Here is a 72,089-nt window from a genome sequence, read left to right as displayed (position 1 = left end):
CTAATCTCTGGGGATCAAATCACACTGTCTATATTGAAATGACTCATCATTTTTTTTAAAAAAAAATCAAAGCCATAATTTACTCTTTGCACTAATGTTCTTGGAATTTATGATAAAGACCTGTTTAAATTTGTACCCATTAATCTAGCAAAACAATGAAAGAAAAGCTCTCCAATTTCTCTATTTCAGAATCTTTTGGAATATGGCCAATGTCAGCTCTTCATTTATTTTTTTTTTATTTGGTGTTTATGTTACAATGTTTTAGCAGTCTCCAAATTTATTTTCTAGTTGTGCTAAAATATCAGCAATGAATAGTTACCATAATAATAAACCAGGAAAGATAAAATTGGTATTTGATATCTTCATGTGGCATGTTTGAGAGATTCTAAAACAATCATTTTATCCAAAATCAACTTAAAATTACTCCAGCACAGTAGAGTCAAATGGGACTAGGGCTAGAAGATTGATTCCCTAATAACTCAGAAAAATGTAAATTATTTTATTATAATGTCCTTCTCTAGTTCTTTACATTTTCCTCTGTGCTAAACAAACATTATTTCTCTAAAAAGACAAAGAATATAAGATAAAAAATGCATTATCACCGGTACTAAATGATCAATTCTAATGTGATTTAATATGTAATTACCAAGTATAGCTTGGTAATTATCTATCTGTACCACAGTAATTTTTACAAATAATATTAGAGAATAATTTGTACCTTCTTTTATATTATCATGAAGTCAGATTAATTAGTTCAAAAAGAATAAAATTTTCTGTAAGATAATATACTGACTTAGCTGACAGGAAGCTGCTTTTTATAAAGAATATAATGTTTTGGGGGATGGGGTTGTAGCTCAGAAGTAGAGAACTTGCCTAGCACATGTGAGGTTCTGGGTTCAATCCTCAGCACCTCATAAAAATAAATAAACAAGATAAAGGTATGTGTCCATCTAGAACTAAAAAAAATTGAAAAATAAAAGTATTATGTTCTTAGAAAAGAAGTTTGATAAACATTGATATGAGCAGGATTGAAACTAACAAAAGACAGTAGAGAAGAGAAAGGTCATTTTCATTTTATTGGAGAGAAACAGAACAGAATACAGAAGTTGAGGAGGCCCCCAGTGACAGAAGACCATGCCTTATGTGAGGGAGGGTCAGCATGAGTCAGCAAGAAAACTCTGACATTTGGTTGTGAAATGGACTTCACATAATAAACAAACAGTGCTATATCTGAGGAGTGGTCAAAGTGACTCCAGGCTAGTGTTTCTAAATAATAAGAAAAGTATTCTTCAGCACTAGAAGTTCTGTGAGAATTTTTTAATGGGTATGTTGATTGTTTGAAGTAGAAGTTTTAGAAGATTGATATCTTTTTAATTTTACTTTATATAAATTTTATAAATTTTACTTTATAGAAAATTTATTTATTTAATGCATTTCAATTCATAGTACATATATATAAAATAGTTTTTCATGTCTCTGGTTGTACATAGAGTCACACCATTCATGTCTTTATATAAGCACCTAGGATAATTATGTTCATCTCATTCACCATGTTTCCTGTCCCCATAACCCCTTTCCGCCCCTCCCTTCCTTTTCCCTATCTAAAGTTCCTGTATTATTCCCATATCCCCCCCAATCTCTATTATGAATCAGCATGCACATATCACAGAAAACATTCATCATTTGTTTTTGGGGGATTGGTTAACTTCACTTAGCAAAATATTCTCCTACTCCATCCATATTCCTGCAAATGCCATTATTGTATTCTCTTTTAATGCTGAGTAATATTCCATTGTGTTTATATATCACATTTTCTTTATCCATTTATCCATTGGAGGACATGTAAGTTGGTTCCACAATTTGGCTATAGTGAATTGTACTGCTATAAACATTGATGTGGCTGCGTCCCTTTAGTATGCTGTTTTTAAGTCCTTTGGGTTTAAACCCAGAAGTGGGATGGCTGGGTCAAATGGTGGTTCCATTCCAAGTTTTCCAAAGAATCTCCATACTGCTTTCCATATTGTTTGCACCAATATGATGTTCCCTGGAATGCCCAGGAAAACAGGGAAGAAAAGACGAATAAATGCAACAGGTCAAAGGTTTACTAATTATTCAGAGAATATAGAAGGGTTTGTAATTCAATGAGAGATAAATAAAAGATCTATACAGTTTCATGTAGAATTTTAAGTGGATAGAAGATGCCAAATATTACTCAGTTTACAACCAGAATGATGCTATATATTTTAAAATATATTAACCATTGAAATTTGATGGTCAAAGACATTTTTATTAAACAGAAGGACTAAGGTCAAAAGATCTGTTGTACAATATGGTGACTATAGTTAATAACAATGTTCTGCATTTGAAATTTGCTAAGAGATTTGATGTGAAATGTCCTCATTCCCAAAATAGAATATGTGAGAAGAGATATATTAACCAGTTTGATTTAGTTATTCCACAACCTGTGCATTTACCAAAACAGTAAGTTGTACACTGCAAATATATACAATTATACATGCTAATTTAAAAACTACATAAGTTGATAAAATTAATGAATATCAGTCATTAATCATTATTGGCCAGAGGGGTTCGTGATCAACTTTAGAAATGGAGGAGGAAGAGAAGAGTAAGAGAAGCAATCGACTGAGCAAAAAAACAAAATCAAGATATTAGAGCATAAATCATCAGTAAATTTTTGTGTACTTTTGATTGGGTATTTTTGAATTTTTCTTTTACATAAAGTTAAGTAGCTTCATTATTTGATTCAGGTATTTTATATTACTATCAATAGCAGTAAAGAAACACCACATGGAGGTAAAAACTCATGAATACCCAGCTTTTCAAATTTGTAGAGCATTATATTTGCGCTAAAAATTTTCAGATTTTTTTAGAACTAATTTTTCATGTCTGTGGAGATATTTAAAACATACATTAAATTATATTTTGATTATGATTATTTAAAACTTATTTGGAATATACTAGTACAGATTCATGAAATATATTACATTTATTAGCAAGCATTTTCAATAAAATGATTTCTTAAATGACAAGTGAAAATATACAAAGCTGCAAGATCCTAAATAAGTTGTGTTTATATCTACCAGTTGTTAAAAGAATGGTACTCTCATTTTACTTCCTAATTGAACTACTAATACTGTCCATATTTTAAAAAGTGAGTTGTCCTTCTATCAATAAAAATGACCAATGACAGACTCCACAGAAAGGCTCAATATCATAAGTATATTAATAATTCAAAATTCTAAAATGTTGTTTATACATTTCAGGTGTGGATTGAGAAATGACATGAGGGATAAACTCTTTATGTATATATGCAAATTGTCTTCATCTTATTCTCAAGTTGAATTCATAACTTGCAGTATACAGAATACAATTTTAATATAATTCATCCATAAAACACAGCATTGTTCACTTCTTTATCTTTAATGTCCAGTGCCACTGACAAGAAGTCTATGATTTAGATAATGTAAACTCTGGAGCAGGTGATTTTTATTCACCCTTCATATAAACATTTTTAGATATCTCCTTTTTTATGCAGTATCATGAAATTTCATGATTGTAAAAGAAAGAGATTCAAATGAGAAAGGATCAAAGTGTCATGGTTGAACACTTTGTCTTTTGAAATATTACTAACAGAATATCAACCATTTTCAAGTGCACATTTCTGTGGAATTTAGCACATTTTTAGTGTTTTGTAGTCATTACCAGTAATTTCAAGACATTTTCATCACCCGTCAAAAAATCTTCCAGCCTTAGTTACCCCTTCCTCAACCAATAGCAATCATTAACTTATTCTCTGTCAACATATACTTACTTGTTCTGGGCAGTTCACTTAAATTGAATGATAAATTACAAGACCTTTTGCTCCTGGCTTCATTGAGTTAGCAACATTCTTTTGAGGTTCATTCACACTGAAATACATATCAGTATTTCATTTGTTTTTATGATTGTATAGTGTTCCGTTGTATGAATATATATCATTTTGTGAAGCCCTTCATCCATTAATGGGTCTTTGGTTCCTCTTTTTTGGTGAATAATGCTGATGAACATTCATGCTTTCAAATTTTTGAGGGTATATTAGAAAGAATAGTTTTACCACATCAAATTATAACTCTGTTTAATATTTTGGGGTAGTATCAACCTGTTTTTCACAGTAGCTTACATTCATACCATCGTTGTACAGGTATTTCCATTTCCTCACTATTTTTCTAGGACTTATTATTTGTTTTTTATGTCTATTCTGCATGAAGTGGTATCTCATTCAGGTTTTAATGAACATATTTTAAATGAGTGAGAATGTTAAAATTTTTTATGTATTTGGTCATCTCTTATCTGTCTTCTTTTGGCGAATGTCTATTCAATTTTTAATTAATTTTTAAAATTGTATTGTAATATGTACATTGTGGATTTCTTTATAAAATGGATATTAGGCCTGTATCCAATATATATTTTCAAATATTTCCCTTCATTATGTAGGTTATACCTTATCTTCTAGGTAAACTATTTTGATGAACTAAAGTTTGTGCATTACTTTAAATTTAGTTAAATTTATATAGGGTTTATTTTATTTCTGATTTTGATGCCATATCTAAAATTCTATTGACCAAGCCAAAGTCTTAAAGGTTTATCTTTGTTTTCTTCTTAGATTTATTTTTGAAATTTTGATATTAAAATACTGATCATTTTTTTATTTTGGGTTAATTCTTGGTACCATTCTATTTTCCTCTTTACTTTTCTCCAGATTTTCTTAACAATATCACTGTTTGTTTCTTTAGTGCTTAGACTGTTCCTCTGGTTCTATTTGTCCTCTTTTTTATAATCATTATTTTATACTAGTAAATGGAAAGTATACATAATAGACTAACTAAATTTGTTTTTAAACAAATTTACAATTTGTTTAAAAACCATTTAACTTTCATTGTATTGATGCAATCTTTTCAGGGTTCACTGTGTTGACATTAACTTAGTTATATTAAAATCACTGGTTATTTCAAATATATTATGATGATTTTTATTTGCTTATATTTCTAACTGCTGTTACTATCACTATCCTTCATTTATAGGTGAATTTCAGCTTTCTGCATCTGCACGATGCCCACAGAATGGCATACTTTATCACAGGGGATCAGAAGGTGCATCTGGAGCACAGGCTTTAGCCAAACAAACAAAGGAAACATGAGTTTCACAGCAAGTGCACCTCTTCTTTCAATCTGGATGTAAACAATCTTTTTTTTTCCCCATAATGGTTACATTGGAAGAGGCACAAAAGCTAACCAATCAAAGATGCCGCTTCGGAAACTGTTCTTTGATTAACTCTATCATTGTTCATCATTCTTCTCATCTTTTCCCTTTTCTGTTATTTTTACACGTTAAGTATGCTTCATCCCTCCCCAAAGTATTCTTTGTTACTCTTATTCTCTGAAATTTGTGGCTTTTTTGTCTTAATGAAAAGACCTATCCCACCATTTGCTCTGATCCAGAACTTGGCTAAAATTTGTCCTCATATCTATTATCAGTTAAAGTAGCCTTTAAGTAAAATCCATATATAAAATAATGAGAATTTCTTTAAGATACAAGAGGTGCCAGAAAATATTCCCTTTTGAAGATACAGATATGTTTAAAATGCAGTCTGCATAATGCCTATAGCTGTCCATCAAACTTGTCACTGAAGGAAAAAGAAAACTTTTATGTAATTCCAAAAATTCATTTGAATATCAATTCAACAAGGTAAAGAAAATGTTTAAGAAGAGGTTTTATTATTTCTAATTTATATTTTATTTATTCACTTTTTACTTAAATACAGCTCATTTTATTTTTATGTTTTAACACAGACATAAAACATAAAAACTGCACATATATGTGGAATACTATATAATGTTGCAATGTGTACGCACTGCATATTTATATATAGGATATATGTATATATATATAATATATATATACATATATACATATATATATTTAGGAGATATATATATATATATATATATATATATATATATATATATATCCTAAATATTTTCAATTTCCTTATGCTGAAAACATTTAAAAATCTTTTCTTATAGAATTCTAAAATATTCAATTTGCTATTATTATCCATTGTTACTCTAGCATACAATAGCACACCAGGACACCCCACTTCCATCTAGTATTTAATATTCATGTAGCAAATGTTTCCCTTTCCTATTTTTTCCAGCTTCTAATAATTCCCACTCTACTCTCAATTTTCATAAGTAAGATCACATAGTACTTGTCTTTCTGTGACTGGTTTATTCACTTAACATAATTGATTCCATTTATAGCTGTTTAATTACAAATGGCAGGATTTCATTGTTTTTTTTTGACTGAATAATACTTCATTGTGTGAATGTACACACATTTTCTTTATCCTTTTATCATATGATGGACACTTAGTTTTTTTGCATTTCTTGACTATTGTGAATAGTGCTTCAATGAACATAGGAGTATAAATGTCTCTTCAACACACTGATTACATTTCCTTTGTGTATATACCTAGGAATGGATTTGTTTGATCATATGGTTGTTTTCTGAATAAAATTTCCAAAAACATTTCTTAAGAGAATTATAGTAAATACTTCTTATTAATATTATATAATGCCCCCACAGTGCTCTTATAACAATTATCAAACATAATTAAATGTTTTACAGAGGATTTTATTTCCTTGGTGTTTAAAAAGAAAATCAAGTGTGTAATATTAAAATCAGCTAAATAAAGGGACATTTTTGATGAAACTTGTAAGTTCAGTAAGAAATTAGAGGTATAGATTTAATCCCATGAATTCTGACATAGTATTTTAAAGAAAAAAAAAACTAAAACTATGTAGAAACATAGGAAGGTAGTTGAATGACCACACAGTGAAATTTAAAAATTAAAGCAAATAAACATGTTGAAAGATAACTGCAGTACAATACACCCATGGTTGTAGCTATTACTCACTGAGTGCTAACCTTAGCCTAAGCAATATTTCAAACATTGTGTATATTTAACAAAGTTCATTGCTAATGTTAACAGTGTTTGATATTATTATTTTATCTTCATTGAAGAAATTGAGATATTAAAAATATTACATCATTGACTCAAATGATCATCATTAAATCTAAGATCTTGGATTAGAATCTAGTGTGTCTGTCTCTAAAACACATTCATTTATCAACTACACTATATTGAAATCCAGATAGCTCAGTGTATAGTATATCAGCACTATATCTGCTAATTGTTGAAAGACTAGTGTAAGAAACTCATGTGAAGATGTGTGATAGGCAATATGATGGTCCCTAGGACTGGGGTTGTGGTTCTGCGGTAGAGTGCTTGCCTAGCAAATGTGAGGCTCTGGGTTCAATCCTGAGCACCACATAAAAATAAATAAATAAAGATATTGTGTCCAAAAATTAAAAAAATTATGGTCCCTAAACATTCTTGTATCCAAAATATCAAAAATCTATTTCTGGTACATTTTATGGTGAAAGAAAATTGAACTTGCTAATCAGGTTACCTTGTGATTCAAGAGCCATAGAGAAAAAAGGAACAAAAGGAACAAGAGAGAGAGAGAGAGAGAGAGAGAGAGAGAGAGAGAGAGAGAGAGAGAGACACTATCACTAAGAAGATTCAGAGAAATATGTGAAGATTACAGAAACTATTGTTTGCTAGTTTTGAAGAGAGGAGAAGAGGAGAAGGGGACTGTAAGACAAGGAGTCCAGTTAGCTTCTAAAAAATAAATTTAAAAAAAAGTTTCATTATTCCTACAGACTCCAGATAGGAAGGCAGCCCTGATAACACTTTGATTTTAGCTTAAGTAGAATTGTCAAACCTAAGGATCTGTTGGTACTATACTATATTTATGTTGCTTGAGGACACTAACATTATCATTTGTTACAACAACAATGAGAAACTAATAAAATTAATACTGGTATAAATAAGGTATTTCCACAATTATAATATTTCACTTGAGTTTTAAAGAAAAACAAGAGAACAATACTTCAAAGAAGTAAGAAGAAGACATTTCAGATAGTGAAGTAATGTCTCAGAATAAATTTGAGGCAACAGTTAAAAATGGAATTGAAATAATTGAATAATAAAGAACAGTGAATTTGGTTTTAACTTACATTGAGGACTAGCTCATTATGACAATAGTCCACTATAAGCTATTTAAATTGAATTTTATAAAGATACACATGACACAGTATTTATTGTAGGAAACTGTATAATAATTATTGTAATTGTAAAAGTTTTTTTTTTTCTTGTACTGTAATCTTAACCATTATTTTCACTCTGTTAGGGGACTTCTTAAAATCCAAAGAGTGGTAACATAAATTTTTAAGAAAGGAAAAAATTGGGCAGTTGCCAAAACACAAATCTTTAAAGTTTCTAGAATTCCAGTTGGAGATAATTAATCTTAAAAACTGATAAATAATCAGAAGATAAGGGAGCCATGGAAAGTATTATTATTAATTGGAACTTGCTTATCTATGGAAAGGAATGAAGAAAAATTATGAATAGTAAGAAATCTTCCAGAAAATACCTTTCTACAAAATAATTTTTACACAATCATGAACAAAGTAATTAATGTGTCACTCTAACTTAAATGTTATTGCAAAATTATGTTGAGATCCATTATTCAACATAAAGAAAGTTATTATATGGTTATTTAATAAATGAAGAGGAAAATTATGACTAGATAAATCTTTGAGGTAAGGAGAAACAAACTAACATGAGTTCATGGAGGCCATGGTAAAATTTTGCTAATGTGTGTGCATGTATTTGTGTGTGTGTGTGTGTGTGGGGGTATATGTGTCTGTGTGTGCGCGGGTGCATGCATACTACTGGTAGTTAAAAGTCATTGGTGTATTTTAAGCAAGGGAGTCTAAGAACTTGCTCATATTTTGAGAAAAAACCTTTGGTTGTTATGAATGACATGGATTCTAAAGAAGAAAAAGAAAGGAAGAGCAGTTAAGAGACCCTAGAAGTAATTCAAGAGGTCATAAATGATCAACATGGTCATAAGTGGTTTGCACTAAATTGTTTGCAGGAGAGATGAAGTTATAGGATTTGCTGATGGATTAAATGAAGGATGGGAGAGAAAGAGAACAAACAATTTTAACATGATCAGTCTTGAAAGTGAACTGCAACATGGGATGTGTTGGAAAAGGAAATATGCAGGGTCAAAGAATGGGTGGCTCAGAGAAAACAGAAGATTCTAATTTAGGCATTACTATGCTTTGGATATTCTTTGATTATGTCCAACAAAAGTTCATATATTGGAAGCATGGTGCTGCTTATGGCAGTGTTAAAATAAAATTTAACTTTTAAGAGGTAGTGCTTAGTGCAATGGAATTAGGTCATTGGGGTTGCGGCACTCAGAAGGTATTGACAACATATCTGTGACTTGTTATTCTCTGTGAAAGAAAGCTACTGTAAAAGACCAATGCTTATCTCTGCCTGCTCTAAGGATTCCTTTCTTACCACATAATTTCTTGTTTTGGCCTTTTTTTCCAGCAGGATGTCAAACAACATGATGCCATTCTGTCAGGGGTACTCTTGGACAAGCCATCACCATGCAGCTTGGACCTTTATCGATCAGCACTGTGAGGCAGATAAATCTCTTCACATTATATACAACTCAACCCCAGATATTTTCTATGGAAATGGAAAGTGGACTAATACAGTCACATAAAATTTTAAATAATTTATTTGACACATTTTGGATATAACAAGCAAAGATAAAATTTCAGATTCAAAAAGATTAAAAAATTTAGGATGTGGATGAGGTTGTGAGACTTATTTGATGTAACTGATACTTAAATCTATTTGGTAAGCTCTTTATGGATAAACTATAAATAGAAGACAAAGATAAGGACCGTTATGTTTGTGTAATAACAAATTCCTTAAGGCAATATCCATGGTAATATACAAGAGAAAAATGCATTGCAAATATAATTGTAGAGTTCACATGCATAAGTTTTACTTTTTTTAAAAAAAATATTTTGAAGCACAGCAGGAAATATTTAATAGAATAACAGTCACATTTTCAAATTCACTGAGCAATAATAGAATCAAAATTATATAGTGTCTCTGTAAAAGCCAAATTATTGCCTCATTATGCTTTCTGAAGTGGAGTGGTTGATATACAACAGACAATGAACTTTAATGTTTTACAATAAAAATGAAGGAAAAACATTGCAGAAAAATAAAGGCTTCTATAAATCCTAGGATTTTCTGAATTTAATGTGAAGCATCCAGAGAAGGCAGCATGTTTAATGCTGATACAGCGTAGACTATCAAGTATGTAATATGTCTCCTAATTACATATTTGTCTAATTTCTTTTAGTTTTATGAATTGTCTTACCATCCAAATTACAACTTTATTTTCTATTAAAATCATGTATTCTTTGGGTAATGCCACATTTGGTTCAATGCAACAAGAATTATTGAAAAATTGCAAAATTTCCAAGAATTTGTGAATTTCCCCTTGTCTTTTAAATTGGGTCTACACCTTTGAACATACAAGTTTATTGGGCACATTTGAATCAAGGAAAAAGATACAGTTGAAAGTGGTACTATGATGATATTTGATTAAGAAGCAATAAAAAACTTTTCTTTTTATATTCTCTTATTTCTCAATCAATTATAGTCATCTGAACTTTTCTATGTATGTTGATGTAAGCATTTATTTGATGTGTAAGTTTCATATGGCCAACTTTGCTTTCTTTTTAGATATTTACACAGGCATTTTTTTTAAATCAAGTAATTACTTCAGTTTATATTTTAATATATTTTCTCATTTTTTGAAAACTATTGTTTTTATAAGTCTGAATTTAATTCTGTAAATGATTTTTCAAAGGCTTTGCTCATCATGTGACTTTGTCAGAGAATATTTTTCCCAAGCTCATATGTTCCCACTGACTGGGGTGGTAACCAAAGGACATAATCTTGCCATTTTTAAAATGCATTTTGTGTGTAGACAACATAATATCCCAGTCATCACAGCAACAGCTTCACAACACTGGCTTTTAGAGTTAGCATACTAGTTAGTCGATCCATACTTAGTAGGTGTAATTCAGTTTGTCCATCTATCTCTTTAAACCCAGAATAATTTTTTTCTCTGTGATATCCAGGACACTAGAAAACAATGACCAAAGCCCACTCTAACTTAAGTTTAATATAACAATTCAAACTATTAAACGTCTGTTGTCTAAGCCACATATTCGACAACCTTTAAAAACTACAGTGCAATGGTAAATGATGCCTTTTCTTTATAATAGATAAGGCTTGTCTGCCATTGTTAATAGCTCTGCCAAGGTAATTACTGAGTTCATTTGTATATTTAGAACTCATTTTTTTTTCCTTCAAGACAAATTTCCAGCTATGGACAACTGACTATAAAAGAGACATATCCTTGTGTTCATATTTTAATTAGTAAGACTTTGTCAACATGGTGGCAACCTCCTAGGAATGTTATTCCTAGAATGTTATTCCCATTCAGAATCTGAGGATCATATAAAGTGTCCCCCCAAAAAAGGTCATGTGTTAATGCATGAGATGAAATTATTAAATTATGAGAATGGCAACTTAATCCAAGCATTAATTCATTAGATTTATCAATAATTTGAAGAAACACTCTTTTGGGGGGCAGGGGTTACTGAGGACTGAATCGAGGGGCACTTTATTGGTGAGCTATATCATCAACCCTTTTTATTTGTTTTAAGAAGGGTCTAAGTTGTGTAGGGCCTCACTAAGTTGCTGAGGTTGGTTTTAGACTTGTGATTCTCCTGTCTCAGTCTCCTGAGCTGTTAGGATTACAGGTATGCATACTGTGCCCAGATTGCCAGAGCTACTCTACTGAGTGGTGATTGTAGAAGGGGGCATGGCTGGAGAAGTTGGGTCACTGAGGGGTGTGCCTTTGGGAATTATATCCTATTTCCCTGGATCCTGCCTCTATCTCTGTGCTTCCTGTGCCCATGATTTGAGTAACTTTTCTCCACCTCACCCTTTAACCATTATGTTCTGTATCAGCTGAGAATCAGAACAATGGAGTCCAGCCTGCCATGGACTGAAACCATACTCTCCAAATAATTTGTTCTTGTCAGGTATTGTATTCACAAAACAGACTAACACAAGTTCCTACATAATTATAGAACATTTGAAAGAGTGGGGAAAGTCCTAATCAAATCACCACATATGTTATGCTGTGAAGAGTGAGAGAGTTTAGTATTGTTCTGTGACAATACAAAGTCCTGAGGTTTCTCCCACCACCCGCCAGTGGATGTTATGAGATGACAAGAAAGACTAGAAGTATTACTGTCTTGTTCTGAAAAATTCACTTGGAAATCACATAGTTGCAGCCTTCCCTGGGAATTAATCCTTTTATGAGTGCCTTTTTCATTCATTACTTATTTTTACCTATTACTTTTACTTTCACAACAGTTTAAAGACAAGGTCAAATGTTTTTCTCATATGTGGAGGCTAAACCAAAGGAAAAACAGGGGGGTGGAAAAGATGGGGGAAATCCTATGAAAATAAAAGTGAGACCAGTGGAGAAAAGGAGGAGGAGAAAATTGAGGAGGAGAGAAGAGACTCAGGAAAAGGGAAAGGCAGTGGGATGAATTTGAACAAACTTTCCTATGTACATATGTGAATATGCCACATTGAAATTTTTATATGCATATGTATGTATGTATATATATATATATATATATATATATATATATATATATATAAAATGCACTAATTTAAAAAAACTAAATATATAGAAGAAAGATCTGCTGAATAGAGTAAAGGGAATAGGGGAAGGGAGGAAAGGAGAAAGTACAGGGGACTGAATTGGAACACATTTTCTTCCATGCCTGTATGATTATGTCAAAATGAGACCCAATATTATGTAGAACTAAAATGAACTAATAAAAAATGATATTGAATTTCTTTTAAGGTCAGCAGCTATTTTATTTACCCAGACACTTGACAATAATATTTTTCACCTTTCCCCTTTTTTTTCAGACCAATGAGAGATTTAATAGTTCAAGAATATAGGACAGGTCCTGTTTCTTGGTAATGGAGCTGCATTTACTTCTCATCCTAATTTAATCACAAATGTTATAGTCCTGAGTCTTTCCAAAATATTTTTAGAAATTTGCACTGCTCAATTCAATATCAAAAAAATTAGGTGGTAGGCATTCCTTGGGTCTAGAAAATGTCAAAATATAGCTAGCAATCCTGAATAAGAAAGAATAGATGAAAACAGTAGGTGAAAATGGAGAAATGTTTAATTGTAATTGCTCTTCTCTCTCATTCTAATTTTTGGATTGTAAGATGACATTTCATTAAAAATTCTATGTTGTGCTTGATTAGACATATGAGAGAAAAATATCCAACTCTTGATGTTGAGTCTGGATTATTTACTTAGCATGATATCCTCCAGTTCTACCTTGTTACAGGAAATAACATAATTTTATTTTTCTTTGTAGTTGAATAATGCTTCACTGGGCATATACCACATTTTCTTTTTCTACTAATCTGTTGACAGGCATATGGGCTGGTTCCATTACCTGGCTATTGTGAGTTGCTCAGCTATAAACATTAATGTAGGTACATCTAATCTATATTGCACTGAATTTCACTATTTTAGAAAATAACAGGGTCTGCAATATCTAGATCATATGAAGGTTCTATTTCTAGCTTTTTTTAAAAAAAAAGAAATTCCCATACCCTTGTCAGAGCAGTTGTACTAATGCATAGTCCCACCAAAGATGTATTAGTCTACACTTTCCTTCACATTCTTGTCAGTATCTATTATTATTTGTGTACTCTCAATAATTACCATTGTTACTGGAGTAGGATTAAGTCTCATTTTAGTTTTGATTTGCAATTCCTTGATTGCTAGGGATATTGATCATTTTTTCACATATTTATTGACCATTTATGTTTCTTATTTTGAGAAATATCTGTTTAGTTCTTTTGCCCATTTTTGGGGTGGGTTATTTGAGGGTTTGTTTTTGGTGTTAAGTTTTTTGACTTGTTTATATATTCTGAATATTGATCCCCTGTCTAAGGAGCAGGAGGAGAAAATTTTTCTCCCATTCCATAGGCTCTCTCTTCAAGCTCTTAATTGTTTTCTTTGCTGTGCAGAAGCTTCTTAAGTTGATAACATCCCACTTATTGATCCTTGGTTTTATTTATTGAGATTTAGGGGTCTTGTTATGGAAGCTAGAGCAAAATAAGCTAGAGGGAAAAGAAGTGGGAGGCTGGATATCATAAAGACATAAAGAAGATCAGTGGAGTAGAAGAAAGAGATCAAGAATGAGTGAGGAAGGATGGGAAAAGGGAAGAAATGCAGAATAAATTTAACAAAACCATGTTGTGTGCATATATTACATATATTTATAAATATATCATAGGGGATTTTAACTTGATGCATGTGTATGTAAAGCACCAATCAAAGGTGGGCAAATTGAATGAGCAGGGGAAAAACAGGTGGAGACAGGTGGTGGTTGGGGAAGGAAGGGAGGTTTAATGGAAGGGTGGGGTGAGGACCAAGGACTGAACTGGAGTGGGTCAGATTCCATGCATGTATGATTTTTTCAGGATAAACCCCCGGCTACTATGTATAACTATAGTGCTCTGAAATATAACCTCTTTTATGTCCTCTCATATTCAAACTTAGGATGTCTTTATTTAAATATTAAGCCAACCTAAAGCCTTTCCAGTTACCCATTTTCAATAGCAAAAGTTTGAAAAGAGCACTGTTCTGAGTGTAACATGTTCATAACATAGATGATTTATTGACTCTTTCTGTACATTGATAACAAACATATGCTTGAATGGAATAGATATACTCATGGATATTGTAAGAAGGGAATTTGCTATCCCCAAATTTTTAATGTTTTTTATTTCTGTTGTTGTGTGTGTTACATGATTAATGAAACTGATTTTAAAATTAGAGCACAAAATGAAGTGTATTCAAAAGCCCTCTGGTATGCAGCAGATGTCATGTCACGTGTGCTCTATGCTCTTATGGTCCTTACAGATTTTAAACCACAGATAATTTAAAGCAATTTCTTCCTTGTTGCAATTAGGTGAAACTCTAGACACATTAGATCATTTGATGACTAAAAAGAATGTTGCCATCTCTCCATCTGTGATTACTCAAGTTCCAATATAGCTTTTCATTTAAGAAACCCAAATAGCTCTCTTGTCTGAGGCACTGCCTTTGCATTGGTTCCTTTATGAACTGTTATATTGATGCTGGCTTGTTTGTTTGCTTGGCAACTCCACAGAATATGATAAATTTGCATTAACTTGCCTGACCACAGAAAAAGGCTATAGCATAAGATTCTATGAATATCATCAAAATATTCTGATAGTGGGGGCATAATTTTTCTTCAATGCTGAATGAGTTTTAATAAATAACTAATGTTCAAAATTTACTTTTCTTTTTCAATCAGTTTTATAATCTGCAAGTATGTCTGCTATTTACCAAGTGAGTGAACACTCCCTTGAGTGTGTTGGCCATGAAAAAAATAAAGTGCCTGTGTGTTATTAGTTTATATTACTTGTCCCCAAAATCTCATGTTTATGACCATGCAAGAAATTTTAGAGGTGAAATTATTAGTTCTAAGAGCCTCAAACTATTGCTGTATTAATAATCCCTTGATAGGGATTAACTGGGTGATGACTGTAGGTAGGTAGGGTGTGGCTGAAGTAGGTAGGTCACTGGGAGACTGCTTTGGTGTTTATATTTTGTCTTGGTTAGGGGAGCTGTTTTTTCTCTATTTCCCAGTGTGATGTCCTGACTCTCTGACTCCACCACACACTTCCTTATGGTATTTTGCCTCACATCAATCTGTAAGCAGTGAAGTCTAGGTACTGAGACCTCTGAAAATTGTGAGCTCCTACGTAAAGTTTTTCTCCTCTAAAATACTTCTTGTCAGGTCTTTTGATTGCAGGAAGAAAAAAAGAAAAACCTGACTAAAATATTTTTGAAGAAGAATGATGCAATACGGTGTTAATGGGTGTCTCTATTTCCAGCCTTTTTTTCAATGAAAAAACATGCTAGTAAGTGTGCTTATGGGGCTGGGGTTGTGGCTCCATGGTAAAGTGCTCCCTAGCATGTGCAAGGCCCTGGGCTCAGTCCTTAGCACCACAAAAAATAAATTTAAAAAAAGTAAATGTGCTTATGTGGTAGACTCCTCCTGAAATGCATCCTCATGAAATACTTCTTCCCTTGATCTTTCTTACTCAGCCAAAAGATGGAAAAGCCATCTCATGATATACTTCTTAACAATACATCATTGTGTGTCTTTTTCCTTATCCTTATATCTCTCTGTTATTAACCAGGACAGGATGTATTTTCTGCCTTCAGTCTTATCTGACACCTTTTCTTGGTGAAAAAACTTTTTACATTAGTTAGCAATTGCCTTTCAATGTGTGAGTGTGTGTGAGTGTGTGTGAGTGTGTGTGCATTTGTGTGTGTGTGTGTGTATATATATATATATATATATATATATATATATATATTTATATATATCTCTATATATCTATATATATCTATATATATATATCTTTAGGCAATTTCTGGGGTGGAAAATTTGAGGTCTCTGCTAAGGATCCATGATTGGTTTCTGTTAGATCTTTGGTCTATGTATGCTTTGGTCACAGCTGTGTCTAACAGCATTGAACAGTGGCTTATAAGAGCTTTCTGGAATTGTTTGTGTCACCATGCTTTGTAAGTATTTTAACGGTTATTCTTGCTCAGGCATTCACTCAAATTCATATTTTGTTCTATGAATAGAAATTGTATTTGTTGACGAAGAAAGACAGATTCCAAAGCTGATAGTGAAAAGAAATTTGTCATGGCAACCATTTCTTGAAGCTTAGAAATGATACATTGATTAACTCCCAGAATTGTATATTGGTTAGTATTTTCTATCAATGAATACTAAGGCAATCCAAAGTTTCCCTTTAAATGTGATTGAATGGAAAATATAGTGAAATGACCCTAGGTAAAGAGTAGAGAACATTCTCCTTTATACATAACGATATTCATCAAAATTATGCATCAGATAAAAGTCAAAGAACTGCTGAAAAATCTCATTAATCACACTTTGCAATTTTAGAATGCACTCCAACATTTCACCAATTTCATTAAATTTAAGAATGTATTTCTCCTGATATTTTTCTGAATATTTTAACCTATTAAAAAATACCTTCAGGATTCAGTACTCATGTGTTCTTGACCCATAGTTGCCTATAGACTTTTTCAGGTAGTCAGCAATTTTTTGTTACCTCACGAGTAAATAGGATAATTTTTAATGTAGCTACAGAATTATGAAGAGGCCTGTTACCAATTCCTTCACTGAATAATCAGGCTTGTACTAGGGGTGCTAAAAATTGCTAGAAAATAAAAGTTTTTTTGTTACCTTCTTTTTGACTTTCTTCTTTTAATTCATTCACTTAGCCTATGCATCTGGCTTTCAAGTCTTCTGCCATTAAATTTAATTGGTGAGATTTAGATCATCATCTGCTTGAAAACCTTTGCATCTTAATGATAAATATAAGTATCCTGAGTTCCTGCTATAAAATATTCATCCTACTTGTCTTCTCTTATCTACCTTCCAAAAGAGACCTGAGAGAGCTTATGGTTTCAATGCAATCTTGCCCATTATCACCAATCTGAGCTAACAGAAAGCACTTACAAATCAGATTTAAACTAACCAGATTTTACTGAATAAAATCTTTATGATCAGTTTCAATTATGCAAAAATTCAAGAAGTACAGATAAATCAGGGAGGAGTTTGGGATATTCAGTGTAAGTTATTAAAATCTTCTTTTAAGCTCTGATGATTCACTCCAAGGGAGGTCATGGAGATGTTGGTTTTCTGGATTACAAGAGCAGGTATGTTGAGTTTATAAACTCAGATTGTTACATAGTTTAAATGACAATATACAGCAATTTAGGTTGCTTTAGTCATCACAGCTAGAAAATATAAGCCCAGCAATCCTAAGCTACAGATTTATTGTTAAAGCTATCTTTGAGTCAAGATTTTCTCCTTAATTTGCCCTTAATTCATTTGTCAAATATTCAATTTACAAGGAGTCACCTACATTCTTTCATTCCTAAGAATAAAAAGCTAGAATTAGATACCTAAATGTACCACAATTTATATGAAGAAATAAGATGAGATAGTCACAGAAAAATTTTTAAAATAAAAAATAAATATATGGCAAGAAAAAATGTTTTTCCCAATAGGGTTAATACATTATTCATTTTTGAGAAAAAAATAAGATGATTATTGTGTTAAAACTTGAAAAAGTTGATTTAAAACCACATTTGGCTTTCTATCCATCAATAGCCATTTAATATTAGCCTTGTAATGGCTTCAGATGAGAGAGAAAAAATTTAGGAAGAAAACACACACACACACACACACACACACACACACACGTAACAGAATGATTATTTTAGTTTAAGAAAGGAATTAGAGAATAATCACACAATTTTGCACTTTATTAGATAAAAGACAATTTTGAAATTTTGTTCCATGAATAGAAATTGTATTTGCTGACAAAGAAAGACAGTTCTTTATTTAAAATAAATGTTTAAAAGAAATCAAAGTTTTATCTATTATGTTTCTGTATAAAATGTGAGGTACAAACTCAATACCCAAAGGATATAAATAGGGACAGTGTATCTGATCCTCATGGGGAATAGAGTCTAACTCAGAGTCACACTGAGAGTTTATTCCAAAGTTTGTAGATTTGATATAAGTTATTTTGTATTATCATTTTGCTCTTATTTGAGTTGTGTGTTTAAGAAAGTAGAGTAGAATTGTATAAGCTTCTGATCAGTATTGGAAATGGAGCGTATTCTGAAATGCATATTCTGTTCAATGTAAGCAAAGAAAACTAAAAAAAGAAAAAATTTGGATTCAAAATACTGAAACATAAATAAAAAAGCATAAAATGATTTTAAAGAAAGAAAATAACAAGTTACATTTCACAGAGAAAAGAAAGTTTGGAAAGCCATTTAATTTTTCTTCAGGAAAAAATTTTATAGAAATTAGCATCTATGATATAAAAATATAGAAATAAGTAAAAAAAAGGCAGAAAATGGAAATATCAATGAGTGAAAGCAGAAACCCTAGGAAATTTACAATGCAATTACATTGAAGGAAGTGAAGATTAGCATTCACAGAGGGAAAAAAAGAAACAGAAACAAAACATTAATTATGGGGCTGGGGTAGTGGCTCAGCAGTAGAGCGCTCACATATCATGCACGAAGCACTGGGTTCAATCCTCTGAACCACATAAAAATAAATGAATAAAATAAAGGTATTGTGTCCAGCTACAACTAAAAAATAAATATTAAAAAATTAATTAGTGAGGAGCAAAATACATCCTAATATGGAATAAAAATAATAATAAGCAAAGTAAAAATAAGAGGAATGCTGGTAGGTATGATTTAAGGAGAATTGAATTTTTATGACTTAGAACAATTAGAAATAAAATAATAATCAAATTTGGTAGATTTAATTCAAAAATAACAAAAGAGCCATCTTTTTTGGTTTTATTTTTTAAATACACGAGAGTGGAATGCATCACAATTCTTATTACACATATAAAACAATTTCATATTTCTGTTTGTATATAAAGTATGTTAATACCAATTCATTTCTTCATACATGTAAATTGGATAATGATGTCTATCATATTCCACCACCCTTACTAATCCCCTGCCCCCTCCCTTTCTCTCTCACCCCTCTTCCCTATTTAGAGTTCATCTATTCATGCTCCCCCTCACTACCCCACTATGAGTCAGCCACTTGTATCAGAGAAAACATTCAGCATTTGTTTTCTCAGGATTGGCTAACTTCCCTTAGCATTATATTCTCCAACACCATCCATTGCAAATGCCATGATTTTATTATCTTTTATTGCTGAGTAAAATTCCACTGTGTATACATGCCACATTTTTTAATCCATTCATCCACTGAAAGGCAGCTAGGTTGGCTCCAGAGTTTAGCTATTGTGAACTGTGCTGCTATAAACATTGATGTGGCTGTGTCCCTCTAATATGCTGTTTTTAAGTCCTTTGGATACAGTCTGAGGACAGGGATAGGTGGGTCAAATGTTGATTCCATTCCCAGATTTCTAAGGAATCTCCATACTGCTTTCCATATTGGCTGCACCAATTTGCAATCCTACCAGCAGTGTATGAGTGTGCCTTTCCCCCCATATCCTCGCCAACAATTATTATTGTTTGCCTTCATAATAGCTGCCATTTTGACTGGAGTGAGATGGTATCTTAGAGTAGTTTTGATTTGCATTTCTCTAATTGCTAGAGATGATGAACATTTTTTCTTATATTTGTTGATTGATTGAATATTGTCTTCTGAGAAGTGTCTGTTCAGATCCTTGGCCCATTTATTGATGGGTTATTTGTTTTTTTGGTGTTTATCTTTTTGAGTTCTTTTTATACTGTAGAGATTAGTACTCTATCTGATTTGTGAGAGGTAAAAATTTGCTCCCAAGATGTAGGCTCTCTATTCACGTCATTGATTGTTTCTTTTGTTGAGAAGAAACTTTTTAGTTTGAGTCCATCCCATTTACTGATTCTTGGTTTTAATTCTTGTGCTATAGGAGTCTTATTAAGGAAGTTGAGGCCTAATCCCACATGATGGAGATTAGGGCCTACTTTTTCTTCTATTAGACACAGGGTCTCTGGTTGTATTCCTAAGTCCTTGATCCATTTTGTGTTGAGTTATGTGCATGGTGAGAGATAGGGGTTTAATTTCATTTTGTTGCATATGGACTTCCAGTTTTTCCAGCACCATTTGTTGAGGAGGATATCTTTTCTCTAATGCATGTTTTTGGCGCCTTTGTCTAGTATATGATAGTTGTAATTTTGTGGGTTAGTCTATGTGTCCTTTATTCTGTACCATTGGTCAACCAGTCTGTTAAGTCATATGACTTGCCCAGACTGAATCAGGAAGATATACACAATTGAAAAAGACCAATATCAAGTGATGAGATAGAAGACGCCATCAGAAGCCTACCAACCAAGAAAAGCCCAGGACTGGATGGTTATATAGCCGTGTTCTACAAGATCTTTAAAGAAGAGCTAGTACCAATACTCTTTAATTTATTTCAGGAAATAGAAAAAGAGGCAGCACTTGCAAACTTATTCTATGAGGCCAATATCACCCTGATTCCAAAACCAGGCAAAGACACATCAAAGAAAGAAAACTTTACACCAATATTTCTAATGAACATAGGTGCAAAGATTCTGTATATAATTCTGGCAAATCGAATACAAAAACATATCTAAAAGACTGTGCACCATGATCAAGTGGGATTCATCTCAGGTATGCAAGGTTGGTTCAACATTAGGAAAGCAATAAATGTAATTCGTCACATCCATAGACTCAAAGTTAAGAATCATATAATCATCTCAATAGATGCAGAAAAAGAATTTGACAAAATACAGCACCCCTTCATGTTTGAAACTCTAGACAAACTAGGGAAAACAGGAACATATCTCAACATCATAAAGGCTAAGCCCCAGGCCAACATCATTCTAAATGGAGAAAAATTGAAGGCATTCCCTCTAAAAACTGGAACAAGACAGGGATGCCTCTTTCACCACTTCCATTTAACATAGTCCTTGAAACAGTGGTCAGAGAAATTAGACAGATGAAAGAAATTAAAGGGATATGTATAGGAAATGAAGAACTTAAATTAGCACTATTTGCTAAGTATTTGCTGACAATATGATTCTATTCCTAGAAGACCCAAAAAGCTCCACCAGAAAACTCTTAGAACTAGTAAAGGAATTCAGCAAAGTAGCAGGTTATGAAATCAATACCCATAAATCAAAGGCATTTCTGTATATCAGTGACAAATCCTCTGAGAAGGAATTGAGGAAAACAAGCCCATTTATAATAACCTCAAAAAAAATAATAAAATACTTGGGAATCAACAAAAGAGATGAAAGATCTATACAATGAAAACTACAGAACCCTAAAGAAAGAAATCAAAGAAGACCTTAGAAGATGGAAAGATCTACCTTGCTCTTAGATAGGCAGAATTAATATTATCAAAATGACCGTACTTCCAAAAGCACTGTACAGATTTAATACATTTCAAATCAAAATTCCAATGGCGTTCCTCACAGAAATAGGAAAAGCAATCATGAAATTCATCTGGAAAAATAAGAGACCCAGAATAGCTAAAGCAATCCTTAGCAGTAAGAGTGAAGCAGCTGGCATCACTAACCATACCTTAAACTAAACTACAGAACAATAGTAACAAAAGAGCAGTCCTAATCAAATTCTAATTTATTGAGGGCATGTTATATGTTAGGAACTAAGATAAGTTTTTACCAACATTATCTCATTAAACCCTAAATAACAGAGCAAAGTAATGAATATAACATAATTGTTACTTGAACAGGACTTAATTCTCCCTTGGGAATAAATATTTTGAGAGCACAGTTTGTGTGCTATGCAGCAATCTGTCATCTTCTGACTCATTTTTCTGCAGACACTCATAGTTCACCCAGCTTTAACAACAGTTGCTGCCACAACCACTAAGCTGACAAACTCCATTGTAGTCTTCATCATGCAGCTGTCTCAGCCCCTTGGAACTTTTGTGCAGTATAATTCACTTCTAAAACTGAGTCTATCTACAGTAGGTCATTTTGCCCTCTTTATCCTTTTAAAATGCCTACTAGTCAGCTGTATCCCCTAGTGATAGTTGATAGCTGAGTATGGCTAGATAATTAAGAAGAAATTAATCAGCAGTGTATTTAAGGAGAGTTGAAGGATTAAGATTTTTTGTATGTTTGTTTGCTTGAGGTTTTGTTTTTGCCTATTTGTATTATGAGAGTCTCTCAGAAAAATATGGTGTTACTATTGGCAGAAAGTTAAATTCATCCATTTGTTTGATCTTTAATAATAGAGTGACTAATTAATTTGGACTCCAAATTTGTATTTTTTTCATCACAATCCATACTAGATATGAGAAAATTGTCCTTTTCTTTAAGATTACTGAAATCAAAATAGGGGGAAAAAGCAAGTTAAAATCTTGGTCAAGTTGTGAAACACCAACACCAAATGAGAATAAAAATTTTTGGTATCAGAGTAGCTTTGGCAGAAGATATCAGAGAGAATATTTATATCCCCCCTAGGTTTATACGCAATTTAGACATGCAACTGATTAAACCAAGCTGTCAATCTATAGGATCCTAAATATTATAAACACATTGACCCAGGATATTACCATAGATTTTTTTTGTTCATTTGTTTTGGGGTTGTTTTGGTACAGGGGATTGAAAACAGAGGAGTTTACCAATGAACTACATCCCCAGTTCTATCTATCTATCTATCTATCTATCTATCTATCTATCTATCTATCATCTATCTATCTATCTATCTATCTATCTATCTATCTATTTATAATTCAAGACAGTGTCTCACTAAGCTGCTGTGTGCTTCCTTAATTTGTTGAGACTGGCACTAATCTTGTGATCCTCCTGACTCAGTCTCCCATGTGGCTGGGATTACAGGATTGTCTCATCATACCCAGATGTAGTTTGGAACTGTAAACAGGTATTTTAAACTACCAGTTTACCCTGCATATTCTGTTCCAATGAAAAATAAATAGCAGACTTTGACGCATCCTGAAAAAAGAATAGAATTGTCACAGTGCAGGTCTAAAGTAACTCCCATACACAGTGTATAGCAGTGAAATTTTTCCTAGTGTGTGTAATCATTTAAAACTAGTTTTCTTTTCCCATATCCATGGGCTATTACACAAAAACATAAGATTACTTGCTCTGTGAAAAATCTGAGGACAAGTAACAGTTCGTGTTGTAGGGTTCTTCAGTCAACTTTGATTGTATATACTAAACCACTAGAAAACATTGTGTTTGGGGAGGGAAGGGTACCCTCCTAGATTCCTTCCTTAACTCTGATAGGCAGTAGGTTGGTTCTTATTCTCTATGCCACAATGACAGGGAGCAGTTAAGTGGAGAAGTCTACATGGCATTCTAAGGATAGAGAGTTCCTGAGCTGTGGACAGCAAGATATTGCCATTCTGAAAATGCATAGAAAAATGGAAGAAGTCTCTGTGTGGATTGAATGAGTATGAACATTTTCTCTATGGAAAGTTACCTACAGATGAGCAAGGGCTCTTTATAATGTAACAAAGTTTAACAAAATGAAAAATGTCAAAGTCAATTTGTGTTTACCTTATGGAAACAGAAAAGTTTTCTCAGAACCAAGTGGGCTGATCCTTTCATCATTGTTTGTATCCAGTAGGAGTGCTTCTTGAAATGCATTAATATGGCATTGATCCTTGTTTAAAACTGCATTATCTTGAGCCATTTAACATGAGGAAGTGAGGAGTATAAGAAACTTTGTTTATGTATGTTGGTTGAACAAAAGATGTTCATGCATTTTTTTTTTAATTCAGTGATTATTTGCTAACGGAATATTCTAAGCACAATTTCAGTTTTCTGAAACAATGCTTATTACACCAGGCTCAACCTGGATAAACTCAAGCTTATTTTCAAAAGTATTCTATGGAAGATAGAAAACAGGACTTTTATTACTAATTCCTGAATTAACTTTACAAATCAAGTGAGGTGTCCCCAGTATATTAATACAAATTCATTTTCTCCAATAATATTTCTTGATTAATTATTCTCACCAGTTTACTTGTATTTGAATTTCAAAATTAACTCCACTGTACCATGTAATTTGCCTTATTTCAGATCAGTCATGAGTTAAAATCCATGTAGAAAATGGCTCTGCTCCATTTTAATGTCTGAACAGAAGTTTTTCAGTGTTTCACACACCTATCTTTCTTTTCAATTTAACTTTTAACTTCAGTTATCAATAAACTTTATTTCTTAGAGTAATTTTAGTTTTACAGAAGATAGCATAAAGTAATGAGTTTTCATATGCCTACACACACACACACACACACACACACACACACACACACACACACAGTTGTCTCTTATAAGCATCTTGTTTTAGTTTGGAATCATTATTGTTACATTACTGTTACTATGGTCCATATAGTTCACATTAGAATTCAGTTTCTGTCCTGTACATATCTGAGATTCAACAAATGCATGTTCCTTTTATCCCCCATTACAGCATCTTATAGAGTAGTCTCAATGCATTAAGGTTCCCTTTGCTAGATCTATTCAATCCTAACATTCATTTAGTCTTAGAATGGCTATCTTTCTATTCTCTATACTCTTGCCTTCCTGATAATGTAATGAAATTAGAATCATGTAGTCTATAAAATATTTTGCAGACTAGTGCCTATCATGTAGTAATCTGAATTTAATGTTTCTTTATGTATTATTTAGTTTGGTAGCTAATTTCTTTTTACTACTGAATAATATTTTGTTAGGGATGTATAATCAGTTATCAATTCAGCTACCAAGGGATATCTTGGCTGCTTCCAGTAATTGGGAATTATGTCTAAAGTTGTATAAACATTTGTGTACGGGTATTTTGACATATTCAGATAATTACCTGGTTAGCTAATATGGTAAGACTATTGAGCTTTGTGAGACATTTCCTAACTGCATTACAAAGTGGATTCAATATTTTGTATTCATACCAGCAATGAACAAGAATTCCTATGGTCGACATCCTTATCAACATTTAGTGCTCCCAGGACTTTGATATTTAGGTCATTTTAATATGAATGAAGTGGTATCTCATTTAGTTTTTAGTTCCCTAAGGAAATTCAATGTTGTACATTTTCATATGCTCATTTTATTTGTTTGTCTTATTTGGTAAGGTGACTCCTCAGATCTTAAGTTTTTTTTTTCTTTTCTTTAGTTGGGTTGTTTGTTCTCTGACAATTTATATATATATATATATATATATATATATATATATATATATATATATATATATATATTGAGCTTTCTGCCAGATAAGTAGTTTGCAACCTGGACTGTGTCTTTTTCTTTCATTCTGATAATAATAATTTTCACAGAGAACATATTTGTAATTTTCATGAAATTCAGTTTGTGATTTTTTCTATGGATCATACATTTGTACCTAAAGTATATCGCCAATTATAAGATGATTTAGATTTTTCTCATTGTCTTCTATACATCTATAGGTTTGCCTTAGCATTTAAGGCTGTTATGGTTTAGATATGAGGTGTTCCCCCAAAAAATTCATATGTAAGACAATGCAAGAAAGTTTAAGGGTGAAATGACAGACTCATAAGAGCCTTAACCTAATCAGTGCATTAATCCACAGATATGGTTTAACTGGGTAACTATAGGCAGGTAGGGAGTTCCTGGAGGAGGTGGGTCACTGGGGACATACATGGCTTTTGGGTTTATATTTATATATCCCCGATGAGCAGAATTCTTTCTGGTTCCTGTTTCTGTGACATGAGCTGCTTTCTTCCACCAAGACCTTCCCTTGTGATGTTCTGCCACACTTTGGACACAGAGCAATGGAGTCTGTCATCAGTGGACTCAGACCTATGAAACTGTGAGCCCTAAATATATTTTTTCTCCTTTTTGTTGTTCTCACAAGAGCATTGGGTCATAGAAATGAACAAACTGGGGAAAACAAGGGTATGACTATTTTGAGGTGTGTTTGTGTGTGAAATGTGTAAACTGTATCTAGATTCATTTTTCAATGCTGATATTCATGTTTGCAGCATTACTAATAAAAAAGCTATTCTTTCTATTTTTACAAAAGAACAATTGAATATATTAACTTGGATCCATTTCTGAGTTTTTTAATTTTCTTCTATTAATTTGTTTGTTCTTTCAACAACATCACATTGTCCTGATTATTACATTTTGTAGAAAAACTTCAAATTTGTTATTGTCAGTTTTCCAGCTTTTTTCCCCCAATGTTTTGATGATAATTCTGAGTCTTTGGCCTCCCCACATAAATTTTACAGTTAGTATGTCTATATCTACATATAACTTTATTTAAATTTGGTAATGATTAGATCAAGTGCGGAAGAACTGACATCTATAGAATATCGAATTTTTCTACTAATGACAATGTAATACCTCTTCATTTATTTTTTTCTTTTATGAGAGCTGTGTACATCTTATACATATTTATTAAATATATGTAAACATTTTTATTAATCTAAAAAGTTAGTTATGTTATTAATTGCAAATTTCAATTGCTTATTGCAATTGGTTTAAGGGTAATTTTGGTCTGAAAGAATGAGTTAGTATTTATTATTTTGCTTTTATTTTCAGGAACAAGTTTCTAAAATTTTGTAACAAACTTTTTAAAATGTTTGATAGAATTCAACAGTAAAACCATTTTAGCCCAGTTCTTTCTGTTTTGTAATGGTATTACTTGTTGATTTTTTCCCCTAATTGTTAGAGTCCTGTTTAAAATATTTCTTCTTGTGGTGTTGTTGTTGTTGTTTTGTTTTGTTTTAAAATTTTAATCTCTTTGTATTTTTGGTAGATGGTGACTTTTAAGGAATTGATTTCAGATTGTGAAATTTAATTTTCTGTTTTCTAAGGGAGAACTTATGATTTATTTTAGAACTTTATTCCTTTCTATTATATACATGAAGCCTTCTCTCACTCTCTCTGCACTTATTTAGACATATGGTCATAAAGCACGTGTGCGCGCGTGAGAGAGAGAGAAGGTTTGGCAATGGACAAGCCATGTTACAGATATAATAATTACTTATGCAATTTTATAAATTATACTTTAAAAACTGAATTTCTAAACACACTAATGAGAGAGTGGATAAAAAATACAGGGCAAGTATATGTTGTGTACAGTAAATTCACTTTAAAATGAAGATTAAAAAGAGACATAAAAAGTATTCTTAAGTTTGTCAGATGCTTTCTCTTCAACTATTAAGATAATTATGTGATTCTTGTCCTTAACTCTATTTATGTGGTGAGTTGCATTTATTTTAATTTGCATATGTTGAACTGTCCTTGCATACCTGGGATGAATGCCACATGATCATGGTATACTCTTTTCTTAATGTGCTTTTGAATGTGGTTTGCCAATATATTTTTAAGGATTTTTGCATCTTTGTTCATGAAGGATATAGGTCTGAAGTAGTTTTATTCTTTGATGTGTCTTTGACTAGTTTTTATTGTGGTTTTATAGAATGAATTTGGCTCTATTCCCTCTTTTTCTATTTCATGGAATAATTTGAGGAGGATTGCCACTAGTTCTTCTTTAAAGATGTTGTATAACTAGGATAAGAATCCACCAGATCTTTGGCTTTCTTAGTTGGGACATTTTTAATTGCTCCTTCAGTTTCATTGTTTGATGTTAGTCTACTCTATGTTTTCTCTGTGTTTCAAGCGGTGTTGAAAACTGAATGAAACTAGATTCCTATCTTTATGATGAATAAAAAGTCACCTTAAAGTGAATCAAAAACATTGGAATTAGATCAGAAACTTTTTAATGTCTAAAAGAAAATGTGGGTTCAGAAATCCAAAATAATGACACAAGCACCAACTTCTTTAACAAGAATTACAATCAAGAATCAATAGGTGGGATGTCATCAAATTAAAAAGTTCCCTCACTGGAAAGGAAAAAAAATCTAAGATCATAAAGATAGAGGCTACAGAATGGGAGAAGGTCTTTGGCATTGTTCCTCAGACAGGGGATTAATAAGTAGACTACCTAAGGAACTAAAAAAATACCAAGAACCAACAAAGAACCCAATTAAAAAATGAGCAAAAGAACTGAACAGACACTTCTCAAAAGAAGAAATAGAAATCACAAATATATAAAAAAAGTTCAACATCTTTAGTAATCAAGGAAATACAAATAAAAATTACACTGAGATCTTATCTCACTGCAGTTAAAATTTGAATTATTGAGAATTCAAATCAAGGGCTGGAGTCTTAATTCTGTGATAGAATGTGTAAGGCACTGGGTCCAATTTTCAATACCTCATATAAGTAAATAAACTAAAGGTCCTTTGACAACTAAAAATATATTTTAAAAAAGAATTAAAATAACAATATAATGGTGAAAATGGGGAGGGGGATGTACACTCATATATTATTGATGGAACCGTAAATTAGTACAACCAATCTGGAAAGCATCACGAAGATTCGCCCAAAAAACTAGCAATGGAATCAATATGCATCTATCTCATTCTTTGATATTTATCCAAAAGAACCAAAATTGTTGTTTTATATTGGTACAGGCACATCAGTGTTTATAGCAGGGTAATTAAAAATCATCAAGTTATAGAACCAGCTAGGGGTTTATTAATAGACTGGTAAAGAAAATGTGGTATACATACACAATGAAATTCTATTTAACCATAAAGAAGAATGAAATTTTGACCTTTGCTGGAAAATAAATGGAACTAGAGAACATTATGGTTAATGAAATAAGCCTGACTCTTAAAATCAAGAGCCAAATGTTTTTTTCTTGTACCCAGAAGAAAGACTAAAATAAGGGGGAGGGGGAGGTGTGTTTGTGCCAGGGGTAGCATCATGAAAATAGAAGATCAGTGGAATAGAGGAAAGAAAGAGGGGAAGGGAGCAAGGGTGGGAAATGGGAGGAAGTTTGCAATGAAATTGAACAAGCTATCCTATTTAGTTAAATGGATATAACCCAGTAAATCTCAACTTAATGTATATCTATAAAGCACCAATTTTAAAAAAAAAACTATAAATAAATAGAAGGAAGAATAGTAGAGTAGAGGAAAGGAGATAAGAGAGGAGAGAAAGGAAAATACTAGGAACTAAACTGGAGCAAATTATATTCTATGCTTATATAATTATGTTAGAATTAGCACCAATATTATGTATAACTATAATATACTAATGAAAAAGTTACTCAGTTAATGACAATCAAAAGAAAGCTGAAGTAGCTTCATTAATATACAGCCAACATCAAATTAAATTATGAGAGATAAGAAATAATATATAATCACAAAAAGATCAGATCTCTTAGAAGAGAAATTCCTAAATATGCATATACACAATAACAGAAGACAAAACACATGTTTTCTGATGAACTGATTTTTATTTTAGTAAAATAGCAAACATTGTGTTTATATTTTTTTTAGTGACAATGGGTGTTTCATGAAATGTTTTCCCACCTATATGTCACGAGTTCATGTTCCTGTTTTATAAATATTTTCATTGGAAATTTATTGTTTAATTAATGATACATATATAATTTATATTTGTAAACAATGTGAGTTATGGGTGAAGTGTCTTCATTTTTAAAGTTACTGATATACTGTTGCTAAGGTAAAATTACTGTGATTTTTTCTGCAATTATATTGTATTGGTGCATTTTTTTCTAAATGTAAGTCATGGCATGCCTGTAGGTTTATTTTTGAATTTTATACAGTGTGTGTGTGTGTGTGTGTGTGTGTGTGTGTGTGTGTGTGTGTGTGTGTATGTTGATATATATATATGATTTTGCTTGGAAGCTATGAAGGTACATAATAACACCCCAGCAGCAAAAATACACCTAGCAACCATATCTTTTTTTCTACTGCCATTTTCTCAGGAACCGGGGCTTATCAAAGAAATGGATAATTTTCTGATTAGAGCAAGAAATATACAAGATATATACAAGATATATACAAATATACAAGGAAGCATCTTGTAGTACCATAAAGTATGAGGTGAACATACAGAGAAAAAGAAACCATGATAATGGTGTATGCCAAAGGGAAAATAGAACCCATTGAAAGAGCTCTCATTGAACTAAGATGGAGAAACTGCAGAACAACAACAACAAAAAAGATATAACTCAAAACATGAAATATGAATCCATGAATCCAATGTAATATAAATAAAAGATTGACTAAATAAATTGGGGAAAAAAACAAATCTTCCATGCTGAGCAATTCCCCCACATTTAATACTTAACCCAAATAAACAGGTGTAATACAAATCTTTAATCTATGTGTTGGCAATAAATAATGAGTTTTCTTTTACCAAAGAATATGATAAGAAAAAAGAGAATAAATAGAGTAATTTCATGTAGGAAATACTAACTAAAAACTAGTCTGAACTAGGTGATAAATCAAGATTAATATAAATAATTACATGACATATTTATAGTACCCTTGATAGGATGAGGTGGAAATGAACATTTACTACTTTTATGTATCTCCTCAGAACACATAATCTGAAACTAATTATGAGAGACAAACACAGATAAACTCTGAGAGAAGGACATTCTATGAAATACATGACATATAGTTGAAATTGTCAAGGTGATTGAAAAACGAAAAAAACATGAGTAATTTTCACTGTACACAAAATACTAAAGGGACAAGAATAGTGAATGAAATAAGTGTCATTTAAAAGACATTAAGAAGAAACTAAGGGAGTGGGAATACAATATAGACTTTGGTTAACGATAATGAGTCTGTATTGGCTCATTAATTATAAAAAACATAATATATTAATGTAATATGTTAATAAAGGAGAAACTAGATATGAGATATACTTGAACTAATCTACTCTTTTAGAAATTTCTCCATAAATCAAAAGTATAAAACACAATGATATTACATGTGTGCAGTAATATATGTACACATCTGTTAACATTATATTTATTGCAATTATCTGCCTTAATTATGTGTGGATATGATAATAATTCACTGTGTACACCTATTTCAAAATATGTGAATTATATGTACATAATATAATAGTATAATAGTATCTTGTATTTTTGTAGCTTTTTCATATTATCATAATCTGGACATTGTAGGTAATACAATGTGCTGTCAAGCCTTGATTTAAAGCTGAGTTTGAATATGTTTATTTTATTTTTACTTTATTAAAATTCATATATATATATATATATTATAAATGGTGGATTGAGCAGACCACTTGGGTCTGACCTCAAATAAAGAAAAATACTGCGTTTTATATTTACATATCAGTACAGCCTGATTTCCTTTATGGTGGATAGGATGAGAGGGAAAACAAATAAGTGTTTTGGGCTTGGTAGGTTATGCCCATGTCCAGAGGCTATGTTTGAACTTGGAGTTGTGTGCTAGGTCAGGGGTCCAGCATTATCGGGACTTTTTGTGACCAGGGAATTTCTCCCAGAAGTTCTCAGAACTACAGAGCGGGGCGTCCTTGCCTTAATGGCCCAAACATTGCCCAGTTAACACAGGGCTCCCAAAGGTTGTTCTCTTCCCTGTGACTTTTTTACCTTTGTATACTGTCTAGGATATTGATGTCACAATTACATCCCTGAATTCTGTATCTGGCAGGATTGCAATTCTGTGCATGTGCCACTTCTGTGCCATAAAATTCTTCCCAGAAAACTCAAGTTCAGTCAATTGTATCTTAAACCAAGCAGGAATACCCCCTGCTGCCCTCCAGGTACTAGAAATTCAATCCATGGGTTCTCTACCACAAGCTACATCCCTCACCCTTTATTTTATTTAATTTTAATTTTGAGACAGTGTTTTGTTAAATTGCTGAGGCTAGCCTCAAATTTGCAATCCTCTTGCTTCAGCCTCCTGCCTCTTTATGATTACAGGTGTATACCACCATGCCCAGTCACAAGCACAAAATCCTTATGGTGTAAAGATATCACATAGTAATAATATTATATTGAGTTTGCATTTATTACACATTCAAGCTCTAATATAGTAGTCATGAAGCAATATTTCATATGAGTTGATTTAAATATATAAATTGACTTACCTGAAATAAATGAGAAAAATTTAATTAATTAATTTATTTGTTTGCTTGCTTATTTATTTATTTATTTAAGGTACTGGGGATTGAACTCAGGAGCACTCAGCCACTGAACCACATTCCCAGCTTTATTTTGTATATTTTATTTAGAAAGGTCTCATTGAGTTGCTTAGCACCTAGCTTTTGCTGAGGCTGGCTTTGTACTTGTGACCCTATTGCCTTGACCTCTCAAAACTCTGAGATTACAAGTGGGAGCTAGAAAAAATGTAAATTTTGTACTGAAATGAAATATTTCACTTTTGAAAATGTTTTGGAAATGCATTTGGACATGAAATCATCAAAAATACTGTACTGCACTAGTTATTTTAGCTATTATCTATGCCTTTCCTCATTACAAACAAAATAAGATAATATAAAATAAGAAGATATATTTAAGAACATACAAGGACTATTGATATTATATATATGGAGTTTGTTATATTTTGGACTTCCAGCATTTTAAGCAAAGTCTAAAGCAATTATGATGCTTTATACTGTATCAACTCATAGTCAGACTGGGTAATCAACTAAAAAAGATATCAATGACAGATATATACATGTCAAAATTATAATATTTTATAAATTAAATGTACACTTTTTATTGAATACAATTTATGTCTTAAAGTCATTTTTTAAAAGGTTAAACAAACAACCAAAAATCCTCACTCCTTATTTTGAAAATGATTTGTTATTGAATTTGTTTTGATTTCACAATTTATATTTTTTAAAAAATTGAATTTAGATTATATGAGATTTCCAGAGAAACAGCAAATATATGTCAATTTATTGCAAGAAATTAACTTACATTATTGTAGAGTTTGAGAAGTATAGATATGGGAGGCTGCAGCTGGTGAGAACCCATAATATTATTTTCAACTGAGACTAAAAGAACGCAATGAATGGGATAAGTCCTATCCTGGATCTGAGTCCAAAGGATGACCAGCCTGCTGTGTCAACTCATAGTCAGACAGGGTAAATTCCTCCTTTCTCAAGATTTTTTTAGTACACAAGACTTCAAGGCGTTGAAGGAAGACCATCCCATGTGGAGGTGGTGGGCAATACCCTTTGCTTAGTCTATGGATTTAAAGGTTAATCTCATACCAAAACATCCTCACCCAGACATCCAAAATAATTTGTTACCAGATATCTGGACAAGCCAGTCAAGTTGACACATGAAATTACCATCAAAATTCCAATCCTTGCCAAATTGACATTCACAGGCGACATCTCTTTACACAACACATTATCTTCAAATAAAACAGAAACAAGGTCATAATCCCACCTACCATGACACAGCAACCCTGCTTACAATAAAATACTAACTCCTTCCCCAGAGGTTACCTCCACCCTTGAGTTCTGTTTATTTTCTCAATAATATGCTATAACATAAATGCCATGATATATAATTAGCAATAATTAAATTGTAAGATTTCAGGTCACCATATTTAATATTACATGATAATGGAGTGAATAAAACAAGTTTATTTGAAATATTTGACACATACTCACAAAAACATTCAACAAAATAAGGAAAAAGAGTAACAAAAAGTATGTCCTTGTTTCTCCAAGTGGTTGCGTGGTCATACCTGACCTTTACAACCATTTTTCACTACCATTCAGTATTTTCTTTTCATTTACAAAATACCTCAACCTTTTAGAGTAGACATGTGGGAAACAATGGAGAAAGATTGATCAATAGGTACTAAGTTACAGTAAAACATTAAAAAAAGCTCTGGTATGGTATTGCACTCTGGGTTGATTATAAATAAAGTAAGTTTACAAATAGCTATAAAAACAAATTTTTGAAGTATTCACCATAAAGAAATAATAAATAATCAAGGATATAAGTATGTTTAAATTGATTTAAACAAACACAATGTAGATGTGTATTAACTATTAACTAATATTGTGTTTATATGTATGATTTTTATGTATCAGTTAAAAATAAATTTTAAAAATATACTAAAAATAATAGCAAAAAATGACCTTTTAATATGTATGTATGGTATTATATAAAAATTTCTGAAATCATATTTTAATAAAAAGGTAAAAAGTATATATATATATATATATATATATATATATATATATATATATATATATATATATATAATATTTTGGAAGAAATTAGATCAGGTAGATATAAAAAAATAAAATCATCATTATTACAATCTCAATAGTAAAATGAATAAAATGATTTTACCATTTTTTGCAAATCTTTTATTTATAAATTAAATTACACTCAAACAATATACTTCTTTACAATATCCTATAATTTCATGAATGTTTCAATTTGTCTTGGTCAACATCTTCTGTGTAAAGAATATGTGTAATGCTCCATTTCTTTGACATTGTAATGCTGCTTATAAAACCATTCAAATAGGAGTGATTATGAAAGCTATTGTGTTTATGTAAACATTTTCCAGACTTTTATGTATTTTGAATGAGGATAAAATAACTGAAAGTGAAGGTATTTCCATGAGTATTTAAACATTAATCTAAACAGGATATAGAATCTTATCTAATTTTGTTTGAGAATTACAAGTTCAATTTCATGAAGAGATCAATACAACACAATAAAGTGTTGAACATTACTTAAATCATAAAAGGCAAGAAAATACTTCCTTAAAATAATACCATTATGTTAAACACATTGGAAAATAACAGGAAATGACATAGAAAAAAAGTAAAATTATTTTTTATTTTATATTCATATGTATTCAAAATTTTTATAGAGTTTATTACAATCATTTAGACTTTCTGCTATGTAGCTAAGTTGCTTATCAATAATTTCTTTAAGAATTAAATAGATTTCACTGAAAAAATGATCTATTCTTTGTCCACAGTACTTAGTATACCATGACCTTAAGCAAATTGCAGCATCACAGTGACACTTCCATATTTACACTCTAAAATTATACAGGACTACATTTCTTTTCCTGTAGGTATAATAAGCATGAAGCAGAGAACAGTAGAATATAACTCTGAAGAGGTACTTTATAATTCATTTATATGTGGTTTCAGACTCTTTTTTTTTTGTTTTCCTGTTTCAAGAAATCAATACAAATTTATTCCTAATATGCATAAAGTATGTTTAGCTTAAAAAATAAAGATAAATTAAAAATTTAATAAATATTATGTGTAGTTGTTTATTTTTATGAAAAATAATGACATATATCCATGAAAAGATAAACTGTATTGCACCATTAATATCCTACCTAAAAGTATGTTGCTTAATCAAAGATTTACATTCAACATTTATGTAGACCAGAATTTTGATGGCTCCAGGTGATTTTCTTGTACATTAATTAGCCTAGCCAACTCAATAAAGTGAACTTTTCAGTTAATTCTACAAGTTTTGCCAAAATGACAGACTTTCATAATTACATTATTCTCTATTTACCCATCCATCTCCGTCATCTTTTTCCAATAATTTTCTTCATTTTTTTCTCCTCTTAAAGTAAAAGAACAGGTGATACAAAGATAAATATACAAAATACTTTTGTAAATATTTTGAGGAATAATAATCACTCTTCAATAAAATATTATGGACTTTAGAGGTTTCTAATATGTAATTTAATTTATTTCTGTTCTGATTTTTTCAATTAATCAATGATAGACAAATTCTTCTATTTATTTGAGAAGATAAATAAATTTTGCTATTTAAAAAGAGAATTATCGGGGCTATGGATGTGGCTCAAGCGGTAGCGCGCTTGCCTGGCATGCGTGGGGCCCGGGTTCGATCCTCAGCACCACATACAAACAAAGATGTTGTGTCCGCTGAGAACTAAAATAAATAAATAAATATTAAAAAAATAAAAATAAAAAAATAAAAAGAGAATTATCATTTGGTTTTCTTATGAATATACATGTATAAATATATGTGTGTGTGTTTGTGTGTGTGTGTGAGAGAGAAGAAATATATATTGAGTTATTTAAAATGGATATCTATGTTTTCCTAATTTATTTTACCTTTTAGAAGCATGGTTCAAAATTATACTTAACTTGATGAACGTCAGGGTGGGGAGTAAAGTGTTACATTAGAAGTTGCCCTGAAAAGGAAATGTCAAAATGAGATATGCCAATTATTTATTTAGGGGAAATCAAAAAAGAGTGGAAGGTGTCTAAAGGTGAAAGATACATATGTAAACACCAGCTGTGAAAAGAGGTAAAGGCTTCCTGAGAAATGAAATTAAACAAACAATGGAAAACAAAACAATTGGTATGTATGGGAGGCATAAAGGGGCAAAGTGGCAGAGCCTCCAGGATGAAGGGCCACATTATGGATGTTTGAATGAGGTACTAGACATCAGCAAATTATAATGACAATAATGTAAACACTATTTTAAAATATTGACATTAACCCTTTTCAATGGAGAAGGCTTAAATTATTAAATAAATAAGAAAGCAAAAGGATGTTCCCAATATAATACTTAAATTTGCGTGAAACTAATCCTAGTTTGTAGGACTTTAAGTTCATGGTCATAAACACTATGCCTTGTTGAAGATTTTTAATTTCTAGTAAAATGTCTATATTTGTGATGTAGAAAAGTGAATTTTTTTTTAAATAGAGCAAGAATAGAGGTAGCATGATCAGGAGACTACTGCAGTGATCTGGTGAAGTATGTTGGAGGAAAAGCCAGAGTATTAGCCAAGGAGGGAAGACAGATGAAGAAAGTATTTCAAAGAATGACAGATTACATATGACGATTATTTTTAATAGGTTTAAAACAAAGAAGGATAAAAAAGGAAACAAGTTTCAAACTTCGACTAACATAAAAAGTAGCATTTATATTAACAAACAATTCAAAGATGCATTTGGACATGATGAATATGTAAGTTCAGAACAATAAGAATTGTGATGAATGTGGTGTAAGACTGCCCCAAAAGGGGAGACTAGTTAGGATTCCAGTCTTACTAAAATCTACAGTTTTAGCAATTTTGAAATAAAGAGCATTTTAAGTTGTTATTATTATTATTATTATTATTATTATTATTATTATTATTATTATTGTTATTCCTGAATAGGTGAAGTGTTGTACCATTTAAATAACACCACACTTTCTCCATCGATTTTTTTGTAAATGACTTTACCACACAAGAAAAATGATAAGCCTGAGATGATGGATTGGTTAATTAGCCTGATTTAATTAATCTACAATTTTTTACTAATTCTGCAATATAAACATACATCAAAACATCATATCATAACCCACAATTTTTTAACATACACAATTATTATTTCTCAATTTGATTTTTAAAGAATTGCCAAAACTTTTAAAACTTTTACAAATCAAAGTTTCTTTGATTATAAAACTGTTTTAAATTTTCATTGGTAAGCTTTCTACATTAAGAAGTTATTTTATAGAAGGGTAGTTTTTGAAAGAAAATAATTTGTGAATAAATATTTATTTCTATTAAGACCTAAAATATATGGACAAAGAGGAAAGTCATGTTTTGTTTCACTTTAAATTTAAAATATCTACAAAATAATTTTCTCCAAGTGAGAACATTGTGATTGAAAAGGTACTCTTCAAAAGTGATACAGAAAATATGAGTTTGAAATTCTCTCTGACTGGCCTTCCTGTATACAGAGTCTGCGGTTTGACAATGTTATATTGGATTGTGATAAAATCAATTTAAAATTAAGTTATTCATCTTAAACTTAGCATTATATCAAATTCATAAATTCCTTATACCATAACTTTGAGTTTCATTATTTTAAATATTACAATGATTACTTGATATTTAAAACTCAAGATTTGAGTTAATGGATTTTTTTTTTATCTCTAGAGGTAACAAGGATTTCTTTGTAGTGTTCTACTTAAATATCTTTCAAATACTATGCATTGAAAGAGATACATTTATTTTCCTTTTTATTTCAATCTAGCTTCGTATGATGTATAAATGAAATTGTTAAAAATATTTAGCAAAACAAAACCTGAAATGTTTAGTTTCCACTCAATGAAAAGAAGATAGCATATTTGTAGTGATATTGTCTAGTTGATATGCCAAAATTATTTTTACTGTAATAATGCATGTGTTTACAGAACTCTTCTTTTTTACCTCTTTGAAGCTTCATACTGACCAAGATAAAGGAGATGGAAATTTAAAATACATTTTAACAGGAGATGGGGCTGGCAGTCTGTTCGTCATAGATGAAAATACAGGAGACATTCACACTGCAAAGAAATTAGACAGAGAAGAAAAATCCCTCTACATTCTTCGAGCCAAGGCTATAGACCGAAAGACTGGTCGGCAGGTGGAACCAGAATCAGAATTTATCATTAAAATTCATGATATCAATGACAATGAGCCAATATTTACAAAAGACTTATATACTGCCAGTGTTCCTGAAATGTCTGGAGTGGGTAGGTATTTCCTAGTCAACTAATCAGTATGTATGTTTGCTAAATTATATGAGGATGTGGTTATTATATGTTACCTCTTTCATGATAAGAGCTGTAACATAAAACTGCTATTTAGTGTAAACTTCCTATTTAGTTTCAATTACATGTACCTTAGAGTCTCTTATTACATAACAAGTTACTGAGAACAATTATTTCATGGCATTGTCATGGATACCTTCAGCTCTATTCAATTGTCACTCAAATGAGAGCAAGTAGAAGACATTTCTATGAGAAGGGAAAGGAATAATAGTGCAGGCAGTATTGGACAATTTTGCTTGCATTTTTTTGAATTACAAAATGCATTTGACAGATTTTTTCTGAAGCATTATCTCATTTGATCTTTCAAAAAGCTTTTTTTTAAGAAGCATGGGAAATAAAACTTTAAATCCCCATTCTGTTAATTAGCAATTCAGAATTCACAAAGATTTAGCAACTGGATTAGTATCTAATAACCTGGTAGCTTCATGGGCAGGATTCCAGGATTTTTTTTTTCTTGTTTTTTTTAGTTTATTTTTGTTCATGTTCCACTACTGAACAAAGGTTTATAAATGAAAATGAAAATAACTTTTTCTCCTATTACATCTGCCTAAGATTTTAAATTTAACTCATTAATATCCAAATATTGTATCTGAGTAACTACATTTAACACTATTCTTGTAGAAGGTTTATATTTGTTAATAAGAGTAGACGCTTAAGTATAAAATATTTCTTAAAAATGATAAAACTTATTGTATACAAAATATACAAGCTGCATATGAGGGTTTATAGTCTTAAGTACATATTTGATTTTATTATAGCTAACATAACTTTCAATCTAAAATAACTTCTATGTAGGTAAAAAAAAAATACTTGTACACATTTTTACTGAGAATTTTATGTAAAATACTTGTTAAATATGAGTATCTGGCAAGAAGAGCCAAGAGTTTATAAAAAGTAATTTCCTCTAATGGCAAATAAGATCTCATTTATTTGAAAAAAGTGATGTTCTATTGTTTTGGGGGGTATTTTCTCCAATAATATAAGAAGGAGTCCTGTGAAATCATAAAGCCTGGAATAAAACATGAGTGGATATGTTTTCTTTAATATTATTCTTATATCTGTTAGCCTGGTACAGTTCCTTGGATTGGTCTACAGTGTTCCATCACAAGGGTAATTTAGGTACACATCATGATCTTTTTATATTTCATATGAGAGTACATTTTAAATTATATTCCTCTTTAGTATTCAATTTACTATTGAATCGTTTTCAAGTGATGTGGTTTTTGATAATACTCTTTAAAATTTGTAAAACATTTTATATGTGTGATATTTTAACAGATATTTTTACATTTTACAATACCAAAACTTATACTTTTATTTCTTCAGAAATATTTGACATGTATAGGAAATTCAAAAGCACACAAAAGATAACATAAATATTGTAATATGAGAAAATTTGACTATAGTTGATTAAAATATAAATATACTTTAAAAATTTAGAAAGCATTACTTCACATTTTAAAACAGAATATCATAAGAGACTATTGATATTTAAATTTTAAAAAGCCTGTATTTTCTCCTGAATTTTATAGTGATATTTAATCTCTCACTCTATACATTCCTACCATCTCTCTGCCTAATCAGATTCTTCCTTATACAAGTATTCTAATCTAGATTATATTAAGTACATTAAGGCATCAAGATTGAACTAAGCATTTTGTATGTGTGTGTGTGTGTGTGTGTGTGTGTGTGTCTATATATATATATATATATATATATATATATATATATATATATATATATAGTCTTCAATGACTCAGTTCTTCATAATACAAAATGTAAACTTTATGTGTGAATGGAGGCTTGTAGATTGTCTCATTCTAAAACAATTCCTGTATTTCATTTACAGAAGATTAAGTTGTCAGCAGGGTAACCTCTGATCAGGCTTTAAAAATGAGAATATTTTTTACCATTGCCAATTGCACTCCATGATAGGAATCCACAAAAACGTTACACAACAAGAAGTTATATGACTCTAATTGAAGCTAATTAATAAAAATTTAAAAATGTACATGAAAAAAATTATACAGATAAATCCTGATTCTTTTTGTAGGGTATAGTTATTATTCTTTATTACTGACATTGGTGAATGTATTGCTTCTAAGGTCCACTAATTGACTTTGTGTTTCTATTTTTTAATTATCTTATTATATAAAATATAGTATGTCAAAGGCACTATAATTTTGGTTTACATACTTTATTTTTTTAAGAAAGAGTGGAGAGAGAGAGAGAGAGAGAGAGAGAGAGAGAGAGAGAGAGAGATTTTTTAACATTTATTTTTTAGTTTTTAGGCAGGCACAACATCTTTGTTTGTATGTGGTGCTGAGGATCGAACCCGGGCCACATGCATGCCAGGCAAGCGCGCTACCACGTGAGCCACATCCCCAGCCCTACATACTTTCTTTAATAAATATGTACACATGAGTCCAAAAGAATTAAGGTGCCTTGCCCAAAGTACAGAGTCAGCTCATTGCTAGCCTAGACTGATAATGAAAACATAGTTTAATAGATTCAGAAGTAGCTGAACAATCTCACTGTCTATTTTCTTGCACTGTTAGTTATACTTGTCTAAAATGTAATTTGAAAATCTTCTATTTTATTAGAACCTGAGTAAGCACCCCTAAATAGCATTTTTAAATATACTATATTAAATCAAATGCCCCTCTCAAATCCAAATAAGAGTAAAGGGGGGAAACACTGTGTTTTTCAATATAATTTTAGGTACTACTATACACACTCATACACATAATGTCTAAGTAAAATGTAGATGTATTTATGACCTGAATTTGTGTTGTTCTTTGTTGCAACTCTCATACCTTTTTTTATATGATCTTTGTAGTTATACATCTCAGTAAAATGTATTTTGACATCTCATACCTACATGTAGTGTAACTTCCCATTTTTGTGGATGTTCATAATGTGGAGTTACACTGGTCATGCATATGTATATGAACATTGGAAAATTATGTCTGATTCATTATACTGTGTTTCCCATTCCCATTCCCCTCCCTTTTTCCATTCCTCCTTGTGCAGTTCAGCGAAGCTCCACTCCTCCCTCCATCCTGCCTCTTATGAGTCAGCATCTGCCTATCAGAGAGAATATTAGGCCTTTGTTTTTTTGGGACTGGCTAATTTTGCTTAGCATGATATTCTCCTGTTCCATCCATTTACCAACAATTGCCAAATTTCATTCTTTTTTATGCCTGAGTAATATTCCATTGTGTTCCACATACGTTTTTTATGAAAATAAAATAAAATAAAAGATGAACTCATTATAATTATTGCAAGTGAACATATTCTTTGTTTTTATTTGTACAAGTAAATACTTTTATGAAAGAAAATTAAGGGGTGATATCTAGGAACTTCTCAGACTATGTATTACCCATATTAAGAGTTTAAGCACATGTGTAATTAAATTTAATATATATATATATATATATATATATATATATATATATATATAAGAATGCACAAAAACTGACTTCCACTTTATTTGCATTATATTAGTGATTTTTATTTAATCAGTGGGTTGACAAACTACAAATAGCTGAGGAGGAAATGAAGTTTAATAGAATGAAATAAAATCTCTCACCCTCCAAGGATTTCCTTCAGTCTGCATCTCCTTTACATTTGCTTTTCTTCTGAAAATATTTGTCACTTCCTTTCTCCCTCACCAATCATTGTCCTTAAATTTTCCCTCTCTTTCTTTCAAAACCATATATCATATTCCATTTTAGCTGTATAATTAACATACCCCATTTACTTAAATGTGCATGATTCTAATGAGCTCATAAAATTTGAAATGCATTAACATCTTTTTTAAAAAAAAATATATATTTTTTAGTTGTAGTTGGGCACAATACCTTCATTTTACTTATTTATTTTTATGTGGTGCTGAGGATCTAACCCAGGGATGCATATGTGCGAGGTGAGCGCTCTACCACTGAGCCACAACCCCAGCCTCTGCATTATCGTCTTCTGATTAAGTCTTTAAACTTGATAATACAGAAATATATGCAATTACAGAAAATGGGATGTACTCCTATTAAAATGTTAGTGTAAGCCCCTACATTTTCCTTTTTCCATTTTTTGTGGTCAGTTTGCTGTTGCATAAATTTGGTAGTTTGGCATGCATATTTTCTCAAAGCCTGGATATTTCCCTAAATGCACTCTAAAAGATTTAGCCAGTCCTCCTCCTCACACTGGGTAATTTTCCAACCAGTAATTCCTCTATAGTTTTTGATAGAAATAACACAATCAACAACTTATTCAGGTCCTATTTCAGTCCTTTTTTTGAGGTTTACTTGCTCTGGATTCAATAACATATGCAATAATATCCATAACACTACACAGAACATTTGATAAAATATTTAGAAATATTTAGAATAGACTAGTTATGGCTAATTCCAGTCTTGTAATTCCCGGGTTCAAAATTTATATCAAACAAAAAACGGTTTTAATGTTTATGTATTGAATTCATGGGTTGTTTTAAACAGGTGCCATTGTACTCTCTAGAAATATCATCCCTATTTTTGCTGGTGCCCCATGCCATAAATATTTATGCAAGGGGCTATCTCCGTAGGTCCCCAAGTCAATGACTGTCTTAGCTGAAGGCATAGGCAGAGAGTTAACTTGGCCAGTACTATAAGAACATCCATGGAAGAGTGAATAGTTATTTTCTTCTTTTTTTCTCTAGTCTTCATCACCTTATTGTCTCATAGGGCTGAGATAAATTCAATATGTTTTATACAGGAGTTAAGAGGAACAGAATATTGGGACAGAACAGGACAAAAACCATGCTACCTGTCTTATTTCCTTTGGTTCCTCCAGTTCATGGATCAGTTCTGTTCTTTTTCCCTTTATTTGATCTCACAAATTTCTTAATATCTCATATATATATATATATATATATATATATATATATATATATATATATATTATATATATATATATAAATTGTAGGTGAGTTTGTGTACATGCACATTTGTGAGTGTATACACACATACATACAAACTTGTATATAAAAAATACATAATATGCATTATGTACTATATAAGTACAATATACATAAAGGGAAAATAATTTCTTAAAAGTTTTATACAATATAATAGGCCATATATATTTTTTCAATATTACCGTGTTTATTAAAGAAGACTAGAAGCAGTAGAGCAGTATATTCCTTTCCCAATACTGTTTGTGTTTAGCAGTTGAAAATTATTTTAAATGAGTAATTTTGATAATAGCTAAGTAAGCTTGTGCACTACTATTTTTCTATATTTTAGTTTATTCATAATGTACTTGGATTGATAGGTAGCTGGCTAGATACATAGATAAGTACATACATACTGCATAATACATTGATAGATATTTAGATATGAAATCTATACTCTTTGGTTCATTTACATTTGAAAAGTTAAGAGTTTCATTTTCTATTGAGTGAACTAGCTGAGTTAGTTGGAATTGTATTTTGAAATTCGAATCATGTTCAAAACTGTATATTGCAAATATAATTTTATTTCTGCCTATAAGTCATAGAAACAGAAAGTTCCCTTTTGTTCTATGGACAGAATGTTTTCTATAAAGTGAGATAGCCTGAATTTGTTTAACTTCCCCTAATTTAGTTCATAAGCATAGAGGAGAACAACTAGCATTTTGGGGTTACATTGTGTGATATAAACCTTTTTACTTTTATATTTCATCCATAAAGGTAATGCTTATGAATATTTCTTTCACCGCAAAATCAATGATTTTGCTTTTCCAAACACTTAATATAAAAATTATTATTTGATTAATTTTTAATATTTTTATGTGATTTTCTATTATGAGTTTAGCTTTTGTGTCTTGAATTTTCTTAAATATTAAACATTAGCTTTATATTAAAGAGAGGAATTAGCTAAGGGATGCAATAAACATTTTTGATTCCATAACATATTTTCTGTTTAAAGAAAGATATTGTATACAAAATTCTTCTAAGAGTTTTCCAAAAATAGCAACATCAAAATCATGCTCAATTTTTTGAGATAAGAAATGTGATATTTAATTGTCACCTAGTCCTTGTTATATTTTCCCATGTTTTATATTCTTAATGCAAAAAATGAAGAAAAATTTTAAAAATGAAATTTTGAAAAAGTAAGAGATATAATAGCCAAAGTGTATTTTACATTAACCTGTCTTCATCAATACATGCAAAATTAGTTTAACTATGCATCATTTTACTTTATTACTAAATAATGTTCACTGTTAAGAATCATTACATTTTTGTGGAAAAAGAAAAACTATCCATCCCTTGTACACCAAAACAATTGGTGTTTTCTTTTTTCTTAACTTGTTGGTATAAATAAAACGTTAGAGGCATGTCATTAGCGTTTACCAGTTTCAAAAGCATACTTAACTATTACCAAGAATCTGAGGGATGGAATGTGAATATTATATGGGTGTTCTAGATTTTCAGTCACATGATGGGGGTGATTTATATTCTCTAAACTTTCTTTTTTCTTAAGGCCAAGCATTTTTTTCACAAGTTTAAAGATCACACACCCATAAAATAGAACAAGCAAAATTTTTTCACCATAAAAATATTATTTAAAAAGTGTGAAAATGTGGGGCTGGGGTTGTGACTCAGTTGTAGAGTGCTTGCCTAGCATGTGTGAGGCACTGGGTTGATCCTCAGAACCACATTAAAAACTAAATAAGTAAAATAAAGTTATTGTCTCCAATTATTTTATATATATATATATATAACAGTGAAAATGTACAGAAGATTGTTTTTACCTGTACCAATAGTGAAACATGAAAATGTTTACTTACAAAAAACAAAAGGGACAAGTAGCACAGGAAATGTCCAAAACTTGATGAAGTAACTAATGGAATTTTCAACATATAAGCAAATCTTAGTATTTTATATTTCAATGATATCCAAATGTGAAAACAATTCTTATTTTAACTCACTTGTACTCACATATGATTAAACAAAAATTTAAATATAAATTAGAAAACAACTTAGATGAACTTTCAAAAATTACTGAGGAGAAAACTAGTTTAAACTTTTGGGTGAGGTTGGATAACTTTTCAATGATAAATCTTATAATTGACATGGATCTAGTGATTATGTAGTGTTTCCTGTCACAGGATATATCAATTCCATTACAGACGAGGAGAGGTTTTTAGTGGGTGAATTCAAGTTATAATTGTATGTGAATTAATTTAAGAAAACATAAACGACTGTTGCTGAATTAATGGGGTACTATTGAAATGATTTGATGGGAAATGAGTTGTTAGTGTTAATCTCAATGGACATCATATTTATTTAATAAAATTTGCATATGTATATGCATTCAAAATTGAGAGATATTCACTGCAATTTACTTAGAGAAGTTTATGAGTGAATAATATATATGATGTATTAGGATAGATGGCAGAACCAATGAGGAATTCACTCAGTCCTCAAACATATTAATATCTGAGCAATGTAATTAAACTTGAAAAGTTGTGTATAATGTATTTAAAATGTTCTACAAAATCATTTCACTCAGGGGAATCCATAGTAGGTTTCAGTTAAGATTTTAAAATTATTCTTTAATCTTTATAGCAATTGAGTTAAAAATATGTACATATTTTTATGTATATATACATTAAAATGTATATATATATATATATATATATATATATATATATATACACACACACACGTGTGTGTGTATGTGAAACAATTAATATATTCCCTTTGTTTATCTCCTAAAACTAATTTTTAAAGCACTTCTAGTTTTTAAAGGATTGGGATTTCTTACTAACCAAAAATAAAGAATTGTTTGTAATATAAAATTAAATAGATGTCAGTATACATTTTTTAGAGAATATTACTAAAATTTTTATTTTAGTCTTTATCAGTAAATACTACTTACTGCATTATTAAAAATTTTTGCATAGTACAAGTACACAAGTACATTTTTCCAATTTGGAAGTATTTACGTGTTTATATCTGGGGGCTTTTTGTAGGTACATCTGTTATACAAGTGACTGCAACAGACGCAGATGATGCCAACTATGGAAATAGTGCCAAAGTGGTCTACAGTATACTGCAAGGACAGCCATATTTTTCAGTGGACCCAGAGTCAGGTAAAACATTTATGACATGGTATATTTCTCATTATATACATCTGGATGTACTGATTTTATGGAGAATAACCCATGGGAAAAATCTTTCGGTTTTATGAATTATGTTGAATTAATTGTGCATTGAAGGGTATGCTTAATCACACTGCTGTTTTATCTATTTGCTATGATTAACTTATATAAAGTGAATCTTAAATAACTTAATTTTAAAAGCCAGTGGTTTAATTGTCTTTTTTTTTTCAAAAGGCATAATAAAAACTGCATTACCAGACATGAGCAGAGAAAATCGAGAGCAGTACCAGGTGGTTATACAGGCCAAAGATATGGGTGGCCAGATGGGAGGCCTTTCTGGAACCACAACAGTGAACATCACTCTGACAGATGTAAACAACAATCCTCCTCGATTTCCACAGAATAAGGAAGGTTTAGTGATCTCTTGTTGAAAAACTTGTCAAACGTACAATTATTTAAATCTAATGTTTGCACTATCAGTTCACTATTAATTTATGCAAACTATCAAATCCAAAACTCATCCCTCTACTCTCACACACACAGAAGCACAATTTCTTTCAAACTGAGAGTGATGGGTATCATTTTCTTCATTGGGTAGGCAAAGGGTCAAAACAAGGACATGAGGTTCTTTTGTAGTTTGGGCTTTTTATTATCCTTTTCTACTTTTTGGAGTGTTGGAAAACTTCCCATGCTAAATTCTATATAATCTTCCTGATTGGAATGTGGTCTCTGCAGTTGGTCTGATTGGATCCTATTTATTTATTTATTTATTTATTTATTTATTTATTCATTCATTCATTCATTCATTCATTTATTTATTTATTTAGTGGGAATTGAACTCAGAGGCACTCTGAGCCACAATCACAGCCCTATTTTGTATTATCTTTAGAGACAGGGTCTCACTGAGTTGCTTAGTGCTTCACCATTGCTGATACAGGCTTTTAACTTGTGATCCTTATGGCTCAGCCTCCCCAGCCACTGGAATTACAGGCAGGTGCCCACGTGCCCAGCCCCTGACTAAATTCAAATTCTATGCCTCACACTGGTCTCTGTTGTCATGTGTATGCATAAGAATTATAAGCCTTTGATAATTGATCCTAAGCAAAAATTTAAACATCTCTGAAATCAAATGATTTATGAAAATGGGTTAAATTGGCCACATTCTATATTTTTATAGTGAATTATACAGTCATGACTTACCAAGGTTGTGTGTGATGGCATGCATTGATACTGACATTGTTAAACATGTGATGGCATACTAAAATTCAATAATGTCAATGCTGTTGAGTCATGAAGATTAAATTATTTAATTTCCTTTTGGTTGAAACAATTTTAGGATACACTTTAAAACTTGAATATTTTGCATCTCTTGAGGTCCTACAAAAACACATTTCAATTATCTGATTAAAATTTTTGACTCTGCAGTGTGTAAAATGATAAAGAATTCTTCCTTAAAATTCTCAGTTGAGGTCCGATTTAAATTCATAATTATTTCAAACAATAAAATATTTTTCAGGTTGACAAAATGTGAAATATGTGATGCAACAGTTTTGGTGAACATATTCATATGATTAATTTTTAAAAGTGAATTTTGCTGAGAAAATGAATAATAAGACCAGGTAACAGAAACTTAAACATTGCATTAAATGTTAGTAGTGTTTACTAATAATTTTAATGTAAACTAAAATTGTAAATTGCCAAATTATTTAATGTCTTGCCACTTGGCAATTCTAAGATCTGTTAGAATCTTAACAAATATTTGAAACTATGATAGTACTAATAAAATGCTGAGGACTAGATCTTGAGCTGAAGGAATTACAGACAGGATTTTATATAATACAACAATCTTGTAATTCAAATGCTAGCATTTTCTTTTTCATTTAATAGATGAAAACATGATTTTCAAAGTTTAGAAAATTTAATTACCTTGCACAGGAGGACAACTTAAACTCAAACAGTGGACTTATAAGCTTATATTTTTAACTATCAAACACTGGAAAAAGAATAGACTATGAAGTCAGAGACAACTGGCATTTTCCTTTACCTAAATTTGGAGGATGATTTTCTTGAACCTGATCCTGAAGATAATACCTACATTGTTATTTAGAGAAAAAATAAACTACTGTAGAGAGCATTTGACTATACTGTTCAACACATAAAAATATTTTAAAAAGTATTTTTTTTACTTTAATTAATTTTTTTGGACGTCTTTCCTATTGATTCTTGAATACTTATAAACTAAAACACTTTCAGGAATGACAGAATGTGAGATATTGAATGGGTGGGTCTACAGAAAACATAAACAAACAAACAAAACAAAATCTACTAAAATACATTAAATTTGAAACAAATAAACAAAAAATAAAACTGAGGGGAGCATTGACATTGATCTCTGCAGAGTTGTTTTTCTATCCCTGATTTTAAAAAAAAGAAGAAACACGTATTTTTAAAACAATTGCATTGATGTAAAAATATATGATAATAATTTTGAATCTCCATATAAGCAATAAATAGTTGGTTTTTATGTTCTTTTAAATAAATAATTTTAGATTCTAATATCACATTTCCCATCTGTAAGTAGCTTCCCAAAATTTATATTTCTTACTTACGAATTGTTTGCCTTTATATATTCTTCTCCTAACTTAATAAATCTATAAATTCTGACAGCTTAAAATTCAATAATATGGAAATCTCTTCCAATTTAAAATTAATTTATTTAAGTAAAAATGAGGAGAAGTGACACAGTTTCATCATCTAAAAAGGAAATGCCAAAGAAGTGCTGATTTAATTTACAGGTACATATCAGTTTAGTTCTCCAGAGTCTGCACCTCTTGGAACCCATCTCGGAAGGATAAAAGCCAATGACCCTGACTTGGGGGAAAACGCTGAGGTGGAGTACAGCATTGCAGAAGGAGAGGGAGCGGACATGTTCGATGTCATCACTGACAAGGATACACAGGAAGGGATTATAACTGTCAAACAGGTGTCTTTTTCCTGTCTTCATTTTTCCCTTGAGTGCTCTTTAGTTTATTCTTGCTTCTCAGTAAAAGAAGAAAAGTCTTGGATTTATTTTTCTGTATCTTTTATATGCTTTCTTCCTTTAGTTGTGATTTCACTTCAAATAAGTAAAGCATCTTTATCATTCACACTTATACAGTGGTTTGAAAGCTCAATTGCTTGCATTTGTAGTAGACAGCCATCAAACTAAGTTAATACTAAAAGTACCTGTTTAATCTCTCTTTATGGGAGAAAAAATAAGCATGTAGCTATCACTGTTATTTCACACAGTTTTTAAAATGTTCTAATTTTAGCTGTAATGGTTTATATAAATAAATAAAAGATAAAAATGATATGTGTTTTATGTTGATTATATTAATTTTAATGCATTTTAGGGAAATATTTTGAAACTTTACATGGAATAATGTAGGTCAATATTATTTTACATTTTACTCAAATGTTACAGTCAAATAAATGAAATATAAACAATTTTTCTCTAAGATTTTACATCAGTCAACTTTTCTTCTGGTTTTAATTATGTATAACTTTAATGCCAATAATATATAATCATTATATTCATTAAAGAATGTCTCATTTATCTGTGCCTAAAAATATTGAAGTACAATACTGAATGTGAATCAATCTTATTTGCATATTCCATTATATTTAGTTAAACCTGTATAAGTAAGTATGAGGCAAAAGGAAAAACAAACTGCAAATTTATTTTATATATTATATAAAATAAATTTGTTTATGTATACAATATTTATATATAATTAACAATATTATATAATTAAGTATATACATATGTGTGTGTAAGTTACTTAGTCTTAATTGCCTGTATCATTAAGAAATCAGGATTTTATATCTAGAAATTTTCACCTATGGTTATGGCTTGTAAATTGTGCTAATATTTTCTTGTGTTATCTATTTTCAGAATTTAGACTTTGAAAAAAAATGCTGTATACTTTAAGAGTGGATGCAAGTAACACTCATCCTGATCCACGATTTTTACACCTGGGAACTTTCAAAGACACAGCTGTAATCAAAATATTTGTGGAAGACACAGATGAGCCTCCTGTGTTTAGTAGACACTCCTACTTGATAGAAGTCGATGAGGATGTAAAGGAGGGTAGCATTATTGGACAAGTCACAGCATATGACCCAGATGCCATGAACAATTTAATTAAGTAAGTACTTTCAGAAGAGTTATGTTTGCAGATATATAATCTATTTTCAAGCCATCTGGAGACAAATGTGTTGCACAATGTCAGTCAAACACAGAAATAAACACAGATTACAAACCTTTAGTTGAAATGTTTTTTAAGCCAATTAGGTCTATTATTTTATTAGAGTCTTACAATTCTTGATATTACTATGATATTTTTCTGGGAATGATAAGATCAAGACATTAAGTATTTAAATAGCCCAATAGTGACAAATTTGGTTCTTAAAAAAATCAGGCAGTCTATCTAGCTTCAGGGTTAGTCAGGGATTTGAATCTCACTTTTGATTCAAATGATTCCCCATTGTTCTTCTTTATTAAATCAAAATGCATGTAAAAATGATTTAAGAAAGAAATTGGAAATATACATTTCTCTCCTAAAAATATAAACTATGCACTTTCAAAAAGAGCCACTAAACCTACCTTAATTAAAATTTTGGTGAAACATTGCACTAGTTCATCATAATTCAAATATGGACACTTATATGTTCATACATTACAGAATTACTAAAGAAATAATGATATATAAGTCAATGGAAAGGTTAAAGTACTAACAACCAGCAGACTATAATACTTTTCCAATATTTCAATATTATATTCATTGTTTCAAGCTTTAAAAAAGTATAACTTTAATGCCAATAAAATAAATAAATATAATAAAATATATTTATATAATTATAAATTTACATAAGAAAAACTTCAATGATTCTTAGAAAAAAAAATTTTTAAGGAGAATGGGAATGTAATTGATACCTAAATAACTATGAATAGGACAGAAGGGTGCTGATGTGTAGATATGTAGAGGAAGTTAGAAGTGACAGAAGTTGTAGATAAATAATACCTTTTCCATTTAAATATGTGGCTATTAAAATACCTATAATTTCATTTTTCTTTAAATTTTACTCTTAAGAAAAAAAATTGGTTAGACGTTTTTATGCCATCCTTTACACATAGAATATTAATGAATATATGTATTACCTAGTTTTTATTTTAGGACTTTCCAAATGTGTCAATTTGCAAAGTAATATTGCTGCACAAAATATATTCTGGTAAAAATTCTATTAGTCATTGGTATTAATATACAATTGAACATGTTAAACTTTGTAACCAAGAATTATTCTAGAATATTTTTTTCTGTAGATCATAACTAGAGCTTAAAATTTGGTTAGTTTTAGGTTGAGTAGAAAAATCATTTACTGAATCTCCCTATTTAAAACATAAATGATTTTTTTCAAATTTTATATTTTGTATACTATTAAACATTATTTTTATGAGATTCATTCTAGTTTATACAAGAAATATTTTACTCTTAAAAATATTTTTATAAGGGCTGAAGTTGTAGCTCAGTGGTAGAGCACGTGCCTCACAAATGTGAGGCACTGAATTGAATCCTAGCACCACATAAAAACAAATAAAGGCATTGAGTCCATATACAACTAAAAAATAATAAATAAATAAATATAATAAAATATTTTTATAAAGTTATAAATTTATATAAGAAAATATTTACTCTGAAAAATATGATTATCAATATACATAAAAGTATGCATATCAGTATACTCATATTTTTATCAATATACATATATTTTATCATTATAAATGTCCATATTAGGGACTGGGGTTGTGACTCAGCAGTAGAGTGTTCATCTGGCAAGTGTGAAGCTCTGGGTTTGATCCTCAGCACCACATAAAAATAAATTTAAAAGGTATTGTGTCCAACTACAACTAAAAAATAAATATTAAAAAAATAAATTCCCATATTATGTAAAACAAAGCCTTTAAATAAAATGAAAAATTAACAGTTTTCTATGATTAATTTATCTGTACTAGAATGTTCATTTCTAATACAATGTGAATTTTTATGTTATTGAAATGGGACATGCTTATTGCCTTTTTGTCCTCATATGTGAATATGTTCAAACTCAGTGTTTAAAATGCATCCAGCTTCTTTGCAATGCTCAAAGAGAAACAAATGCTTATTTCTTTTTTACTTTTATATCACATATATTTGGAATTTGATAAAGGGCTTCACAAATTTGGCAATTATCCAAAAATTTACAATGTATATGATAGTACTAATAACACATTGTAATAAAATGTTCTTTTTTTTTTTTTAAAGAGAGAGTGAGAGAGGAGAGAGAGAGAGAGAGAGAGAGAGAGAGAGAGAGAGAGAGAGAGAATTTTTTGATATTTATTTTTTAGTTATCGGCGGACACAACATCTTTGTTTGTATGTGGTGCTGAGAATCGAACCCGGGCCGCACGCATGCCAGGCGAGCGCGCTACCACTTGAGCCACATCCCCAGCCCCTAATAAAATGTTCTTATAGTGAAAATAGAGATAGTTTGGCTGTTCTACTAGAATGATGGATTGGCTTTTCAGTGATTGGTGTTAACATTTTTTCCCTCTAAAGTCTCAACTTGATAGCACCTTCCTATTTTTAAAGAAAATAAGAGGTTTGCCACATTAGTAACTACAAATGCTTAATGAGTGTCTGCCTTTGATGTTTTGGGCCAGTTTCTAAACATGTGGTCTAGGTTTGGTCATACCTTCATTTCTCCTTAGCATTTGATATGAATAATTTTTTTGATAGAAATCCTACATGTTCATTTTAAAAATAATTAATTGTACCTTTTTAAAATGAAAGTAATCAACTTTTTAAAATTTGTTGTCAATGACAGTGTCTCAACATATTTAGATAATGAACCATCTTATTGTTTGACCATTAAGTATTTCTGAATCATAAGGAGATCACATCTTAACAGTAGTCTCTGGATCTTTCCTAATTTGTATCCTATATTTGCATATTAAGAAGTCAATAAATGTTGCAAGAGGCATGTAAATTATTCCATGACACCAAGGTTACTTGTTCATTTACTCAGGTGAGGTGTCTCATCAACCTTTATCAATTCTTAACACTCCTTTCTGCAGAAATATTTTCATCTCATCACTGAATTCTGCACCAGGCAACAATGTGCATGTTTTATTAGTCAAATCATATTATAAAATTTATAACAGTTAACTACCACACTTTGTCTATTTTCTCCATTCAGTTATTTCTGTTTCAATGCATTTGTCTTACTATTACATTCTTTTTTCTGTTTATATTGTGGATACTTTGCTTTCTTCCCCCTCCCTGTTTCTTTGACTTACAATATGAGGTTATTTATTTGAGATATTAATTTTACATTTTTCTTAAATATACATCATAGTGATATTACTTTCTCTGTTAGCATAGCTTTAGGTGTGTTTACAACAATCTAATATTAATATGTGGTCTTCCTCTTTTTGAATTATTGTTTTTAATTAAAACATAACTTGTATTGTAGATATATGGTCTTGCTTTATAACCCAGTTTAATATTATTTCTTTTAAATGAAATGTTTATACTGTGATTTTTCATACTGTTAAGTTTGTCATCTTGCCACTTTTTTTCTGTTTATTTCATCTTTTCCTTGTTTCCTCTTATTTTGTGCCATTTTGGATTAGTACAATATTACAGATTGCTGGTTTTCTAACAGTATTGTAAATATTTTGCTCTGTAATAATGTTTCTTCCTTTATGGAATCTTTTGTTCCTCATGCTGCTTTTAATTTTTCAGTAATTTTAATTCAATTGATTGGAATATGATTTACAATAATGGACTTCATTTCCTTTTTGCTGAAACTTTATTGAATTTCTTGGATGTGTAAATTTATATCTTTTGTGAAGTTGGGAAAATTTTTAGGCATTGACTCTTCAGTTTCTTAACCCATCTTCTTCTCCTTCAGGGAATATAAATGTTATTAGGTCTCATGAATGTGTCTGTCATTTTGTATATACCACATTCCACAGCATCTTCAAATTCATTAATTATTTCTATAATGTTTAATCAATTTTAAATCCATGCAGAATATCTATCTTTTTTTAATATTTATTTTTAGTTGTAGTTGGACACAATACCTTTATTTTATTTATTTTTATGTGGTGCTGAGGATTGAACCCAGAGCCTTGCATGTGCTAGATGAGCACTCTACTGCTGAGTCAAAACCACAGCCCCCAGAATATTTTTTAACGTACATGCATTGTCATTTATTCTGTAGATGTTCTATTAAGATCACATATATATGTATACTACACACATATATGAACATATATATACGGAACACAGATAAACATCTTTTGAATGTAATTTTGAGCTAATTCTATTGACTGTCATCTCTGTGTTGGTTGGAATTAATAGATTTTTCTTTTCACTCATGCTTTCCTGTCTTTTGCATGCATGTAATTTTATTCGATTATAGACATTGTGATTTTTACCATGGTTACTGTTGTCTAAGTTTGCATTTTTATGAAAATTCCTGAGCTTTATCTGATGTAGTTAAGTTGGTTGAAAGAGCTCAGCCCTTTTGGAACTTTTTCTTGTGCTTTCTCAGCAGCCCTTAGTGTAAGCCTAGTTTTGCTCCATTGTTCACAATATCTGTTTGTTTGAAATTATATAGTTTTCCATCCTGTATGATAACCAGCAAACACTATCCCAAGGTTCATAATATTCCACTAATATCCCTAGTTGATATTGTGTACCCTTTAATTCATAAGATAATTTACCTTCATAGTGTTGTAGCCAAGTTGGATCCTCTTCAGATTTCAGTCTTCGCCTTCTCTCCAGTGCTCCCTGCCAACTTTAGCCACTGTTGTCTACCTCTACCTCTTTGGGTTTCTACTCACAATACTATAGGAACCAAGAGGATACTCGTGAAAGTTCAGGAGGTCACCCCCTTTTCTTCCCTTCTCTAAGAATTGCTGATTTCTGTTGTTGTTGTTGTTCTTCTTCTTCTCCTCCTCCTCCTCCTCCTCTTTCTCCTCCTCCTCCTCCTTCTTTTGTAATACAATGGAGTGGATTGTTCTTTGATGTTTTTGTAGTACATGGACACAATTCCTTTATTTTACTTGTTTTTATTTTTATGTGGTGCTGGGGATTGAACCCAGTATCTCACACATGCTAGGCAAGCACTGTACCACTGAGCCACAACCCCCAGCCTCTAAATGTCCAGTTCTTTAAACATCATTGTTCGCTTGCAATTTGAATTTTTTTTTTTTTTTGGTGTTTAGTGTGTATGGGAAATCCATCCCCTATTATTCTATTTTTGTCAAAAGAAAAATGAAAAATTATTTTAAAAATTGTCCCCAAATTGTTTAAGTGTAGCAATTCATTTTTAAAAACACAGGAAATTTTGTAGCAAATAAAACATGAAATTCTCTGTTACTCCTGTATTACTTTACTGCCCTTCTATTAAATATTCCATCATTCAAATAATTTGTCAATCTATCTCATTTTTATATCATTGAGTCCTTTAGTCTTTGTATGTTTTAAATTCTGTGTGTTCACTTATGTTCCAAACTCAGTAATTTTTTTTATAAATAATGCACTATTATGTCAATAATACATCATTGATAAAAATTTAGATTGCTTGGAGCTTATATAAATATATATATTATAGATTACATATAATACATATATATGAGATCACACATATATAATATGTATAGATTACATATACATGTTCTCTATCAATATATGATTACACATATAGATTAGATATAGAGGTTACATATATTTTGTATATATTTTAGGCATATATATATATATATATATATATATATATATATATATATATATACGATCTTCACCTAAATATAATAATTTATTGAAGGTACAATTTCAAAAATAAAGTTCTGTGTCAAAAAGATCTATAGTCAAATTTGTATTCTTGTTTCACAGTGTTAAAAATTGGTTGTCACATTTTTAAGTTTCTAGTCATCCCAGAAATATTGACCTTGGATAGAGAACTCACATCCTGGAGAAAAAACAATGAGAAAGAATTTTACCAGTAAATTTAAAAGGTGCCTTTCAAAGAAAAATATTAAAAGAACAAATTAATCTCAAATTATATTTCTTAAATTATATTGCCAATTCTGCTCCCCCGCAAAAAAACATTATAGACTGAATGCTATTAACATGTAAATGTATGGGGAAAAATACTTTAGAACTCCAAATATAGTATGAAGAAAAATCAGTATTAATTCAACAGTGAGTCAACAATGTAATTTGGGGCAGGAGGCTGGGGATTGAACCTAGGGCCCCCCATGAGCTAAGCAAGTGTTACATCAAAAGCCCATGTAGAAGTCTTTGCTTTGTCTAATGCAATTTAGAAAGATGACTAAATGACTGTTTCCTAAATGCAAAAACAGGCTGCAATTAGCATCATGGGGATTCATATTTTTTCAGAAAATATTGGGAACTACTTCTTCCTACACCCACCCCTGTAAATCTGTCATCAAACATATTTTCTGAAATACATCTGCTACTTGCAACATGAAATTTTTGTTACAGTTAGCAGCTGTTGTCACCTCTGCTTTACCACATTAGTTATCATAGAGTTACTTATCCCAAGTTGTAGAGTCAATTATAGCTTGACAAGGTCTGAAAGAACATCATGCTTCATTTCACACCTATTTTATGCTTAATGTATTTAAAATTCAATGATTTTTTTGAAGAAATCCTTTATACTGCTGTTAAAACTAAAATAAGGTACTTATGGCAAAAAATTTGTTATGCTTCAACAAAATATGTGTGATTCCAACATAAACAAAAATATGTGCATAAGTGCATTTATATATAGTGGTGCTTTTATTTCAGAGGGTAACATAGTAATGGTGTAACAACAATACTAAACTTAGAAAAGAATATTCTGAATTAATATAATTAACAAACATGAAAAAAAGGTTAAACATCTCCAGCAATTACAGAAACTCAAATTAAAGCTACACTGAGATTTCATCACACTTGAGTCAGAATAGAAATTCTGACAAACAACAATAAATATTGGTGAGGATGTGGGGAAAAGGGTACACTCATACACTGCTGTTGGATTGCAAATTGGTGCAACCACTCTGGAAAGCAGTATTGGAATGGAACTAGGAATGAACAACCATTTGAGTTAGTTATCACACTCCTTGGTGTACATCCAAAGGACATAAAATCAGTATACTACAATGATATAGCCAAATTAATGTTTATAGCAGCTCTTCACAAAAGCCATGCTATGGAACCAACCTTGTTGTTCATCAACAGATGAATGGATAAATAAAATGTGGTTTCTATACACAATAGACTGTTACTTAGCCATAAAGAAGAATGACTTTATGATATTTGCCAATAAGTAGATGGATGTAGTGACTATCATACTAAGTTAAATAAGCCAATTCCCCAAAACTAACAGTTGAGTGTGTTCTCTGATACATAAATACTAACCCAAGGGAAATTAAGGGAATAGAGGTGGTGATAAGAATAAGAAAGACAGTGGAGTAAATCTGACATAACTTTCCTATGTACATCTATGAATACATAACAGTGAATCTCAACATTATGTATATCCATAAGACTGTGATCTTAATTAGAATAAGATGTATTCCATGTTTTTATATAAATAAGTCAAAATAGACTCTATAACTAAAAAGAACACATGAAAATAGAGAAAAATAATTATAAGTAATTTCATCATATAACAAACATTCATGTTTTTAATCATTTCATGGTTCTCAGCTATGGAAAATTCATAAGTAGAAGCTAGAATGGAAAGAGTAGATCCATATCAGGACTCTATTGACTTATTGAAAGAAGTAACTTGAATCCAATAAAAGAAAAATAATGTAATGATAAGCTATTATAGCATATTAGTGATTTGACCTCCTGTATTAACTCAGTTTCCTTTTTACTTGTAAATTTTTTAGTAAAAAATTTCAGGTATATGATATGGGTTTGATTTTTAATGGTAGAATATGAAAATGGAAAGAAAACAAAAAAATGGAATCCAGAGATTGGCTACAGGTTCAGTTCTCTTTGCTTTATTTCACTTGTTATTTGACACCCAATGGTTGGATCATCTTCCTAGAACAGGCATTCATACACCAAAAAAATTATGCCGGTGTTCTTTTGTAACTTACCGTTCAACATTCAGTGTAGGGAAATCAATAATGTATTACTGCTATTATAGGCCATCTGCTAGGACAGAGAGAGAAGTTTTCTTCTGTGTTAAATGTTTATCAAGCTCTTTCTGCTGGTTTGTTGTAATCCAATGTATGTATTATTAATAGGTAAACCAGAATGTTCCTATTCTGTGTTGAAAATAGAACTTGACTGTTAAATAAAAGAAAATTACTTTGGGCTTTTGGCAAATAGTGAAGCATCATTTGCACTGACGAAATTTGCTAAATATAAACCTGTATCATTAACAAAGTAAGCTATTTCTAAATTGTTAAAGTGATTTTCCTCTCTGATTCTTAACTTAAAAAGCAATGTCTTTCAAGGTTAAACCTTGGAGTAGGGGCAGACAGAAACACATCCATTTTGATCCTACTAAGCTACAAGACGGTTAAACCTTGACTTTCATACTGACAGAATTATTGTTTATTCCTTCCTCACAGACTGTACATGATAATCTCTAGGGAAAGTAACCATGGGGATTAAAGAAAATTTTATTTTCCTTTTTGATCTTAATGGAAACAGTAGAAAAAAAGGTCAAGATCTATTCAGACAAAAATAGATAATGGCTGACTGTTGACCTTTCCAACAATGATGAGACGCACCTACAGAAGATACTGTAATTGCTTCATTCCACACAAGATGTGGTCATGTTTGTTTGTTTTTTTATTTTTGCTTTCCTTGTGTGCATTACATGTTTACTTTTACTCCTAAATAGAATTTGGTGTATGTAAGAAAAAATAAAGCATACTTAATATTGCAGTAACTTTCTTTGTCTTTCGCCTAAATACCTTATAATAGAGATGTGATCCCAAAGGTAAAAACAGCCCACATTGGGAACTAAATTTTAGAAATGCTGAAACTTACAGATTAAAAAACCTCAAAATTTTGTTAGCACAATTAATCAATAAATTTTAAAAAGACGCAATTCGAAATACCTGCCATCTTCAACTTAGGTGTACTGGTAACGATTTTAAAAATCAGATCTACTGCAGATAAGTATGTAACAGAGAACTATTTTTAGAGATCTGATGTAGTTTTGTTTCCTTTATTTCCTTTTATACGTTTATTGCTATAGAATAGATTTCTTTTTTTGGGGGGGTGTGCAGAGAATACCAATGAAGCTGTATTTTAATCCACTCCTGTAGCATAGCTTCCATGAATTCTCACCATTCTGACAGTGGGTTACATACACTGATTACAATGCAACTTGGGTTTTAGGTCATGTTCATTGGGTCCATCACAGAGAGATGACTTAAAACTTTAAGACTTGCATCTAGGAGATTTTAAATATCTGAGAGATCTTTTATTATGGTATGTATGTTGAAGATGGAAAAAATAAATTACCTTTTCTGGTTTCACATTTTAAAGGGGCTTTCCAGCAACGATAAAAAATTAATCTCTTTCAGTACCTTAAGTGGCCTTTCTTATTCAAAATCTCAAACTGTGAAAAAAAATGGTTATTTGAAAGTTATTTTCTGAGTAGCTGGATCTATCACCTTTTAGCTAATGGTTTAAACAGCTTAAAAGATTGACTCCCAGGATCATTTTCTTTATTTCAATGTAATCTGGCTTTGACTTTAAGATGCTGACTGAAGTAGGCTGTGCTGTTAGATGTAGCTTGACAACTCAACACTGTTCCAAAGGAATGCAGACACTGTGTACCAGGTTGATGGTAACTAGCAAGCCAGAAAGTCACTACCCCACACACCCAGGGGGCAAATAACCCTAAGTACTAACCTTTCTAAGCAGTACTCCACTAAAGGAAAGGAATGAAAACAGAACATTTTCCTCAAAAAGTGAGATGAAATGCTTATTGCAATTTCTTGAGAAGAGAGATATGCTCTGGTCTTCCTCTCTTTATTATCTAGCTACTAAATTCTGCTTTTATATCTTAAATTAGTTCAAGTAATAGACTATAAACTCCAAGAGGTAATGCTATTTATTTTCTAAAACTAACTTTCTATCAATTGCTGCTGTGTGAGATGCACATTTGTGGGTGCTCCATCAACACTTATCACCTGATCTATAATCCCCACGATCTTGTCTGTCAAGTAATGTTTATTGAAAATTTGTACCCCTTGCTAAGGTTTTCCATATCCATGTAGGAAGAAATCCACATTGAAAGGAAGGATTTTTTGGTTGTATTTAGAATCAGGACATGAAATAAGGAGTTTCTCAAACCCCTAAGTCCTTTGCCTTGGTACAACTGATATTGCTCTAAATATTTCAACAAATACAACTAATGCAAAGTGAACAGTAAGTCTTTTGCTCGTCTGCTTGTCTTCTGTTTTCCCAATTATGAGGGTAAGGCAAACTAACAGTTTTGGAAAGGTAAAACTAACAGGTTTGAAAAGGGGAAACAGAATGCCATGATCGAGCATTAAGTAGGACAGGGAAAGAAATATGGTAATCATGGGGGATGCTTTAAACAGCACCATCCCCCAAACACAGACTTAATAAAAAGTTTCTATAGTGTTTTTGACAAAGTAATACTTTCGTTGCCTCCAAAGGGCCAAGAGTGTTCAGACTTGGGGCAAGTAAGACGACCTGTTTAGGTACAATTTGGTCAAGCAATAAAACTCATTTGGTGAGAGAAACTTTAAGCCAGATGCATAATGAATGCTCCCCTCATTTTCAGGAAAGCTGACATCACATTCCACCATATAGTTTGTGTGTTGGTTTTTTTATAGCAGTCTTTTTGGGGAAGGGGAAGAATTGGAAGTGTTTATCAGTAGAAAGAACATGATTCCCTAACATGATTTCCTTCTTATCCCTTTTCCTTTGTGTTTTTGAGAGCAAAGGCTAAAACCGGTATTATATCGATGCATTCACCTGCCAGCTATAATGGAGGGTGTGGTACATAACCCAGACCCTTCTTTTGGTGTGTCATGAATTGACTATAACAATAACAACCAAAATTTTCTAATAGCAAATCTCTTTGGAAAATGCTCAGGTCTTGTCTATGTCAGAATACTGTATTTTAAGATCTTGATTTTTACTGATGTGTTTTGGGCAAAGCTGACAAACTCGGTCTGATATTGTAAAAACTGGAAAAAGTGGGAGGAAGAGAACATGCAAAATAAGTTAATCATTATCATTTTAAGTGCCACTAGTTCTGTTTATATTCATTCACATGTGAATTGCTGAATCTCATTTGATCAACCCAATTAAACATTAAATAATTGCAGCCAATTATGCAAATATAAGCAACAATATTAATTTGTTGATCTTTTTTAGCAGATTAGCCTCACATGTTCCTAATGCTAAACTATCTTATGCCTTAAATGATCAATTAGTGTTAAGATAACTAAGTCTTAAAGAATGGATAATTGCCTAGTTATAATGTGACACTTGGTGTATTACTCCACTGCAATTAAACAAATAGTGCACAAGAAAAAAAGAAGTGCAGATGTTCCTTTTAAATCTATTTAACAAGTGAGTGTCAAGGTCAATTTCTTGTCTTTTTTACTTAAGAGAATGGAGGTCTCTAGTTTTTAAAAATACGTATCCTTAGTCTTCTCTGAGTCTGGTGGGAAGGGCTTAATGTGCTCTTATGTTTTTATGAGAGAAATCATATAAACATAGTGTTCTCTAGCTTTCACAATGGGCTAACTAAATTTAGAAATGCAAAGAATAAAATGTACTTATGGCAAACAAGTAATTTCCCTTTTTCAAGGGAGCCAGAGTCTAGTTATTATGTGCTACTTGACAGTTAAAATTACCTGAAACTCTTTTCTGGACTGCTATATTAAGAAAGAGGTCAAGGGACTCAGCAAAGGCAAAGGCATACCCTCACTGAGCATGTGCAGGGGAGTCAAGAGTACCTTAGGCTGCAGAGAACGGACTGGCCCCAGACTGCAGATCACCAATTAAAAGCCCCTAAAAGATATTTTTACTATTCCTTTTCATCTTAGCTTTCTCTAATTTTCATTTTACCAGTCCTCTCTAAAAGAGACCCTACAGCTAAAAGTTTTGGAAAAGAATCAAAGCCCATTTGCTATGTGTTGTTAAATGCCTCGAGGAAATGTTTCCAATGCATCAAACTTTTAGAATGTTTTTCCTTTGCTCTGAAAAGAGAATGAAATATGATCAGCAAGATGAAAGTTATTAGGACTGAGGGGAAGCAAACTACAATATCTGAGAGTTGACCTACCAAGGGTAAATGTTTTCTGTCAAGATTTGACTTTCCCATAGATAAAGCAGGAAAGGATGTAATTTTAAATTCACAGCTCCCAAATGAGAAAAATATCATCAGTAATTGCTCTTACTGTATCCTAAGCACATGCTCCCTCAATCCCCAGTCAACAGAAAAGAGTACCTGCACAAAGAGTGAAAAAACTTGAGGATTCCTCTTCTTTCCTTCCCTCCCCTTCACCTCTGATTTCTTTTGCATTTAACATTTAACATGTAACATCTGTCATTTTTATTTGGTTGCTATGATATCATGAATTCTCTAGAGTTATTGCTTCCACTCCAAGATAGCTTGCAAACATGAAGCGATGCCTGCAACTATGCCTCTCGGTATCTCTAATGACTTTGGAGTCCATGGAAAATAAAGACAACATGAGGTAAACATTACACACCATCAAAATTGTTCACAAGTTCTAATACAGGTTTCAAAATACAGAAACAGAGAAGGTACTTCTATAGAAGCTATATGTTCATTCGTTTGTTTGTTCATTCACATCAAACATTTACTGAGTACCTTCCATGTGCCAGGCATTGGGGATACAAAGATCTATAAGGCATTAGGCCCTCAGTCTGGTAGGAGCCCATGGACAGCTAGTTACAAAGCCATGTGGAAAGGCAGTGGCAGCAACGTGCCCAGGTTTTACGGATGCACAGGTGAGCTCACAGCCGACTGAGATACCTGAAGAAGGGAGGTATTTACCTTAAGGTGATCTTAAGGGCCTGAAAAACACAATGATGAAAGGAAATTCAGTTTTTCTTTAGAATCTTCATTTTAAAATAAAGCACTTTCTGAGTGTTTCTGAGGATAATGATGTGTCACCAGAAATATTACCTATGAAGTATTCAAATTAGCTTTCAGACACACACACATATCTCATTTGGTTGAGGAGCCATACCTCACACTAAAGAATAAACATTTTTGGATCTGAGTGAACTACTAAGGGAAGCACTCAAATTACTAAGGAAAATTCTGTTATATGGCTTACATTATTATCTTTCTGGGAAAAGGTAGGAAGGTAAGCTACTACTACCAAGCCTACAAAACACCATTTGACAATTATGATTCATGTTCTCTGGCACAAGGGAAAAAAAAGTCATTCTTGTAACACACTAATAATGCAAACTACATTACGCACAACTACTAACAGGTAGGCAAAAAGACCTATCACAATTCAAATGCAGAAGTCTAGTCCAAAAGCATACAGTAGATTTTCTGCATTTTTCATTCAGGATAATACGATTGTCCAGTCGCTCTCTTCTCTTCCATACTGGATATCAGTCAATTTGTCCAAGATACGGGTTGCAAGCTTAGGACCATTCTCCATAGTTGGAATGTGTATCGTCTCGCCCTTGTATAGTATATCAGAAACTGGGCAGACAACGCAGGCTGTGCCAGAGCCAAACATCTCCCTCACTCTGTTCCCCTCCAGGGCAGTTATCAAGTCGTCCATGGTGAGGTACCTCTCTGACACTTTAAATTCACCCCACTTTTGCACCAGGTCCAGGATGCACCACCTTGTCACTCCTGGAAGAATGATGCCATCTAGCGGAGGAGTTCCCAGTTCTTCCTCTCCATCTTCATTTATCCAGTAAAGAAAAAGATTCACAGTTCCTACTTCCATTATCTGATTATCCTCTCCATAGAGCCAGAGAACCTGCTGACAACCTTTCTCTGCTGTTTCACATTGGGCAAAAAGAGACTAGCCATAATTCCCTCCCATCTTGCAGTGTCCAGTCCCACCTTTCCAAGCTCTGACATACTTCGGGTTTGCCCACAGGGACACTGGATTAAAGGTTCCACTTGAAAAATAAGGTCCCACTGGGCTTAAGATTACAAAGAGCAGGGCTTTGGTAGGCTTCTTGACTCCAAGAGAAGGCTCAGTTCCAATAAACGTGGGACGAATGTAGAGACTGGCAGAGGTGGAGTAGGGCACCCATTCTTGATCCAACTGCACAAGCTGCTGAATACATTCCAGAAGCTCTTCCTTGTCAAACAACGGCAAAGTGGCTCTCACAGCAGACTTACACATTCTCTCCATCTTGAGTTCTGGCCAAAACAGTCGAATTTTATTATCTACTCCTCGAAATGCCTTTAAACCTTCAAATAATTCTACTGCATAATGCAAAGTTGATAACCCAGGATGCAGGGACTGGTTTTGAAAAGGCTTGATGTGAGGTTTCTCCCATCCAAACTCAGAGGACCACTCCACTGTCAACATGTGATCCGTAAACGCAGTTCCAAAAACCAGAGTATTGGGATCTGGTTTTTCCTTCAAGATGGTGGCTGGTGTGATTATTAGGTCTTTAGCCCTGAAAGTCTCCACCACCTGTTTTGATCCTCCTTCTCCAGGGTATTCAGCGGAGCATCCGTTACTTCAGTCCTTCATTGTTCTGTTGGCTGTGAGTGTAGCTCGAGTTGGGCGGAGGGCGAATCCCACGTGTCCCAGCCCCTGGCTGCGTGGTCCAGGTGGGCGACTGCACCACTGCACCGGAGCGGTCCGGCTGCTGTGCGACTAGGGAAGCATCTGGGGCGGCGGCGGTCACACGTGGCGGGCGGGATGGCAGACTGGCCTGGCGGCAACGAAGATGCAGCCCTCCAGCCTTCTCTGCGCTGATTCTATAATAGATTTCTAATTGTCCTGTGTCTCCTTAGTGTTTCCCACTCTAGAATTACAACTACTTCCTGTTAAATGATCATAAATCAAATCAGTTTGTTTTAATCTCCCAAATTCTTATGTAGGAAAATTTCAGTGATTATTGAAAAAATGAGAAGGTTTTTCCATTTCTGTCCAGGGTAGGATTCACCTCAGTTTCCCCATTGCACAGTCCTTCCAAAGGAAAAAGAAGTGACTAAACTGTTCCATGAGTTAGGAGTAAGGTGTACAAAGAAATCTGAGACTATAACTTTTCCAAAATTCTACCTTTGAGATAAAACACAATATATTTTTTTCAGTGCCCCAAATACTGTCTTTGAAATAGTATTTCTGAGTTTAAAATATTCATTTAACATAGTTTAAAATAAACTAGTAAAGAAAGAACCTTTATGAACTACATTAAATTGTTAAAATTTTTTCAAGATCTATATTTTCTTTTTGGATTTCTTAAGTTCAGCAGAGCTTTTATAACAATAGATCAACTCGTGTAGCCTCTATTAAAACAACACCCCCCCAAAAAAGTAGAATTTAAATAAACATGTTTTTGTCCAACAATATTGAAATTGCCAACTTTTCATGATGTTTAGAATCTTAAAAAATGTATTATTAATATTTTTTTGGTTTTTGTGGGAGAGGGGTACCAAGGACTATACTCAGGGGCACTCAACCACTGAGCCACATCCCCAGCCCTATTTTGTATTTTATTTAGAGACAGAATATCACTGAGTTGCTTAGTGCCTCACTTTTGCTGAGGCTGGCTTTGAATTTGTGATGTTACTGCCTCATCCTCCTGAGCGCTGAATTACAGGCATGCACCAACATGCCTGCATAATGTTTTTCAAAGTTAGTGCCAGAATGTCTCATACAGAATTATAATTGGGTAGTTAAGTTTTCTAATATATTATAATCAAAGGAAATTCCTTTGTTAATGAGACACATATAAAAATGAGAATTGAACCAGATGCTGATTTTTTATGTTTTCTGTCTTTCATGGTTGTTCTTCTGTCTTCATTCTGAGAACTTTATCCAATAGGCTATATTTGAATGTAGGCTTTGCCCAAGATAGGATTCACCTCAGTTTGTCAAAAATGCAGAATCCCAGCTCTCATAATAGACATACTACTGCAAATTCTAGGGTTTATTGTTGTTGTTGCAATCTGCAGATCAAACCCAGGGCCTCATGCATACTAAGAAAGTAGTTTACCAATGAGCTATAACACCAACCCATCAAATTCTGTTTTATTAAGAACTACCCATGATTCATGTGAATGATAATGTTTGAGAAACATTCCCTTTCCTATATGGCTCCTGAAAAACTCAGAAACAGAAATCTCAAATTTTAGCTAGTCACGCATAGCAAGATTGGATCTATGTATCATCTTCAATTTAAGACAGCTCTTTAAAAAAAATCTTTAGAGAGTGTATTAGTTTTCTGTTGCTGCAATAAGAACATATCACTACACTAAAAACTTAAATAAAGAAACACAAGTTTGTTTTCTTGAAGTTCTGTGGGTCAAAATTATGGTGTGCACCTCACCAGACCATGAGTAAAGGTGTAATTGTAGACAGGACCATGTTTCTTTCCACAGACTCTAGGAGAAAATTGTTTTCTTTCCATTCTGGTGGCTGGCAGATTTCAAATCCTTGCAGTTGTGGAGCAAGTTTGCTGTTTTATCATTGACTGTGAGTTTAAAGACTGTTCCCAGATTCTACAGGTTGCCTTCATTCCATTCCTTGTTCCTCCATCTTTGAAGCCATCCACAATAAATCTTTCCTTATCACCCCTTAAATCTCTCCTCTTTGCTTGTCTCCTCTTCGTAGACCACTTTTTTATCTTCCCTCCAGTTTCACTTTTAATAACTCTTACGATTAGTTTTTACCCATCTGCATAATTGAGAAAAATATTCTGTACAATGTTTTCAGCCTTAATCACACTTGCAAAGTTATTTTTGCCATGTAAAGTAACATATTCATGGGGATTAGGGTATGAAACTTTTTGGAAAAGGAGACATTATTTTGGCAACTGTAAAATAAAGCTTGGGATAACATGTGCCATATCTATCCTTAATGGGAAAATCAAAGAACTCTGTGGTATTTGAGATTAGATTTTTATGTGTAATAAGTTGAGGCATAGATTAGAGGAAGACCTTTTATTTAGCTGAGATGTTACTTGAATAGAAAACCATTCAAGAACAATGCATTTATGATAGCCTTCTCTATATTAATATGTACTCTTTGAATACATATTCATATTTTTTAAATTTTAGAGTATATTTCATTTACTCAATGATATTGACTCTATCTGATTCAACAATACTATTATGTTTATATTAAATACTAAGGTAAAATAAATGATTTAAGTGACAATAACTCACTTAACAGCTGCACAAAAATTCATAACCATAAATAATGCCTTTAGTGTGCATATTAATACAATAGTAATACTGGAAACAATTATTCAAAATTGTTTATGAGATAAAGATTCCAGCCACATCAATGTTTATACTAGCAAAAGTCACAATGGCTAAACAGTGAAACCAAACTAGGTGCCCATCTGTTGATGAATGATAAAGAAAATGTAGTATATATATACACAATGGAATACTATTCAGCATTAAAAGAGAGTAAAATCATGACATTTGCAGGTAAATGGAGTTGGAGAATATAATGCTAAGTGAAGTTAGCCAATCTCAAAAATCCAAATGCCAAATGTTTTCTCTGATATAAGTATGTTGATTCATAGAGAGGTTGGTGGAGCATGGGAGTATTAGATGAACTCTAGATTGAGTAAAGAGGAGAAAGGGGAAGGGAGGAGGCATGGGGACAGGAAAGACAGTGGAATGAGATGGAGATCATTACCCTAAGTACATATATGAAGACACGAATGGTGTGACTCTACTTTGTATACAACTGGAGATATGAAAAAATATGCTCTATATGTGTAATTTGAATTGTAATGCATTCTGCTGTCATATATAACAAATTAGAATAAAAAGATTCCAGAACGTTATCAGCACTTCATATTTCATGCCTTTGTCAGATCATTGAGGAAAGTCCCTATAACTTTAAGAAATATTTGAAGAACTAATAATCTTAAAATAATGCCAGAATTAATGAGTCTCTTTTCTGCCAGATACTCTGTTGATCGGAATACTGATATGGACCGAATTTTTAGTATCCACTCAGAAAATGGCTCTATTTTCACTCTGAAGCCTCTTGACCGGGAATCATCCCCTTGACACAACATCACTATTACAGCCACAGAAATAAGTAAGTTGTCAACACATCTATCTAATTGCATTATCTTTTACAAAAATGATCAAGTAATGGCTTAAGTTGACACTTTCTCTCCTGTAGAATGGCTATATTGTGAGAAATATTTTAGAGAAATTATTTCAAAAGTTTGGGGTTTAAGGATTATTGAATCACACATTTATTTAAAATTTTATTTTTTATAATTTAGAGTAGGATAGAAACATAATCGAATCTCATAAAAAATTATTAACCAATCTATAAAAATAGAGTAGTACATTCTTAGTGATATTTTCATCTTATTATTGTGCTTTCCCTGTGGACCATGTTGATATATTCATCAGCATTAGCTAAGAAAGTGAATACCCCAGAACTGATCTGTTGCTAAGCTACAAATGGGTAAGTGGTTTTAGTTCTTCTCTGTAAATGAGCCTGAAATCTTACACATGTTCTTGTTGCAGATAATCCAATACAAAGTAGCCATATTCCAGTCTTCATCAGAATTCTGGATATTAATGATCATGCTCCGGAATTTGCCATGTATTATGAAACATTTGTTTGTGAAAATGAAAAACCTGGGCAGGTAAGTGAAATTATTATAAATTTAAAATAATTTTTTTCTTTATGAAGGCAGATGACATTAATTTATTTGTAAGATTTTTTCATGCCACTCTGTTCCTAGTTCCTTATTTACTTCTGTTTGATCTAACCAAAATTATTTTTTAAACTCCTTTTTATTGTCAATCTAATAGAATATAATAGTGAAAATTTATAACCAGGCATATAATAAATATTATATATATATATATATATATATATATATATATATATATATATATATATATATATATATACAAAGTTCATATTTGGATTCATATTTAGGCTGAGTTATATACATTAAAGTATGGAGGTACATTATTAGATAAATGTGAAGTATAAAATAAAAATTTTCTCTTTTAACTAGAATAATGATAATTATTTTTTTTTACATTTTTCTAATTTAAATAGCTCAATCAGGAGTTTTTGTTTTGATCTAAAAGATATTTGTGATTTATAATTTTCATATTATTGAAATAAAAAAAATTGTTAATGACTTATAATTCCAATTAAAAAGCAATGTTTCAAATATATCTAAAGTAATTTAAAGAAATGCAAAATATGCCCAATTTTTATTCAAACGGAATTTTTTAATACCACCAACTCTATATCTACCTATCTACATGTATATTTAAAGAGTTATTCAGTTACTTCTTTTTTTTAAGAGAGAGTGAGGAGAAAGAGAGAGAGATAATTTTAATATTTATTTTTTAGTTTTTGGCAGACACAACATCTTTGTTTGTATGTGGTGCTGGGGATCGAACCCGGGCCGCACGGATGCAAGGCGAGCGCGCCACCGCTTGAGCCACATCCCCAGCCCTCAGCTACTTCTTTAAGGCAAAAATAGGTAGATGGTAAGAATCATCGACAATTTCACCATGTCCATTTAAGAAAATAAAATAGAAAACACTCATTCTTTTATTTCAATTGAGATTTTTTAAATGCTTATGCCCCCCCATTTATTCACACGTTGAGGTTGTGAATTTGGAGAAAGGGTCTCCAAGGTAATAATTAAGGTTAATTGGGGTCATGAGAAATGTTGATCTGATATAACAAGTGCTCTTATGAGGAGCCATACCAGGGATCTCATGTTTTCTCTTTCTCTCTGAGCTCACGAACCCAGAAAATGCCATGTGAATACTCAGAGAAAAGACAGCAAAACATAAGGCAGGAGGACAGTTCTCACCAGAAGCAAACCATGTTGGCAAGCTGATCTCCAACTTCCAGCTTTAAGAACTTTGAGAAAACACATTTCTTTTGTATAAGCCACAGTCTGTAGCATTTTGTTACAGCATCCTGGCTAGGATGAAACTACTTTCCACCTTTCACATACACTCAAAAATTACAATGGAAGCCAGGCATGGTAGCCTCTGCCTATAATCAAAGCTAATCATAGCTATTATCCTAGCTAATCCTCCTTAGGATTCTGAATTTGAGGCTAGTCTTGGTAGCATAATAAGATGTCTGAAAAATAAATAAATAAGGTGAAGTGTTTTTTTTTTTTCTTTTTTGATTCACATAGATTTATTACATGCTTATTTCAGTTCAAAAACATTTTTCTTTTTCCACTTTGGTACATGATAATGGCCACATTCTCAGTTCAATATTGATTACTGTTATTTGATGTTTTTTTATAGCATGGCCACACATTAATAAACTTACTAAACTACTTTTCTACTAATGGACATTTATTTAATAAGATCTTATTCTTTCAGAGAGCATCATAATGAGTACTAGAGTACATTATGTATTTTTACTTACTGGCATAATTTTCCTTTGTTATAAGCTTTGAAGTATGAATGATTAATCTATA

The 72,089-nt window shown here is 31.6% G+C and overlaps 2 pseudogenes; one reads left to right on the top strand and one right to left on the bottom strand.

The window, feature by feature from the left end:
• Positions 1-38,796: 38,796 nt before the first annotated feature.
• On the top strand, positions 38,797-70,262 carry LOC143641024 (cadherin-9-like; annotated as a pseudogene).
• Positions 65,000-66,160, bottom strand: LOC143641016 (branched-chain-amino-acid aminotransferase, cytosolic pseudogene; annotated as a pseudogene).
• Positions 70,263-72,089: the final 1,827 nt, after the last annotated feature.

This window comes from Callospermophilus lateralis, unplaced genomic scaffold (assembly GCF_048772815.1).
Source record: "Callospermophilus lateralis isolate mCalLat2 unplaced genomic scaffold, mCalLat2.hap1 Scaffold_82, whole genome shotgun sequence".
In the NCBI taxonomy this organism is placed as follows: domain Eukaryota; kingdom Metazoa; phylum Chordata; class Mammalia; order Rodentia; family Sciuridae; genus Callospermophilus; species Callospermophilus lateralis.
The sequence above is the reverse complement of the archived record's forward strand: the minus strand, read 5'-3'. Positions and strand labels throughout refer to the sequence as shown.